The sequence below is a fragment of the Pan paniscus genome, chromosome 3 (genome assembly GCF_029289425.2).
Source record: "Pan paniscus chromosome 3, NHGRI_mPanPan1-v2.0_pri, whole genome shotgun sequence".
NCBI lineage: Eukaryota > Metazoa > Chordata > Mammalia > Primates > Hominidae > Pan > Pan paniscus.
The window spans coordinates 122,431,383-122,503,471 of NC_073252.2; the positions used below are offsets into that span (position 1 = coordinate 122,431,383).

General features: G+C 35.1%; 1 protein-coding gene across 2 annotated transcripts; it reads right to left on the bottom strand.

The window, feature by feature from the left end:
- Positions 1-9,233: 9,233 nt before the first annotated feature.
- On the bottom strand, positions 9,234-56,903 carry ANKRD50 (ankyrin repeat domain containing 50). 2 transcript variants are annotated; one of them, XM_003816396.5, is made up of 5 exons: positions 56,592-56,903; positions 54,129-55,403; positions 23,426-23,655; positions 13,739-17,289; positions 9,234-12,268 (listed from the first exon to the last, which is right to left on the bottom strand). In XM_003816396.5, the coding sequence occupies exons 2-4, from the start codon at positions 54,638-54,640 to the stop codon at positions 13,742-13,744; spliced, it is 4,290 nt and encodes a 1,429-aa protein (XP_003816444.1). In that variant the 5' UTR covers positions 54,641-55,403; positions 56,592-56,903; the 3' UTR covers positions 9,234-12,268; positions 13,739-13,741. The 2 variants fall into 2 exon arrangements, with proteins under 2 accessions (XP_003816444.1, XP_034815004.1); XM_034959113.3 differs by lacking the exon at positions 54,129-55,403 and having other exon boundaries at positions 56,592-56,870.
- Between the last annotated feature and the right edge of the window lie 15,186 nt (positions 56,904-72,089).

The following is a 72,089-nucleotide window of genomic DNA, read 5'->3' on the forward strand; positions in this document are numbered from 1 at the left end:
AAAAATGTTTACTCCATCCAAATTATCTCTAAATTAAAATATACAACACCATCTTGAAAGGCAATAGAGAATAGAATTTAAGAGCACAGATTCTGGTGATCTTTTTGGCAGTAGATACACTACAAGAGAGTGCAGGTTCTAGAATCAGACTGATTTAATTCAATCTCCACTTCACCATTTGCCTTTTAAAGTTGAATTAGTTCGCTCAACTCTCTATGCCCATTCAACATTCATTCAGGATGAAAAATTCTTCACAAACTAGAAATAGAAATACACTCTATATAATTAAGGGTATCTATAAAAGATCTACAACTAATGATGAAAGACTACTTTCCCCCTAAGTTTGGAAATAAGACAAAAATATCCATTCCCAAAACATATTCACCATTATACTCAGGGCTCTAGACAATGTAGTAAGGCTATGAAAAGGAGTAAAAGGCATGTAGATTGGAAAAGAAAACATACAAGTGCTTTTATTCACAGATTACATAATCACTTATGCAGAAAATCTCTAAGAAATTACTGCATATCTATACACATACACACAAATTGTATTTCTGTATAATAGCAACAAAAATTGGAAAATAAAGTTAAAAATACCATTTGAAAAAGCATCAGATAAAAACTTGAAATACTTAAGGATAAATTTTAAAAATATGTTCAAGAACTATACACTGAAAACTATAAAACATTGCTGAGAAATAGAGATATATTGTTTTCATGGATCAGAAGACACAACATTCTTAAGAAGTCAAGTCTCCGCAGTTTATCTGTAGATTCAGTGAAATCTCAATCAAGATCCAAGGAGGCTATTTTTTTGTGTGGATATTAACAAAGTGCCTTGACAATTTACATAGAAGTGTAATGAATAGGAAAACCAAAACTGCTTTGAAAAAAAATGTTGAAGGCTCATCTACTTGATATAAAAACTTACCGTAAAAGTAATCAAGATAGTGTGGTATGGACATAAGGATAGATATATAGACCAATGAAACAGAATATTGTCCATAAACAGATTTACATGTATGTGTTCAACTGATTTCCAACAAAAATGCCAAAGTAATTCAATGGGAAAAGGATAGTCTTTTTATCAAATGATCATTATATCTAAAATATATAATGATATTGTCATATTTCCTAATAAGAAAATAGAATTTTGACCTAATTGAAAAATGGAAAAATGTTCAAACAGACTCTTTATCAAGTGTATAGATGGCAAATAAGCATGTGAAAAGAGGCTCAGCATCATTACAAAGTAGGAAGAAAAACAATTAAAGTCACAAGAAGATTCAATTACATATTCACTAGAATGGTTAAAATTAAAAAAAGACTGAGAAGGAACTTTTGAACCAAACACAGTGGTGTAGACTCATTTCTCCAGCCTCCTCTCCACTAAGAATGACTGTAAACTATTTACATCGGGTAAGATGCAGCCAAAGTAGAACTTTGAGATATGGTAAGAGGAAGGCAAACTAGTTTAGCAGCCTATGACTACAGAAACAACACAGAAGCAGGATGTCTTATGACCCCCACCCAACTGATAGAGGTGACCCATGTCTCGCTTTCACCAACCCCAACCTAGTAAGAGACAGCAGGTGGGCACCACTAGCAAGGGAGATTCATCCCCAGCTCCACTAACAAGAAGCAATCTGAAGAAGAGCTCTCCAAAAACAAAGCAAAGCAAGCAGAAGGAAGAAAATAATGAAAATAATAAATAGTAAAGATAAAAACAGAAATCAATAAAGTTGAAAGTAACAAATGAGGAAGTCAATAAAATAATGCTGTATCAGATATTCTGAAGAGTACTATTATAATCATTAAAAATTTGAATTCATGATTAAAAATCTCCTGAAGAAAATATTGTCAAGCCCAGATGGTTTAGCTGAAGAATGCTACCAATCATTCGAAGAAGAATTAACATCAATTTTATATGATCTCCTGAAGAAAATATGAGAGGAGGGAACACAGCTCAACTCATTTCATTAGGACATTAGTATCTTGATACCAAAACCAAAGATAGTACAAACAAAGAAAACTACATAACAATATATCTCATGAACTTAGATGAAATTCCTCAACAAAAGATTAGCAAACCAAGTCTAACAATGTATTAAAAAATGTACATCATGACAAAGTGGGATTCATTCTAGATATACAAAGCACTGGACAAAACCCAACACCCATTCATAAAAAAACTCTTCAGTAAATTAGAAGGAGAGGGATATTACCTCAACCTGATGAAGAACATCTACGGAAAACCTACAGTCAACATCATACTTAATGGTGAAAGACAAAATATTTTTCCCTTAAAATTGGGAATTTTTAGACAAGAATATCCATCCCCATTGCTCTTATTTAATGTGGCACTGCAACAATTAGCCACTGCAGTGAGGTAAGAAAAAAAGATGAAAGGCATACAGAGAGAAAAGGAATAAATAATATGACTCCTATTTTCAGATGGAATGATTGTCTACACAGAAAATCCTCAAAAATCTAGCAAAAAATAAAATGGAAACATTTAATGTTTAAAATTAAAACAAAAAATACTAAAAATGACTGTGAAAATTTAATTAAAACAAATTTAAAATTGCTACAACAAAAGTTAAATATTTAGGTATACATATAACATTACAGGATCCATATATAAAAAATTATAAAATGGTAATAAAAGGAATCAAAGACCTATGGAGATACATATTATATTCCTGGGTTGAGAACACCAACAAAATCTTTACTACGTTAGTTCTCTTTAAGTTGATCTACATGTTTATGCAATTTCTATCGGAATCTCAGAAAAATTTTGAATAAACTTAGAAAAGCCTATTTTAAAGGCACGTGACCTAAAATAGCTGAAACAATCTTGGAAACAAAATGGAAAGGTTCACCCCTGATCCACATTAAAGTTTACTGCATAGCTACTCTATCAAGACAGGGTGGTACTGATAGAGGGATAGACACACAGATCAATGAAACAAAATAGAGAACTCAGAAATAGACCCACAAAAATACACTCAACTGATTTTTGACAAAGGTGCAAAAACAAATTAGTGAAGGATTGACTTTTCACCAAATGGTGCTAGAGCAATTGAACACCCATCATATTTCATATTTTAGCAAAAATATGAACTCAACCTGAACCTCATACCTTATACAAAAAGTAATTCAAAATGGATCATGGACTTAAATGTAATGTGTAAAAACTGTAAAACATTTGGAAAAAAAAGGGTAAAAATCTTTGGGGTCCTGGACTAGGCAAAGAGTTCTTATATATGACACAAAAAACATAAGCCATTATAGAAAAAATAATAAATTGAACCACATATTTTTGCTGTGTGAAAGACTAGGTGAAGAAAATAAAAAGACGAGAGACAAAATAAAAAGATGAGAGACAAAATAAAAAGACAAAACAGAAAATATTTGCAAACTATGTATTTGATGAACTAGTATCTGTAATATATAAAGAACTTTCAAAACTTAACAGTATAAACAAACCAACAAAACAACCCAATTGCAAAGTGAAAAAGATACAAACATTTCACTGAGGAGCATACATAGATGGCAAATAGACTCATGAAGAAGTGTTCAACACCATTAATCATTAGGAAAATATAAATTAAAACTATAACAAGATATCACCGTACACTTATGAGAATGGCAGAAATAGAATATTATGACAGCACTAAATGCTGGCAAGGATATGAAGAAATTGGAGCACTTACAGATTGCCAGTGAAAATATAAAGTGGTACAGCCACTCGTGAAAAGTTCATTTCTTATTTTCTTTTCTTTCTCCCTTCCCTTCCCTTCCCTTCCTCCCTCCCCTCCCCTTCCCTTCCTTTCCTTTCCTTCTCTTTCTTTATTTTTTTTTTTTTGAGACAGAGTCTTCTTCTGTCGCCCAAGCTGGAGTGCAATGGTGCAATCTCGGCTTGCTGCAACCTCTGCCTCCCGGGTTCAAGTAATTGTCCTGCCTCAGCCTCCTGAGTAGCTGGGATTACAGGCATGTGCCACCAAGCCTGGCTAATTTTTGTATTTATATTTTTGCCATGTTGGCCAGGGCAGGAGGTGTCAAACTCTTGACCTCAAGTGATCCACCCGCCTTGGCCTCCCAAAGTGCTGGGATTACAGGCGTGAGTCACCGTGCCCAGCACATTTCTTGTTTTCTTAAATAGTCAGTATCCTGTTCCATTAAAGTAGCTCAATAGGCCAGGTGTAGTGGCTCATGTCTGTAATCCTAGCACTTTGGGAGGCCAAGGAAGATCACTTGAGTGCAAGAGTTCAAGAGCAGCCCAGGCAACATAGCGAGCCCTATCTCTCTTAAAAAAAAAAAAAAAAAAAAGTTCAAAAAAGGAAAAACAGTAAAAGCACAATTGAAAAGTTCATTTCTTATAAAACTAAACATGCAATTATCATGTGACCCAATATTTACACTCTTGAACGTTTGTCCCAGAAAAGTAACTTACATTCACATAAAAACCTACATGCAAATGTTGATAGCAGCTTTATTCATAATAGCTCAAAACTGGAAACAGATCACATGTCCATCAATGGTGACAACCATTGGTTTTATTTAATAGATTTATCTTTTAAGAGATGTCATATAAGTGAAATGATATAATAAATAGGCGATTGTGCCTGGCTTATTTTACTTAGTGTAATGCTTTTGGGATGCATCCATGTTGTAGCATGTATGAGTAGCATGACTTTTTAATCCTGAGTAGTATTCTGCATTCCCCTGTAAGCTTATACCACAATTTGTTCATCCATTCACAAGTTCATAGCTGTGATACATACATACTGTGGAATACTACTCAGCAACATAAAAATACACCACCATTGATACACAAAACTTGGGTAAATCTCAAGGGAGTTCAGGGTAAAAAAGTCAATCTCAAAAGGTTACATACTCTGTTATTCCACTTATGTAACTTTTTTAAATGATAAAATTATAAAAATAGAGACTAGACTAGTGGTTGCCAGGAGAAAGGAATGAAGGGGTTGGGTAGGAAGGTGGGTGAGGTTATAAAAAGGGCAACAAGAAGGCTCCTTGTAGTTAAGGAACTGTTTTTATTTCGACTATTGTGTAGAGACAGGAACCTATATATGTGATAACATTTAATAGAACTATGTATTAGTTATACAAACACACACACACTTCAGAAATGAGTACAAGTAAAAATGGGGAAATCTAAATAAGATGAGTGGATATTGTCAATGTTAACATACTGGCTATGATGTTCTGTAGTTTTGCAAGTTGTCACCATGGGAGAAAACTAGATAAAGGGTATATAGGATCTATGGGATCTCTTTGTATTATTTCTTACGATTGCATGTGAATCTATGATCATCTAAATAAAAATTTCAACTAAAAAGACTGACAATATCAAGTGTGTGTGAAAATGTGGAGAAACAAAAAATCTCATCCATTCCTGGTGAGAATGCAAAATGGTACACCCATTTTTGAAAAGGTTTTGTTAGTTTCTTATAAATTTTAACTATACACCTAGCAACCCAGGAATCCCACTCCTAGATATTACTCAAGACAAATGAAATCACATATTGATATAAATATCTAAACGCAAATGCTTACAGAAGCTTCTTTCATATTAGCCAACAACTGGAAACAACTCAAATGCTATGAACTTGTGAATGGATAAACAAATTGTGGTATAAGCTTACAGTGGAATACAGAATACTACTCAGGATTAAAAAGCTATGCTACTCATACATACTAAAAGATGGATGCATTCCAAAAGCATTATGCTAAGTAAAATAAGCCAGGCATAATCAATTATTTATTATATCATTTCACTTATATGACATCTCTAAAAAGATAAAACTATTAAGAAATGAAACCAATGGTTGTCAGAGGCTGGGGATAAGAGGAGAAAATTGATTAGGGTGGCACAAAAAGTAACTGCGGTTTTTTTTACTTTTAATGGAAAGAACTGCAATTACTTTTGCACCAACCTAATAAGAACCGTTACTTAAGGTAAAGAGGATCTAAATCCATGAAGGATATAACAACTTCATTGATTGGCAGAGTAAAGATATTAATAGAAACAAATCAATTCGCCCAACACCACATTTATCTGTAGATTCAGTGCAATCCTAATCAAAATTTCAGATTAAAAAAATAATTAAGAAGACTATTATAAAGTTTTATGGAAAGCAGAAGGCCAAAAGAAAAAAAAAAAGCCAAGGCAATCTTGAGGGAAAAAGTGGGAGAATTTATACTATCAGATATTAAACTTATTATAAAGGTACAGTGATTAAGTGGATATAATATTGGCTCAAGGAAGGACAAAAAGACCAACCTATATAAGAGTACCTGATTTATAACAAAGTTACCACTAAAATGCAGTGACAGATAACTGCTCAATAAATAATGCTGGATTAACTTGATAATTAAGAAAAGTAAAACTATTTGAACATAAAAGAATATCATCATGACCTTGGGATAGGCAATTTTTAAACAATAGGACACAAAAAGCATAACTACTAAAAAATACCAGATTAAATAAGAATCTTTGTTTATAAAAATATGTCATTATGAGAGTGAAATGGCAAAGCACAGAATCTAAGAAGACATTTGCATTGCATACGCTATAAAATGACTTAAATCCAAAATATAAAAGAATTTCTACAAGCCAAGAAACTCAAGGGGAAAAAATGTGCAAATTTCTCGACAAGATAGGATATCCAAATGGACAGAAATCATATGTAACAGTGGCTGATTCATTAGTCATCTGGGAAATGCAAATTCAAACCTCAATGTAATGCTAGTATAGAACCAAACAGAATTAAGAAAAGAAAAAGAGGAAAATGAAATACCAAATGTTGGTAAAGATGTAGAGCAACAGAGAGTAAAAATTAATAAAACCACTTGAGAAAACTGCTGGGCACTAGCTATTAAAGCTCATCATACACATAACCTAAAATCCAGTAATTTTGTTCATATTATTAAAAAGAAATGTATGCACACGGATACCAAATATATGTACAAAACTATTAATTGCAGTATTCTTAAGACCCCCAAACTGGAAAGAATCCAAATGTCCATTAGTAGTAAAATGTATTTTAAAAAGTATGGTATATCCACCCACCGGAATACTGTGCAACAATTCAAAAAGGACAAACAAAACAGTGTAAATGAATTTCACAAACATAATGTTAAGGGAAAGAAACCAGCACAGAAAGGACATATTGTTTGATTCAATTTATGTAAAGTTAAAAAAAAACAGTTAATACTAATGGTAATGGAAGTCAGAAGAGTGGTTTTCTTTCTTGGGGGTAATGTCTGGAAATGGCAAGGTAGGTTTCTGAGATTAAAGTTACAGTCAACATCTTGATCCAGGTAATAAACAGGTTTGTTCAATTTGTAAAAAATTATACCATAGCAACTTAGGATTTGTGTATTTTCCTAAATATCCATGTTAGAGTTCAATGTAAGTTTACAAATGAAATAGGGGTAACAGACATACCCGTTAAAATGTAACATCAATTCTATCAGGATATACCATTATCAGTGTTCACACATATAGAACAATAATGAGTAAAAAATATAGGCACACAGGGGTCTTCTAAACATTACAAATATATTCTTCTAAGAATACAGCCCTCAGAACTTAGCTAAATTTTGCCAGTGTGGTAATAATGGTGTGAATTTAAGAGTAGAAATGTAAACATGCAGTAAATTTCAAATACTTTTATTTTTAAATTGGCTAATTATAATTTTACTGTAACAGCAAGACTGGTAAGCAGAGGCTATATCTTGAAAATAAGATTAGCACAAATATTTGCACAATAAATGAATTTTTCACAGAAATTCTACAACATAATCCTCAGGGTGTATCTCATCACTGCTACATTCAGCCCTTCCTATCTGTGGATTCTGCATCTACAGATTCTCCCAATCACATATGGAAAATACAATATTGGAGAGATGCAGAATCTGTAAATACAGGAGGCCAACTGTGGGACTTGAGCATACAAAGATTTTAGTACCCACCTGGGTTCCTGGAACCAATCCACCCAGGATACAGTGGGACGACTGTAGTTGTAATCCTTCCAACTGCTAGGGCAAAGGAGTGAAAACATTAATTATCACCAAGTTCTCACAGTGTATTTCCTTGGACCATTAGCTAGAAAACTCCATGTAAGTTTATTTAGCTACCGGTCTGTTTTTAAATTCTTCTATGTATACCATACATTTGTGTTTAAACACATTGTTATATTATTAATTTTTTAGAATAAGATTTATATTAATTCAACAAATTTATAAAAAAATATAACTGCAGAACACTACAATTTTCATGAAATTACAGAACAGAAGATACCTTGTTGGCCTTTTTAGAAACCTCTCTTTGGAGTAATAGGATAGTTATTCATTAGTAAACATAGGGAGATTGTTTCCAGGACTCCTCTTGGATACCAAAATCCTCAGACACTCCTGTCCCTTATATGAAATGGCACAACATTTATATATAACCTACGCATATGCTCTGTATACTTTAAATCATCTCTAGATTACTTACAATACCTAATACAATGCCTACACATCACTTCATTCAGGTGGACTCAGGTAGTACTTGGCACATAGCAAATTTGTTTTTCAGAACTTTAGAATTTTCTTTCCGAATATTTTATCTGAGATTGGTTGCATCCAGGGATGTGGAACCCACAAATTCAAAAAGCCATTTGTGTGTATGTATACATACAGCATGTGTATGCATACATACAGCATGTGTATGCTGTGTTCTGGTGGGGAAAGAGGTCATGAAGAAGTGACGCAAGTTTACTGAGTGAAGAAACACACAAATTTTATTTAGAAAATGAATGACCATGTTTGCAATAAACTCCCAAAATATCTGCCATAAGATGGCCATAATATTCTGATGATCAAGGAGCACACATATACAAAATTTATTGGATTACTGCAATTCTCAGAGGCGCAAAACCTGACATGGTGTGATATAGTATATAATCAGTCACGGGGGGCGGGGGAAAGAACATTAAGTCTTTAAAAAGGCTTAGGAAGACATAAACACTAAATCTTTCTGTTTTTCTACCTTCCTTTGGACAGTGTTATATTTCACTTTCTTCTTTGCAAAATGTTTCCAAATTCATTTGCTCAGGATTTATTTAAGATAATAACTTAAAACAACTAACAGTTGTTTATGCTATATGCATATCATGCATGTTCTACTGGTTCAAGGACAAAATTAAAACAAGATCTTCTCTGTAAAGCAAATATATTTATTATGCACTTTCATATACACAGGGATTTTTTGAGTAATATCATACAAGGGATAAAATAAAACTTTTACAATGTGAAATTCAATGTACATTTTAGGCTATTTACATACCTCAAACCAAGGGAAAAATAAAAAGAAAGCATTTGTTTGCAACTACATTTGCTGAGAAGTGTAAATGGAGGACATTAAGCAAAACAAATATTTGCATAGCCAAAACAATATTGAGAAAAGTATTTACTTCTGTTTTTTAAGTATCAAACTATTTTTGGTGAGAATTCCAGTGAGGGTGGGGGTGAAAACAAAGAACAAAAATTATTGGCTGTACTTTGCAGTACGCACTGATTTCAGGTCATTTTTCCTTCCAAAACCTTTCTTAGAAACATTCAGATTTTTATTTCATTACTGTATTTTTATCACTTTCCTTATTATAAACTCATGATATTTAGGGAATAGACACAGACGGAATGTTATAAAAATGTTATAATCACATGCCATCATAGTTGTGTAGTGGCAACAGCTGATTTATAAAATTTAAAGATTTTAATTTCAAAAATATCTATTAAGGAGTTTTATATTTGGAGGACAATTTTTACTTTTTAATGGAGCAGAAGCCACTTTCATTTATAGTATTAAATCCCCCACAGAAACAAATAAGCAAGGCAGGGCATCTCCAGCACCCATCCTATCATCCTTATCCTAACTCAAAGTCATTTATGTTCTATTCCAAAACATAATTTATATAAAAACATCCCGAGGAATACTTACTTTTGAAAATCGTATTTTTCCAATAGGTTCTCTTCCTACCAATTGCTTCAAGTGTATATAGTATGGATATGAAAACAGTTAGCTCTTTGAAAAACATAAATCCCTTATGCAATGTCATATCTTCGCCCTTTGGACACAAGGTGCAATTTTGTAAAAACAATAAAATTAAATAAATACAATTTCAATAATTCAAAGTTAACAGAAAAACTGGCAGCTTTCAGGGTTCTCTTGCTAAAGAAAAATACATGTAATAGAAATTAGAGCTTCATCCTCTACAGTAATGTAAATGTACTGTATTTGAGATATGAGTAAAGTTGGTTCTAATAATAGTATGTGTTCATATTTATTAATAGACTCATTAACACTTTTAAGGCTACTTTGCAAGAGTCCTATTAAGTTTATTTAATAAATGTCCCATAGGGACAAGAATTCAATACTTGAAACATTCACATTTGAGTTATTAATATTGCCATGTCACCTTAATATCAATTGAACTTATCAACTTATCTCGTAGTCCTCACTATGACTTATAGATGACAGACAAAATGAGTTTTGCTGACTTTAAAAAATAAAAGCAAGAAAAGCCTTACAATAAGATTCAAGTGAAACATTTATCATGATTATACATTTCTATTTCCACGAACAATGTATCACATGTGTCCTTCATATATGAAGATGACATTACTGACCTTTGTTATTAGGACATATTCTAAAGATTTTGTTCTAGAAGTAGCAATGGTTTTGTGCTGAATCTCCAAATTCTCTTTCCTCATTCCTCCTTATCAACAGTACATGAAAAGAACAGAATTTCTGGGTTCTATAAGATTAACAGGCCCATTCTAAGATCAAATCCACAACCTTGGCTTCTAAACTATTATGACAACTTTTCCAGACATATAAACGACCCATCTAAGCTACAGCTCCACTGATTTAAGAGTAAGGAGACTAAGGCTGTGGGACACATGCTCATTTGAACCAATTTTACCTTCCTTGTCATGAATTTCTCTCTTAACCCTGGCATCCAGCCCTCCTGCATGCAATTGTACAAAGAAGAAAACAGGAAAGAGTATGAGGATAGAAAAGTGCAAATCCATCACTATTAAGTAACAATAAAAAGTACACATGTGCTATGATTGACAGGTGAGTGGTGTCATCTGTGAAGGGCAGCACATTTTATATTCATCCAGAATATTCATCCAACCAAACCATTAAAATTAATCCAATTGATTTTGAGTGGGGCTATTTTGGTCATGCAGCAATTTACAAAATAGAAACCGCTGAGAGAGAAGCCAGCAAAATTAATTTATTTAGCCAGGAGGAAGAGGTCAGTTTAGTCAATGAATTATTCAGGGATCAAAAATCTACCCTTAGATAGACAGGTGCATTTCTCTCTGCACACACATGTGACTGAGGCATGGCTTTGTCCCTGAGAATTTTCATGCCTCAGGAATGATAGTCTGTCTTCTTAGAGGTGTAATGACAAAGTGAATGGAAGGTGAAATTGTATCCCAGCGGATGAAATAGGACTTTGTTCTGCCCACAGACTGGTTGGTTGTTTGTTCTGACATGTTTAGCCAGAGATGAGAAGAATTCTACTGGGAAAATCCAGATTTAAACTACTTAAAGCAGCTCCCTAAATTACTATAAAATATTTTTTTTAAACTGCCAAGAAATCATTTTTTCATTTCAATGTGATATTTATATAGAAACTGATTTTTATCCGATGCTGAAGGTGTAGTGAACATAGAACAGTTGCAAGATTTGTTTTATTGAGCAACGTCTTTAAAGATACAAGAAACAGGCCATACACTACAATGCAATGTGACTGAAACAGTATGTTTAAGTTTCTTTTGCCACAAAAAGAAAAAAAAATAAATACAAGGAACACTGCCTTTTCATATATATTTGATTATGGCACATGCACATTTTTTATCACATCTTAACTTAAAATACTCAAATTTTCTTTTCAGCTTTTATCAGGGAACTGCAGTATGTATCTGCATTTTTAAAAAGTGCTTATTCCTGTGTAGTGAATACAAAGCACACAAAATGAAATTTTTTAAGCACAGAGGGTTACATTGAGAAGGCAGCCTTACTATTTAGGCACATTACAGTAATTAAGGTAACTGTACTGCAGAGATCACATTCTTCATTTTTTTTGTTTTTTCAGCAAATCAACAGGCATATGTTTCCATCCAGTAGCTGAAGAACCACTCCATCACAATGTCTTCTGTTTCACAGAATAGGAAACTAATGCAAAAGTTAAAAAAAAATTATTTTCTACATTGTATTATATAGCTACGTATCATTTTAAAACTTTATATAATACATTTACCTCTATATATCCTTATCTATATATTTACCATGCAAAGCACAAAGCAGACTTAACTATTATTTAACTTATAAGCCACTTTTTAAATTCCACAAAATGTTTACCTTAATTCTGGTGTTTCATTTTTAATACGTATTTATATTTTGCCTTTAAAACAGATATCATGAGAGTTGAAAGGGTGCACCATCAGAACTAATTATTTTAAAAACGAATTGCATTTGGGGACTGAATTAAGTACTTTATTCAAATTATTTTTGAATGACATTTGGTCACCCCTAGATTCACATTGAAGGCTGTTTATTATTAGAAGATATGAGGAATTTATCTATAATAGTGTTTCACCTATTATATCCCTAAAATATATTTACAAAGACAGAAGCAGCAAAAAGGAAAGAGTATATATAATTTTGTTAGAGGAAGAAAAATCATTAAGCAAAGTGGGATAAATATAGCTGCAGTGTAAGCTAGGAAAGACCCCTAATAAAATCTTCAGATTTATCTCCAATATAGGAAATGTGCTTCTGAAAAAGTATCTAAAATATAAAACTTACATACCTATTTTCCCACTAACATCCCCTATATTATTAATGAAGTATCCTTTGTTACAGGAAGGAGAAAAAAAATTTTTATTTAACAAATATGACTATTTTATCCAGGTATAAAGTGCCCTAAATACCAATATTGCAAAAACATCCATTTACCATTTTTCACGTCTATGCCTTATGTGTGAAAACATTACTTAGAAGAGTCTCAAGAGATCTGTCATTATAAAAACTACCTTCTAATAAGTTTTTGACTTCTTTCTGAGTGAAAAGGAATGAAATTAATATTTACTATCTACTATGTGCTACAGACATTATTGCATTCAAACCAAAAAGATGAGTTTGAAACAGCCCCTCCCTCTGACACCATCAAAGTTCTTTTAAAAGGAGGACATAACTGAATAGGAAAGAATTCTTAATCTGGGATCCATAAGTAGTATATTCATTCATTCATTCATTAGTTCATTCACTTATTCAACAAATTTTTACTGGGAAACTACCATAGGTCCAAGCACTATTCCAAGTACATGAAATACAGTAGTGAACAGATAGAAAACCCTACCCTCACAAAGGTTGTATTTTTAGTTCAGAGGAGAAAAATAATAAAGAAAACATCTGAAGTATTTTAAATAGTAAGTGCTTTGGATAACATAATGCAGGCAAGGGGGAAAGGAGTGCTAGAGGCAGAAGAATTCTGATGTAAAGGGGTGATGAGGCAGGTCTGGCCCAGATGACATCTGAGCAGAGATTAACTGAGGGAATTGGCCTTGTGATCAGGGGAAAGAGCATTCCAAGTAGAGGGAACTCTACTTTTGTTTTTTACTCTTTATGTTGACAAAATATTACCTTTTATAATGGTGTTTCCTTTTTATAGTTGAAGCTAGGGTCAGAACCTTCAATCTGAAGCTTCAGAGCTTGTTTAAGGCTTAATTCTGTCTCTGAGGAAGGGTATCCCTCCAACACTTCCTGATGCCCTCTATCTTGCATTGTTCGTGGGACTGAAACCCTACCAAGAAAAACCTGGTTGCTCTGAAGATGATAATTTGGATTTGTCATTATTCCATTTCTCTTCTTCTGTTCCCCACTTTGTTGGTGAATAAGAAACTGCTGTTGAGATCGACCAATTTCCTGCTGAGCTGAAGGTATCATAATTTTGCATTGAGATTCTGCTGGCATCTGTTTAGGTGGTGCAGCAGTCCCGGATTTGGCTATAGGTCCTCTTCTATCAAACTGAGTCATTTCATATTCTAAAACCTTTGGCTGTGAAGAATTACTTTGTTTCGCTTTTTTCCCAGCTGATCCAGACTTGGCAGAATTTTCTGATTTCCCCCCTTTATTTGCTTTAGTTGACTTCAAACTGGGCTTTACTTGACTCCACTCAAATTCACTACTTGGTGAATTATGACTCTGTCCTAAGGACTGTGTTGTGGAAGATGGGGAAACAATTGACTGTCGACTTCTACTGCGTGGCAATGAATGCTGCTGAATTTGTTCTGTAAATGACAAGTTATGAAAGCTATCAATTGGCACTGTTTGAGCCGTTGCTGTAGATGAAGTAGTTCTCAAAGATGAATTTTTTGAGCTTTTCAGGGAATTATTTGACAGTGATGACTTCTGCCGGTCAACTGTAGAATCTGGAGATTCTGAAGGAGAACTAAAAGCATGAGCAGGCCCATTAGGTAAACCACGTAACGAAGGCTGCATATCCCCTCCACCAGTACTACCAGAGCTATTTGATTTAATTGTTAATGACTGCACTTTTGAAGACAATGACTGTAGAGGTTTTTGCTCCATTGTGTGAACAGGAGATGGGGAACAGCCATTCAAACTAGATGCACCGTATTTTTCTAATAATTTAATTATCTGAGAATGTCCATTTTTGGCTGCAACACGCATAGCAGTGCGTCCAAATTGATCAGCATGGTTTGGATCAGCACCATGCTCTAATAAGACCTGCACAACATCAATGTGCCCTTCCTGGGCTGCAATACAGAGTGCAGTTGCACCTTGGTTACATGTATGGTCAACTACAGCACCATGTTCAATCAGAAGCTGAACCACTTTTACATGGCCCTGCCAGGCTGCAGACTGCAAAGCAGAGCGCTTTTCATTGTCTGCAGCATTGACATCAGCATGGTATGCTATCAGGACCTGCACCATTTCCATATGGCCTTGCCAACAAGACACATGAAGTGCTGTCCTTCCTTCAGCATCACTTGCTTCTACGTTTGCACCATTTTCTAAAAAATATTCGGCCATTGTAAGCTGATTTTCTAAGGCCAAGATATAAAGTGTAGGCCGACCATCAGCATCTTTGCAGTTAACATCAGCACCATGGCTAAAAAGCAATTCAACAATGTCCCTGTGCCCTTCTAATGCAGCAACCCGCAGTGCGTTTCTTCCATCATAACCTCTTTGATCAATGTTGGATTTGTTTTCCAGTAATATTTGAACACAATCATAATGACCCTCTTGTGAAGCTAATATGAAAGGGATTCGTCCATCATTGTCAATCTCATTTGTTCTAGCACCTTGTTCAATAAGTGCTTCACATATCAATCTGTGCCCTTCAAAAGCTGCCATGTGCAAAGGTGTCCATCCAGCATCATCTCTGTGATTTTCATCTAACCCTCTATCCAGTAGAGTACGTACCACCTCAACATTTCCTTGTGCTGAAGCTATACTGAGGACTGTCCTACCTTCACTATCAATACTATCCACAGCTGCACCCCAAAACAAAAGTGTATTTACAACTGATGCATGACCCATAGAAGCTGCTGCTAAGAGGGGTGTACGGCCATTGTTATCTGTGTGATCTACATCTGCTCCCCCTTCTAGAAGCAAGTCAACCACATCAACATGTCCTTCATAGGCAGCTACCAGCAGTGGAGTCATGCCATCTTTATCACAATGATCTACTTCAGCACCTCGATCAATTAAAAGGCTAACAACTGATGCGTGCCCTTTACTTGCAGGCACACAAAGTGCAGCTACAGAGAGTGCAGTCCTGCCATCAACATCCTCATGATTTACTTCTGCTCCATGGTCCAGTAGGTGTTCCACAATCTCTCTATGTCCCATGTATGCTGCTGCTATCAAAGCAGTTCTACCTTCATTATCAGCTTTGTTCACTTCAGCGCCATGTTGTAGCAAATTCAGTACAATATCCTCGTGTCCTCCCCATGCTGCTGCTCTCAAAGCTGTTCGGCTATCAGCATCTGCACAATCCACTTTTACGCCAGCATAAAGTAGTGCAGAAACTACCTCAGTATGGCCACCCCAAGCAGCAGATCTTAATGCTGTCCAACCATCCTGATCAGTATGATTAATATTTGCTCCACACCCAATCAAACAATTAACCACCTTGGTATGTCCTTGTCTAGCCGCTAGGGTGAGTGGTGTATGTCCATGAGCATCTTCTATCTCTAAATCTGCTCCCCTAGAGACAAGTAAATTGACTACATCAAGACTGCCACTATATGCAGCATTAGCCAATAATGTTCTCCCATTTGAATCACACTGATTTACTGAAGCTCCATTATCTAATAATGTCCGAATGGAATCCTCTCTTTCTAAGGCTTGTCGAACTATGCACGATGTGCGATCGTCTTCACTGTTGACATGAGCCCCAGCTTTAACCAACAGCTGTAGCACTTCTTGTTCCTTGGGTATCAAAGTAGAAAGGGAATCTCTGACAGGTGTACCATTCCATATCATCCACAGAGCTAACTCCGCTGTCTCTAATTGTAAGTTTGAGTTAATTAAGTGCAATGCAAATTCTTGTGCTTCCAATGGTGTTAAATTCTTGGCTTGACAGGTATAACTCATAGCCAACATTCTGTGTCCTTCTGCTGCATTACATAAATACTTCTGAGTACAGTGTTTCACATCCAGAAGCCACTCTGCAAAACTATAATGAAACAGTATTTTTGTATTTCCTAGTCCATCAACAAGAAGTTTGGAGAGGACATCTAACTTGCGTTGAAAATCTTCCAAAGTTAACGACATGTTTTTGGTCCATACTGCGTGATATAATTCCGTTATGGTCAAAGGTCGGCAGGCTGCAAGAATCACATTCAAAATAGGCTGAACCTTTGCAAATTGTTTTCTTACAAAAAGTCTTTGGCACAGCCAGAGATATAAACCATTTAGAGTTCCTGGGATGTCACGAATTTCTCTTAACATAATAAAATTTTCTACAACTCCATCTAAAACTCGTTCTAGGTAAAGAAAGCATCCACTGCTTTTAATGTGCAGTTGATTTAACATCTCTGCAGTTTCTTTTGTGAGGTGTTGTCGCAAAGCTTCTTCTTGATCTAAACGATGAAGAATGTACTGCTGAACATCCTTGACAATATATGCCTTCCGAAGGTCATCTAAACTTATTTTTCGAAAACCTAAAGAAGAGATAAAAAAGTAGATGTAATCAGTTGAAAAGGATTATAGAAGTACCATATCTTCAAAGAGAATGTCTTCAACATATAATAAACAAATAAATCAATTAATAAATTAATACTAATAAGCAGATCAATTCATACCTATTAGTATGTAAATCAGTTTTCTTTTCTTTCTGCAAAAACACACTGATGGCAGAAAAATTTCATTTTCCTACCTACAAATCGAACTACTTATTCCTTTAGTAGCTTGGTGCCTCTCTCAACTCCATTGTAATAGATACTAATTAAGAAGCAGACAGTCTTACATAACCATAAAAGTACCCAGTTAACATCATCTGAACTCCCAAGTGATTGGGAAAAAAAGTTGCAGGAGACATAACAAGTAAGGTTTCTTTTTACAAAATCTCTTCCATATAAATAATTTATATATTTTCACCTATACACTTGAATATACACTAGCCTTAATTATGTGACTGAATATTTACATCCAATTAGAATATCCAGTCATTGTCTTTAAACTACATTACTGTACATTTTATCAAACTAAAATAACTAAATCTCAGACCATCAATAAATAGCTTGAACCAATTAAGATCCAACTTTTTGGCTAAATTATGGTCAAAAAACTTCAGCACTGTAAAATAAATAATAAGATTTAAACCAACCTAAAAATATACTAGCTATAGCTATTTTAAACTCATTTTAAGTTCTTTAAAGGAAGCCATAATTTCACTGTCTAAAGGCAGATGACATCATGATATACAGATATGAACTTATTAGACAATTGTGTATTCATCTTACAGAACAAAAAACTGCTAAGTGAATGAACTTATCAAGTCTCTAACATGACCAGATTTGCATTTTGAAGGAATATTCTAACATCTAAAGAAGAACTGGAGCAAGTCAAGATTAAAGGAAAAACGATTTTTAAAGAGGCTGTGATTCACTCTAGATGAAAATCACTATGAGCCTGAACAGCCATGGTGGTGGCAGCAGTTGCAGCAGCAGCAGCAAAAATAACGTGATGGACTTGGGAATTTTTAATAAGAGCTAGATTATACAGTGTTTGGTGAATGTGGAGAAGTAAAGAGAGAAGGACGAGTCAAAGCTGACATTAACTTGTGGCTCTACCAACAGGACTGAAAAAGAGACCAGTGAAGGACAAATAATAGGTTTGGAGAAAAAGCTGATGAACTCAATTTTGTAATACTAAGCTTTAAGTATGTAGACAAAATGGACAGTTATTGAAAAATTAAAAACAACCTACCAAGAATAAAATATGAATAACAGTTGTCCTAATATAGCCCTTTGTATATAGATTTATACAGCCCTAAATCTATATAAAATAGAATCTAATTTTACATATATACGTATACACACACAATTGATTATTAAATCCTCAACAGAAATAATTTCAAAAGATAAATTTCAATTGTGAAAAAGTCACTGCTCACCTAAGGAGGGTTTAAAACATACCTAGAAATTTACAGCAATCTATATTTACCAGTGATGTGAGATGATTTGCCTCCAAATCTTTTTCTGTGTGTCCATTTGCTTTTGACTTTATCAATTCACTTTAAAATTTAAGTCAGATAAGGGAAATACCTAGTACATTGCTAATAAAATAAGTTACCTAAGAAATAATACTATTTTACATTATATAGTGTTTTAAAGTTTCTGAAGCAATGTAATACTTTACATTACTTTAATGTAATACTTTATATTACACTACTTGATTTACATGAAAGATAATACATTATGAATAAATATCTAAAATTTAAACCTAATTAACTAAGATGTCATGATTGGAACTTGAGATTATTAAGACAGAAACTCCACAGTAACAGGTAGGGTTCTACAGGAATAAAGGAGAGCAACATTTATTGAGAGTCAACTAAGGTAGCAGTTTAAGTATTCATTATTTATAAAACTTCCTTGTCTGTTAAGCCTGGGAGATAAATATTTCTATTTAAAAAAAATGAGGAACCTAAAGCTCAGAAAGGCTAAATAAATTGCTCACAGTAACACAGCTAGAAAGTGATAAATTTTGGTTGTTTTGTTTGACTTTGAAGTTTGCTCTTTTCATTAAGATAGGAACAAGAATAGAAAGCTGTGAAAGAAAACTCAAGTGTTTGACGGGAATGAAGAGGAGGGAGTAGGGACATAGGATTAATTCTATAAGAAAGTATAGAATTTCATAAAGAAAACTTACAGAGAATTTATAATTTAGAGAATAAATCTCCCCCCAATCTAAATACTTAATAATATGGATTTTAGATAGAAGAAATTATCATGTTCTTTACCAATGATGGTTATAATAGTTATCTGTTCATTAAAACAGAACTAAGAATATCTATTAATCAACAACTTAAATATCTTGAGTTACAGTACTGAAAATAATTACTTTTAAAAATTATAACTTCTGACTAATACACATGTAATCCTCTTATTATGAACACACACAATATATAGCTATCAAAGCACTTTTAAACATAAGATAGGGCTGAAAAATAATCAAAACTTCTAGGGGAATAAAAACATGACTTACTGAAATGATGGACCACCTACCTCCCTATTTCTTTTCTATTCTTACTTGAATAGAAGTATTTTTCTATTCTTTTCTATTCTTACTTGAACTTTTCTATTCTTACTTGAAACATTTCTATTATTTTCTATTCTTGCTTGAATTATTTCTCAGGGTACCGCATTACACAGTACTGGGGAAAACAGAGTGAAAGAGAAGACCTGTGCCAATATTTATAAATTGATGCTTACTGAAATTACTTATTATCATGAAGAACATATGAGGATAAGCAATACGAAAATAAAACCTAAAAATATGACAAGAAGTTTAAGCAAATGCCAGCATATTAATATACAAATAAAATATGTAGGCATTAAAATAGTCATTAAAAAGACAATATGGTGACACTGAAAGGTTTGTCAATGTTAAATTTAAAAAGCAGAAAATCAAATTGATATATAGCATGATCTCAACTAGGAAGGGAAACATATACAGAATTTAACACAATGTGTTAATAATAATTAAGCACTCTTATTATTATCTGGTGTAATATTTGTGTATGTTGTCATTTAAAATATGTTCTAAATGGAGCCTGTAATACTTTTATAATCAGATAAAATAAACACATAAATAATCTTTTAAAAATCTTGGAGGGTTAATTTTTTGTGCACAAAATGTTTTGAAATAGGCTGCTATTTCTTTCAGTCCCATAACAAGGCCTAACAATGATCAGCCTATGAGAATACCCTAGTTGTAGTCAAAATTGTGCTTAGTGCCAAAGTCATTTTCATTAGATTAATTTGAAGCCATTAATGAAAATGCTACTGGTCAGTATAGTGAATACATCAGAAAAGTTATAAAAACTGTCTTTCCAAAGGCTTAATCCTCAGATATGAGTAGGTAAAGCCAATTTAGACATAGTAAAGATCTTAATGTTACTGGCTATGATGATACACTTGCAATTTTAATTTCAAATGCATACAACTAAAAACACATACATTTCAACTTAAAACGTAAGCAAAGACCAGAAAGATATGTGTAGGACATATAGAAGGAAAACTGGAAAATCTAAGGAGAAACTTGAATAAATGCACAGATATGCTATGTTTATGAGTAGAAAGAAAGCATATTTTAAACAGCAAATTCTTTCTTATTTAAATTGCAATTTTATCAAAATCTTAATATTTTTTGGTTTATATCACTGACAGTTATAATTTAAAATATGCTATTACAACCTAGAGGAGCACAGGTAAAAATATATAATTTAAAATAATAATAATGATGGCAAAGAGGGCTGGGAAGTAATTGTGCAAGAAAATTACAAAAATTAAGCCAACATTTTATTTGCATAATAATGCTGACAGATAGTTTAGAAGAGCAGATGAATAGTTTAGAAATAGAGTAATAGTACACAGACATATCTATATGTACACACACCCAAACTTAATGTATGATGGAAAAAAATCACCAAGTAATTGTAAAGGAAGTCAATAAATTGCTGAGAAAATTTATGATTTTACAGATTATTCAAGTTAGAGCTTTATTTCACACCTTTTAGTAAAAAATAGTGTATATGGGCAAAATCATTAAAGGTAAAACTAAGAATACAGAATAGTAAAGGACAATACATTAGAGGTTACATATAATATACTTCAAAATAATTATTATAATTTTAAAAAGCTGAAGAAAATAGTTGCAAAGAATTGAAAAAATATCAAATACAAGCCCTGAAAATCAGTAAGAAAATAACTTTGACTTCCCAATAAAAACATAAAGGTCAGATAGCAGAATTTCATGGAAAAAAGGCAAATTGATGAAATAAGCATAAGGGAGAAAGGGTTCAACAGTAAACAAGAAGTACAAATAAACATAATAGAGTATTTTTCACATACCACATTGACAAATTAAAGAAAGACATAATTCAATACTGGTGCAAGTAAAAAGAAACCACCCAACACTTTCAGGTAGGAATATAATGATATATATCCTTTTGGAAAGCAATTTGACAATATGTATTAATAACTTTAGCAATATCCTTAAATTTTTACCTCAAAATTCCACATCTACCATGAACAGAGAGGTGGTCACATGTTTATATACAGCCCAACAATTTAATAATTAATATCCCAAAAAAAGAAGTAAATTTAACTGGAATTCAAAATGTACATACTCTATAATTCAGCAATTACAAGTCTAGATTTATAACGTAAACTTTCAGCACATGTGCACAAGAATACATGAACAAATATGTTCATGAAGCATTTTTTGTAACAGCAAAAAACTGAAAATGATCTAAATGTCCATGAATAGGATAATGGAAAAATAAAGAGATTTATTGATGGGAAGGAGTACTATCTACCAATTAAAACCAATGAAATGGATTTATAATGAATATGGCTCAAAAATATTGTTGGCTAAAAAAAGACAATCAAATAATAAGAATAATAGCAACGATATATTTCTGAAGCACTTACTATGTATTAGGCATTGTCCTAAGTGCTTCATATGTAATTTGTCATTTAACCTTACAAAAATCCTATAAGAAAAGTAATATTATAATCCCCATTTCATAGATAAGGAAACAGAGGCACAGAGAATATAAATTGTGTAAAGTCACATGGCTAGTGAGTGGTAAAAGCTCAGATGGTGTACGGAGTGTTTCATTTATGTAAACTATAAACATACATAATATAAAATATGAGCTGAAAGCATATAAAATAAGTGAGTAATACTGGTTTTCTCTAATGAGGAAAAGAAAGGAACGGTGACACAGACCAAAAGGGGCTTCTACTGTACCTATGCCTGACATACTAAATGCTACGTTAAGTGTTAGCTATTGTTATTTAAATTACTAAACTTTTACCAACTATATTTTTATCAATAACAACAAGAAAGAATGCCATATGTGGAAACCAAAAGTGCTGCCTTTAGTAGCAAGGGAATTGAAGAGAGACAACCTGATAGAAGGAATAAAGCCGCTTACAGAAAATTATTTTAACAAACTAACAAGATTTCAACATACTGTAAAATGTATAGAACTACTCAAAAGTTATATGGCTAATTAATCATTAACTTAATTAATATCTCTCCAATTACACTATATATCCGTGATATGTCCTTGTTTTACACTTCTTTTATTTCCCACAAGACAAAGAGGAGTGTGTTAATCTAATAGGAGGAACCACAACTTTATTATGGTAGTAAATAAAGAAAAGTAAAAAAAGTAAGAGAAAGAAAAAAAAAAGAAACTCTGACAGTGTGCTTTTATATATTATATAGACTGTAATCTCAAACATCAGAAAAAGGTTTAAATTGATCATGATACAACAACATAACAAATGCAGCCCCAAGATGTATAGCAGCAAATATGGCATGAGATACTCCTAACTGTTACTAAAGCACTTAGGAAAAGAATCTTGAAAAAAAGGTATGTTTAAATGATCTTAAAAACATGCTAAGGCTTTTTTATATAAATTTCAAAAGGCACAATTGAGAATAGCTGATAGAAGGAGCAAATGCAACACGCAGATGTTCAACTGCATACTTTTTCCTCTAAGAAACTAGTTCATTAATGAAAAGCATTTAAGGATGGCAGTAAGTAATTATGCTTACCAGTAAACATTTTAGTAACAGCCTTACTCTGCTTTCGGGCAGAACAGAGAAGCAATAGCCATGGTGGAAAGAACTCATGGTGACCAGCTAAAAGTGCTGCAACAGTCCCAGATAAGCTGGTAGACGTTTGTTCACCTTCAGTAATGTTACACCCTTCGTCAACAGAATCAACAAGCAGGTATAGGCTTTGCTGGGGAGGCTTCATTCCCAGAAGAGGGAGTAGAACACACCTGTAAAACACATACACATGAGCATTTTGAATGTTAAGTGGCTATGATGTTAAGATTTATTATTCAAACATTAGAGTATTAATTATAAATTCTTTAAGAATAAAATAAGGTATTAGAACAAAAAATATTATACAAGTTTCAATTCCTTACTTTAAGTACAACATTGGTCCCCAATAGTTTGTATTTCCAATTACAGCATTTTGAACAACCAAGAGTATGTGGGTGTGTGGGTGTGTGTAATTCAGCATAATTAACAAAGGCATTCAGAACTGAAGAAAACTATATTTCAATATTCCCTTTCTGATTGTTTTGAGTCAGTGATAAAAAGTGTGATTTCCTTATGACAAAGCTAAAATGTGTTGCAGAGTGGAAAACAAAACAAACTCTGGGGATCACCTTAATAAAAAGCAAAATATCAAGAGTTCTGTAGTAGAAGTATTTTATCACCATTTTTCCCACAAAATTACTGCAGTTTATACAAGCTCGTCTTCCACAAATTTTATTTTAAAAGACTGTACAAAGATGAACTATATTCTAGATCCCATTTGACATATTTTCAAACTTCAAAGTAAGAACAAAGTATTAGGCTTTACTCCATTAATTAATGCATTTCTTATGTGTGTAACTTATATTGCAGTTGAATATAACTTTTTCATAAATACAACACGCTCATTCATTTTCAACAAATATTTACTTGATGTGTGCTGTGGGGTCAATAAGGTGCTGAGCAGATACAACAGTGAAGAGGACATAATCCATCCAGTTATGCACACCAGAAACTTACAAATAATGTGTTCTAAAAGTGTGTTTTCTTAGTCTTTCAATATAATAGCCACCAAGATCTAATTTATCACCATGCAAGAATCAATATTTCTTTTTAAAAAATCTCAAATATCCTGTAACATCATCACTGTAGGCCAATCTACCTCAATTCTTCGTCTCTTTTACCTGGGCTACCCTAACAATCTACATGCCTCCAACAGCTCACCTCCTGTGAGTTTCTACTGCAGCCAGGGTCACTTCAAATGTTATTCCAGCCAGACTAGCCTTCTTTCAATGACTTCATGAGACACAATTACACGTGGGCCTTTTCATTTGCAGTTTCCTCTGCCTGGCATGCACTTCCCGTCTCTCTTCATGTAGTTTATCTTCAATTTTAAGTTGAGAGTAACCTTCTCAAGGTCAAATCCCTATTACATGCTTCCATAACGTCAAATACAGTAGTTCTTTTCCACTCCACTAACAAATTTGCAATTTTATATTTAATTATGTAGTGTCTTTTTAAAATTTTTCTTTAGCTGTAAGCATCAAGAGAGACTAAATTGGTTTTACTCATCAGTATACCCCTAGAACCTAGCATAGTGCCCACAGTAGAACCTAAAGACTTGACATTGTTGCAAGCTAGAATGGAAAATGAATTAACTTCAATGCACTGTTCTCAGCGCTATAAGAAAAAGCAGTAAAATTACTAACAAGATAAAAAGAAATGACCAACTTAAGTGCAGTAGGCAGGGAAGGAAGAGAATGTCAGAATAATATTCATATATTAGGTGCTCAAGATGAACTAAGTTTTGAGGAAACAATCATACTGCTACAGGAGGGTAGAGGGAAGGTGGGGTAATCCTGGCAAGGAACATGCTGAGTTTGGGAAAACCTACTCTATTGTATCTTAAACATATATTTTGTCCATTATGAGCACAAAGATGGCTGATGAAAAATCAGTAACGTAGTCATATAGTACAATATATAGAGAACACAATACACTAGAATAATGTACATAATAAGTACCACTTCAGATATAGCACACAGGAAGCCATCTTAAGTTACTTTTGACAGGGAAAGTGTGGGGGAGAGGTCAGGGAAATTGGGAATTGAGGTTGGTAAGGTAATGAGCCAGGAGAAGGAGTTTAGTCAGGAGAAATAGCTGGGGGTAGGGGATGACACACAGGAAAGAAAATCTAGTTGAGGCAACAGCACATGCAAAGGCTTAAAGAAGAGAAAGACCAGTGAAGTATGGAAGAAAGAATTATGAGAAGCATGAAAATGAGTAAATGCTGGGTATTATTATAAATTGTGGGCTTTGCTCTAAGGGTATTAAGAAGCCACTGAAATATTTTAAGCAGAAAATTGATATGTTTATATTGGAGTTTAGAAAGGTAACTCTGGTATATGTGAAGGAAAATCTGATGTAGGGTAAGTCTAGAAGGAAAGAGTGAAATATGAGGCCAATGCTTAGAACTTAGAAAAAAAAAATCTCCATCCAGAACTACCACTATCACCAAGGCCATCACTGCCAACTTTAATTCAGTGCTCTATATGCTTTAAGTACTTCACATATCCATTAACTCATCTGATTCTCACATTAATTCTTTAAGGTGGGTACTATTATAATACTCATTTCCAGGAAAGGTAATCAAGGCACAAGAGGATCAGTCACTTGTTACTTTATAAGTGGTAAGAAAGGGATTCAAGTCCAAGGTCTGGTTCCAGAACCTACACAAGGGGGACCATCCATCCTGGTTTGCCTGGGACATTCCCAGTTTCAAGTACTGTGTCTCAGGACCCAGCCCCGCCTCTTCCCAATCTCCTTCTCCCCTAGTCCTGGGCACATCATAGTGGGGGTCACCCTAGTCTCCACTCTTAGCCACTATGGTCCACTGACTAGCCATAACCAATATGAGAAAGTAAATTATAAATTAGTAGCAGTGGTGATAGCAAAAAGTAGACAGATTTGAAAGAAATTTGGTGAGTAATATTAATAGGATTTAGTGATTATCTCCTTTCTTTTGCCTATTCCAGGATATTTGCTCTTCTTTACCTAGTTTCTTATAGTGGAAATTGAAGTCATTTTTCATACTTTCCTTCTCCTCTAATATAATCCTTTAATGCTGTTAATTTCCCTCTAAGTATTTTCAGTATCATCTACTTAAAAATAATTTCCCTTTGATTTCTTCTTTAAAACATCCATTATTTAGAAGTGAGTTATATAGCTTTCAAATAATTGAGAATGTCCCAGTTATCTATATCTGTATTATCACAGTTTAATAGAATTGTATCAGATAACATGTTTTGTGTAACTTCCATAGCTTCAAATTCATTGTGACTTGTTTTATGGCCCAGAGTATATCTATCCTAGCAAATGCTGTGTATGCACTTAAAAAGAATGCACATACTGTTGTTGCTGGGCAGACTGTTCTGTAATTGACAATTAGGTTCATTCGGTAACAGTATTGTCCAAGGGTCCTACGTACTTACGGATTTTTGGTTTATTTACTCTATCAGTTGTTAAAAAGGGAGTGTTAAAATATTTGAATACAAGTGTCTACTTCTTAAAATAGTGTTAGTTTTGCTTCCTATATTTTGAAGTTCTGTTTTAAGGGCTACAAATGTTATGACTGTTATATCCTCTTAAGTAACTGGCCCCTGTATCATTAGGAAATGACTCTATATCTAGTAATAGTCTTTTCTCCAAAATCTACCTTGTTTGATATTAATGTAGGCACACCACCTTTCTTTTAATTAGGGTTAGCACGGCACATGTTTTTTTATTTTTTTATATTTAAGCTATTTGCCTCTTTATATGTGAAGTGAAATTTTTATAGGCAACATATAATTAAATCTTGTATTTTTACCCAGTGAAATTCTATCCTTTAATTAAGATATTTATCATTTACACTTAATGTAGTTGTTAATAGGGTAGAGTTTAAATCTATCATGTTTTTGTCCACATAATTTTGTAACGCACATGTATGTCAGTAGGATATATTACTAGGAATAGAATTGTTAGATTAAGGGACACCTTTATGTTTATTTTGATAGATACTGCCAAAGTGATGCTGTCCTTATAAATTTTATATATATACACACATACATACATATATACACACACATAATGTATATATATACTCATATATGTAATGTGTGTGTACATATTTATCACACACATATATATGTATATATTTATACACACACAGGCAACAGTTGTGTAACAGTAGGTGTTTTCCTAGCCTCTCCATAATAGTGATTAATGTTATTTACTTTTTCTACAGCTAGGTGAAAAATGGCATCCTCATTATAGTTAAAAAAACTACATAATACATATATTAATATTATATACTATATAACATATAATAGTTGTACATATTTTGGGGGTACGAAATATGTGATATTTTGATACCTACATGCAATCTGTAATGATCAGATCAGGGTAATCGTGGTACCTATCACCTCAAACATTTATATCTTCTGTGTACTAAGAATATTACAATTCTTCTTTTCTAGCTATTTTGAAATGTAATATTGTTAACTAGTATTATTGAATACTAGAACATATCCCTTCTATTTATGTACCCCTTCATGCTTTTAATTTATAATTCCTTACCATAAGGGCAATCATATTCACATGTGCCTAGGAATCATATTTCTTTTTCTTTAAATTGTGTTTTCATACACTTTACCCATTTCCCCAAAGACTGCCAATTTTTCTCTTATTGGCACTCTTTAAGTGTTAAGAAATTGAGATAGTGCCACTCCACTCCAGAGTGAGACTCCGTCTCAAAAAAAAAAAAAAAAAAAAAAAAAGAAATTGTTTGTTGTATGTAATACAATTTTTTTCCACCATTTGTCATTTTTCTTTTGACTTTTTGAAAGGTTTTTTTTGGACATGTACAATTTCTTTTTTTTTTTTTTTTACTTTTATATAGATAATACATCAGTCTTTTTTTTTTCCATTTATAGCTTCTAAGTTTTATGTTACATTTCTGAGGGGATTCCCCAGTTCAGTGACAATAAGAAAAGATTTTTGCTATGTTCCATCTCATTCTGTTGTTTCACCAACTCTTTTCCAAGCACTTATATCTCTGCTTCATGCAACTGTTTAACTTGGGCAATCACTCATTAATTGTTTTCATTTAAGGCAATATATTTGGTCAAAGATTCCTTTTGTTCGATGAAAACATTTTTTATGGTGTTTCTTATGCCCTGTTTTTCACATTCCTTCCCCATTTGTTCTTGAGATATATTTTATGTATCCTGTGATAGCTCTTTTTGAGTAAATTCTTTCTGGATCGGCAATTAAAAGTTGAGTGTATGCAGTGTCTAGGCTGGCAAGAAGTCTCCTTATGCGTCAGAGTTATAGGTATAAACAATTTCTTTGAGCTTTGACTTCTCCCCCGCCAATTAAGATCAAAAGCTATGGGGATGTACACAACCCGTAGAGTTTACTACACCCAATACCTTTTACTACACCCAATACTACACTCAATACCTTCCTCCTGCACACACATGGCTCATCTGTGTGACTCATTCTGCCTTCCCCTCTTCATTCTTTCTATATGCTTATCTGGGTCCAGGAAACTGCTACCATAAGTCTATAACTTATCTCCCTGGGATCAAATGAGAGCTTTTGTCCTCTTGATATTCATCAGAATATGCACTTATTTCAACGAATAATGGTCTGCCAGCTTTGCGTCTCAATTTGATATTAACTTTCACATTAGATTGAGGTTTGGGATTATAGGTCTCTCATAGTTTCAAAATACATAGAGCTTTTCATTCACTTTCTTGCCTTGAAGTTATTTCCCAGTACTATTTAAAATGGTCTTAGTCATGTAAAAAGTAGATAGGATTCATTCCTAAGTCCTCCTTTTCGTTTTAGCACATTGTCTTCCTTTCTGTTTTAACACCAAGCTTTTTTTTTTTTCCCCCCCATTCAGGACCTATTTCTAACACTGAGCTTTTTTCTCTACCAAGAAAGCTCCCTCCCCAGGCAGTACTTCTTATCCTTCAGGTTTCAGCACAAGTTCTACTCCTGAAAGAAGCCTTCTCTGACCACCATATCTAAAGCAGCCCTTATCACCATTACTGTTCCTGCAATTGTTTTTTTGTAGCATTTATCACATCCTTAGATTAACTTGTTGTGTTACTTCTGTGCTGCTTTTGTTACAAGGCTGAGAGTGAAGCTCCTGCACACCTCCACATCTCCTTGCCCATAATGTAGGCTTCAGGAGGGCAGGAACTATGCCTATCTTGTGCGCTGTTAAATTTCCCAGCACTCAAAACCACTCTTAGCACATCACAAACACTCAATAAATTTGCTTCATGAATGAATGATACTTGATGGAAAAAGTTTTGTTACTTTAAAACAAAGGATTAAAAATTTACTAAACTCAGAATTCCCATATTAAGTTCCCTTTCAATTATTTCAAAAGCACCTATTTGGGGATGTCTACATCAAGCGACACACAGATTCACATTTTTCTGTTAGGTTACATTTTATAATTTGTAAAATGAAAATCCCACCAAAGTATGTGTACACAACACATAAATAATTTAGACAGTCTAAAACAGACTTTTCTGTATTTGTGAATATTTATATACATGTATATTATTATTATTCCAAATGAGATAATGTAATGACAGTCGGTTATCACAATCATACAAAGATAACACCATATTTAAAAGCAACGGTATTGTACAGGGTTTGACTTTGTATGTGTATCTTAACAAAATGTCTTACATTTCTTACCTTCATTAATATTGAGCCAATATTTATTACATTCTTAATTTTTTATTAATTCAATTTAAAATCCTCGAGTTAGTTTTTCCCCCATTTTCAATTGTCTTGAAAATGAGGAATGCCAAGATCATCCTTCTGTAGCTAGCCTTTTGATTGATTTACTGAATTTTTTTTTAAAAGTGACAGATAAAATTATATGTATTTACCATGTATAACATGATGTTTTGAAGTAGATATACATTGAGGAAGGCCTAATTCTAACTAATTAACATATACATTACTTCACATAGTTATCATTTTTGTGGTGACACTCTTGATTTCCTGGCAGAAAGGCAGCTGAAACTCTGAAATGAAAGACATCCATTGTTCTTTTTCTTTGATACAATGAATTTACTTACTGCCTTTTTCTTAGGAGATTAATAAGCTTTTAAAGCTACTATAAATAAATTACAAGGAATATACTATTAGATAATAGATGGATAAACAGATTGAACATGAAAAAGTGTCTTTAGAATTAAAATTGTTTCTATGAAACATCAGGTTTCAGCTCACTTTCTTCCTCACTTGTTCAGACATAGAGTATTAGGAAGAATGTCCCTCCTAGCCTTTTAAACACCTCAGACAAGCTGGAGGGAGAAAAACTGTGAATTACAGACAGAATGTGGAGCCCCTGGGGCCACTGATAAAGAGCGTTCAACTCGCTTGCTGCCTTTTCTCTACTGACCCCTTAGGGGTTTAAAAACTACAGCAACCACCCTGGCTGGGAAAGGTATGGAATGAAGCTCCGCCCCCAGACTAGGCTCTTCTCCCATATGACCCCTATGGAAAAGCCTTAACAAGGAGTGGGTGGGGAGGAATAGAATAAGCATTACTTGTTCTTGAGGCACAAGTGAAACCCACTGCAGCCTACAGCAACGGGATGGGCAGGATCAGAAGACCTCACCCCAGTCTGAGCGGTATAATATAATCTTAATCAGAAAAACGGAAAATGTCCCCATTCTCTGCCCTCACTGCTGAGAGAGTTGCAGAAGAGAAGAATTTGAGAGCTGAAGGTAGAGAAGATACTGAGAAAATCCACCAGGAAAATCAGCCCCTGCCCTAAATACAACATATTATTAGAAGATTTGAGGTCAGAGGTGCACTGAGGGTACCCACAGCAACAACAAATATCAAATTTTGTGACTCCTGACTAGCTTAACTCACCTCTCCTCCACATTAAAGCCTCCTGCAGAAAACAAAAACTAGGCCCATTTCCAGGTAAAGACCATTTACAATTATTTTCCAGTTGTTTGACATACGGTATGTGGCTTCAAAAAATAATTATAAAATACTAAAATAACGGAAATAATTCTGAAAGAGAAAAATAAAGTTAAAGGACTCACACTACCCAATTTTAAGATTTACTATTAAAGCTAGTGCAATCAAGACCGTATGCTATGTATTTGTTAAAGACAGATAAATAAAAATTCTGGAAACAGAGCAGCATAAATATAGGAACATGATTTTTCACAAAGTTGTAGAGGTAATCCAATTGAGAAAGGCAGGTTTTTTGTTTTTTTGTTTTTGTTTTTGTTTTTTTCCAACAAATGATGCTGAACAAACAATAACAGCTGGATGCCCAAATGCAAAAAAGACGAACTTCAATACATATCTCTCACCCCGTCACACAAAAATTTACTCAACACAGATCATAAACTTAAGTGTAAAACATAAAACTATAAAACTTTTAGGAGAAAATCTTTGTAATACTGAGTTAGATAAAGAGTTTTTAGACACTTCACCAAAAGTGGGATCCATAGAAGGAAAAAAAAAAATTGAAAACTTGACTTTATCAAAATTAGCTATAGCTATTAGCTACTGTTAAGATAATGAAAAGAAAAGCTGAAGACTGGGAGAAAATATTTGTAAAGCAAATTTCTGACTAAGGCTCATATTAAGAATACATAAATCACTCTCAAAACACTAAGAAAACAAATTGTTTTTAAATGGGCAGAAGATTAAAATAGACACTTTAGAGAGGAAGAGAGAAGGGCGTCAAATAAACATAAAAACGTGCACAACATCATCAGTCATTAGAGAAGCTCAAATTAAAACCACAGTGTGATACCACTAGACACCTATTAGAATTGTGCAAATAAGTAAAAACCCTGACAACACCAAGTGCTGGTGCAGAGCAATGGCATAGCCATTTCCAACGGTACAACCACTTCAGAAAAGTCTGACAGGTTTCTAAAAAAGTTAAAGATACACCTACTACATGTCCTAGCAATCCCACTTCTAAGTATTTACCAAAATGAACTGAAAAGGTATGGCCACATGAAAATCTGTACATAAATGACATAAATGTTTACAGCAGCTTTATTTATAATCCCCCAAATTAGAAACAGTGTACAGGATCTTCTACTAGTGAAGGGATAAACTGTGGCATATCCATACAACAGAGTATCACTCAGTCATAAGAGAAAAAACAAAAAAGAAAAAAAAACTACTATTGATCCACACAACAGCATGGGTGAATCCTAAATGAATTTTCTAAGTTAAAGAGCCCAGTTCCAAAAGGCTGCACATACTATTGCATTTATATGACACATGGAAAAAGTAAAACTATTGTAGGAATAAAATTTACATCAGTGGTTGCCATAGGTTGGAGTGGGGGAAGGAGTTTACTAAAAAGGACAGCAAGTAGGAATTGTTGGGGTGATGGAACTGCTCTATATCACAACTAGGTGGATCCATGACTCCATGCATCTATCAAAATTACAAACCTGTACTCTACAAACAGTAAATTTTACTGTATGAAAAATGAAAATAACGCAAAATTATTACTTGTTAACGTTTCTGTGAAACGCAAAAGACATAGCTTGGTACTACCAGGGAGTCAGAATACTCAGAACTCAGGAGACTCCATATGTGCAATATTGAGCAAGTCACTGTTAATGAGTTGTCTTCTTTCCAGTTGGTATTCTGAGGTTCTTCTGAACAGACCAATGCTCTTAGATCAGATCATTAACACTGAAGTCAGCGAAGCCCATCTAAACCTACCAGAATGCTGAATCAAACTATAGGATTCTGTTTTCCAGGATCTGACCAACAATTGGCGCCTTATCAATTTCTCTAACCTCATCAGCCCTGCACTTGGTTCTTTAAACAGATCCTCCCTTTGGCCTTAGAACTTTCGTACATGCTGGAATTTCCACCACTCCTCACTTCAAGGTTTTTATTATCCTTTAGAGATCAGCTCAAATATCACTAATTCAGATAGGTCTTCCCTGACTACATTTCTCACCTGACAACCCAAAGTAGGTAAAATTCTCTATGTATACACTCCTATAACACCCATGAAAGCCCTTATAACAAATGTAATTAATCAAGTAACTAAGGAATTGGCAGTTTAGCATCCACTTTCAAAAACTTTGGGAGAGAAGGAACCACCTACATATTATTCACCACCGTATTTCCAGCAGCTAGCACAGAACTTCACACAAAGTGGATGATTTATAAATATTTATAGAATGAATGAATGAATGGGTTTATTTCATTATTGATATACAGAACAGTGCTTATTCATTCCAGTGTCACGTCTTTAAGATTAAACAAAAACAACAGTTCACTGTTGGCTTGCACTCAGCTCCTAGGTGCTTGTGATGGTTCATTTTATGTGCCAACTTGACTGGGCGACAGGGTGCCTAGACATTTGGTCAAATATTAATGCAGGTATGTCTGTGAGGGTGTTTCTGGATGAAACTGACATTTGAATGGGTAGACTGAGTAAAGCAGATTGTCCTTCCTAATGTGGGTGGTGGCCTTCATCCAATCAAAGATTGAATACAACAAAAGGCTAACCCTTCCACCTGACTGCACGAGGTGGGACAGCAGTCCTTTTCTGCCTTTGGACCTGAAAAATCAGCTCTTCTTGGGTCTTCAGACTGCTGGCTTTCATACTGGAATTTACACCATTAGCTCTCCTGATTCTCAGGCCTCTGGGCTCCACTGAAATGAAACTAGTGGCTCTCCTGAGTTTGCAGCTTGTTGACTACAGGTCTTAGGATTTCTTAGCCCCAAAATTGTGTGAGCCAATTCCTTACAATAAATCTCTTCTAATACATATATGGCTCTGTTTGTCTAGAGAATCATAATACAGGGCTTACTGCAAAAATTTCCCTTCATATAGGTTACTTTATTAAATTTACTCTTACATAATTTGTGTTTTTTAAAATGTGTATTCTATATCTTATACTTGTACCCACAAAACATTTATATCTTCCCACCCACTTTTGCAGTATTAGTCTATTCTTACCATACTCCAAAGTACTAGATAAAAGGCTGTATGATTTTTTTTGGTTTGGGCTCAAGAAAGAAGCAAATTAAGCTGCTACCAAAGGAAATGCTAGAGTTACACAAAAACAAACAAAAAATTCATGTGTCATTAAGAGAGGAGTACCTCTCAAATGCAGGGACATTTGGAATATGCCAAAATGTGGCAAAAACTGTTACTGTCACTCAGGAGTAACAATGAGTACTCAACATCTTTCTTTGACTTCTGCAAGACTAGAGAAATATCCATATGTCATCTCTGAAATCCCAGCTTCCAGAAAAATGGCAACACACAATTACCTCATTTCCTGTACTCTTGATAACTGATCTTTTCTTAAGATTAAGCTGAATCATATAAATTACCAGCTAACCTTTGAGGAGAGGGAGCAAATCTTCTGAGAAAAGTCTTTTTTAATATTTGTAACAGATTTATTTTCATGTAAGAGCATTTCCCCAAAAATGTACATTTCCAGCTAATAAGCTAGAAAAAATAGATATTGGTAATTAAAACTAGGACAATACAATAAACAGTACAATAAAATAATCAGTTATTTAAAATAAATAGCATTACCTTTACAAATTAAAGTGTTACCTTAAAAAATTTTAAAAAGACCATGCATGGTTTACTACAATTAACTGCTGTAGGCTTTAACATCTCCCCACTCTTGGGATGCTGTTAAATAATTCTTACAATTTTTGATAAAAATTATACTACTAGAACACTCTACTGTAAGTTTGGGGTGAACAGTACAATTATATTTCTTTAAGGCCACTGACCTGTGTGGGAGATGGCAAGACCAAGTAGAAAGAAGTAAGGAAGAACGAATCAATTGCGGTTCATGTACCCCAAACAAATTTGTGAGTATTTTTCAGAGATACATTGTCTGACTCACTTATACTTTCTATTAAATAGTATAGGCATACATTAACTCAATAAATATAATGTATCCTCTTTGTTATGGCCTTAAGAGTAAATGGTAGAGGAATATCAGGAGGAACAATCAAATAGGACTGAGAGAGAAAGGAAGAAAGGACTAGGATAGAAAGAAAGAGGAAGAGCCTCTATGGTTTGAATTGTAAATGGAGTGGCAATTTCCCATTTTCACTTACGATTCAAAATATTATGTTATTCTGCACTTGTTTGTTATCCATTGGCTTTAAAAAGGAGAACAGTACTTAACATTTTTAACTCTCTGAAGATACTAAAGTTCAATAAATTATTTTTTTGGGTTATGATCAGCGTAACATTAGTAAAACAAAGTTTGTAGCAAGGATTTCCCATTTCTGCTCTAAACAGTACACTTAAAACATTCTGATGTCTCATGTAATTCTCTCCCCCTGGCCCTTTTTGAGTCTCCTACAAACAGTGCAATATGAATGAAAAATACACTTTTCTCTAGGAAAAACTGTGTGCCTCTAGTGAAAGGTCCTAAAATTAGAGCAGAAGAGAAAACTAAAGCAACAGCAATCCAAAATTACTGATCACTGATTTCTACTTGAAAGCAGTACACAAGTTGAGCATTCCTATTCCAAAAATCTGAAATACAAATCCAAAATGCTCCAAAGTCTGAAACTTTTTGAGCACTGACATGATAACACAAGTGGAAAATTCCACACCTGACGTCATGGGACAAGCCGAAGTCAAAATGCAGGCACATCACACACAGTTTATTTGTGTTCCCAAGGGAAAAATAAAAAATTACCTTCAGGCTATATGTATAAAGTATAGATGACACATAAATGAATTTCATGTTTAGACTTAGGTCCCATCCCCAAGATTTCTCATTATGTATATGAGAATATTCCAAAATCAAACAAAATATATATCCAAAATCTGAAACATTCTGATCCCATATATTTTGGATAAGGTATACTCAACTTGTATTAATTCAGGCTGCTCTGCATTTGGAAGTGGATAATGAACTAAAACTCTCAAGTACTAAACACTCAATATATAGACACTGAAATATACAGTTGGAAAGTGACTTAACTGGTAAATATTTTAAAGCAATTTGGCTTTCTGGAGGGAGGTAATGGTTGGGGGGATATAATGCATTTGTCTTTTAAATTAAATACATATGTAATGTATGTTAATTAATTTTCTTCTTCAGGAAGTCAAGCTAAATATAAAAAAATCATCCTGCTATGTTTAAATGTTTGAGTCCCTCCCAAAATTCACTTTAAAATCCTAACCCCCAATGTGATGGTATAAGAGGCAGGGCCTGTAGGAGGCAATTAAGTCATGAGGGCAGAAACTTCATGAATGGTATTAATGTTCTATAAGAGACCCCAGAGAGCTAGCTCATCCCTTTTATACCATGCGATGACACAATACAGCAAGAAGGTGCCATCTATGAACAAAGAAACAGGACCTGACCAGACTTCAAATCTGCCCATATCTTGAGCTTGGACTTTCCAGCATCCAGAACCAAAAGAAAAACGCTGTTGCTTATAAGCTACCTAGTCTATTGCATTTTGTTTTAGCAGCCTGTATGGACTAAGACACAAACTGACATTTATGCCTAGAGTATGTAGAAGCACGATCTCTATGGATTTACCCATTTATCCCTCACCCAAATCCTGTAAATTAGATACTATTATCACTTCCATTTCACAGATGAAGAAACAAAGGTTTTGAGGGTAAGTAGCTTGCTAAGTGAGACAAGTAGTAAATGGCAGAAGAAGAAATATAATTCTCTTCATTTTGAAGTCCCTCTTCTTAATTATTGTGTTAAATTGCTTCTGAAAATATCAAAGAGTATAAGATAAGAGCATGAGGTCCAATATTAAACAAGGAAGTTCTTAAAACCTGGCTAAACCAGGCAAGTGATGTTAACTTTTTAGCAATTAAATTAGCTGAAAATATTTTTGTGGAAGAAATAATATTGTAACTTTTAAGGTCTTGTAACTGAATATGCTACTTTTCAAATTTCACTTTCCTGAGGGTATTAAACAGTCCTGTTTGTTTGCTACAAATTCTTTACTAAAAATCACTTATCTCAATACTGAAATTCCAGAAAAATCAATAGATGGCAGGTGTTTGAAATGATTTTTCTGAAATTATTATATAATTAATATCAAGGGTCTAATTACCTACAGCTCCTGAATTCACTAAATCTGGATCTGTAGTTAATTACCTGCGATGTATCAGAATACTTTTTATGTATATCTGAAGCCTGCTCTCACAAGTTTTATTTTATTCAGTTACCCCTTATACTACGCTAAATGCAGAATTATGATTTTTAAACAAAAATATCCTCCAATTTAATGGTTTTCAATTGTAAGTATTGGTATATTTTTCCTACATTTATTACCAGTTACCTTGATATTTACGGTATTTAAAAAATTAAATTATATATAACATTAGCAGTTTACCCATTCTGAATTCTGAAGCCTGAAATCTCATTACTACCTAGAAGGTAAACTCTAAATGTACGTTTTGATGATAATTTCAATAAATAGTAATGAGATTTGTTTTGATGCTAAATTTCACCTAGAAACTAAACTTTCTAAAATAGTTGGGGAGTATATGCTGACACATCTGCCTATCACTTTATTAACCAAATGATTAAAGTCTTGCAAAAAGCCAGGTATTAACAATATGTTTTTATATAAGATGAGAAGTAGAAAAAATAATGCACTAACAATTCTTACCCAATATATCTTGTCTTATTTTGGGAAAACAAACCTAGACCTTCTTTTCTTAGGAGCAAAATTACCCATCCAATAAAGTAAAGCAAGTGGAACAGGAAAAAACAACAACAACCAAAAAACAGGCAATACAATTAATACTTCCAATCGGGGAACAAATATTATCTATGCATTTACTAGGATAAAAAACTAGTAAGTAAAATTGATAATTAAAATTAGTCCAGGAGTTTGGCCCAAATGTAGAATACAATTTGTCTCTGAATTTTGGACTAAGGTGTAGTGATTTCACGCTTTTATGAACTGTCTCCCCTTTGTTAAAACATAGCAGGGAAATATGGAATTGAAAATAAAAAGAAAAATATAGCCAGTCAGGAATACGGTAAACATTTCAAAGTATCAGAAATGAAAAAGAAGCATAACAAGATAAAATCTCTAGCTTGCCAAGAAAGTATGCAAGGCAACCTAGAGATTTGCTGATGGAAGTAAAGGGAATACAAGTTCTCCCACTTCTAGCAACAGGACTCAGGCTCACTGTTTGGAACTAGGAGCTGGAGCTAGGGCATGTCTTATTAATAATGAAAGAAAGATGAAACAAAAAGCACTGCTGACTACCACCCAAGGCTATGGCTTTTAAGAAGCAGCAGGGAGCACATAAAGTTAGTCTCAATGGAGACAGGAACTGAACCTAAAAAGATCATGGGTCAGTGACTGAATTTACAAAATCGTTAGTATCAGCTTGGAGTAGGAACTTCATATCTCAATTTTTAGTCCTCATTCAAGATCATACTGGGGATGGGGAATGGTGGAGGCAATCAATAACAATTAGAGCAGGAGGAACAAAGAGGTAGAAATGGTAATAGAGAAGAAATCCAAAAAAGAGAGTGAAAAAAATTACAAAACTTACAATGCCGAGAAAGAGAGCAACAAAATCAATGATCAGAATATGAATTCATATCTAAATTAATTTATAAAACTGCCAAAAAATTAAAAGAAAATGTATAGGTATAAAGTTAATTTTTTTAAAAAGAAATTATTTAACAAAGGTACATATCCAATAAAATTGGAAAGAGCCAGAGAAATCTTGTTTATAGAAACTTCTACTGCCAGATAAAATGTAGTAGGTGGCAGCAGCCCAAAACTTCCATTGCAAGAACTAGAAAAAAAATGAATAAATTACAAAATTTATATTTTTCAAGATATGAGAGGGCTTGTTGAAGCAAGAAGATAAGATGAATTAGAATTTCAGAGGATAGGAGCTCTTCCAAAGTGAGCAAAAGAATGACCTGCTAATTTCTTCTCAGGGGTTATTTGCTAATTTGGGAGGCCTATACTGATTTTAGTTACAGACTAAGAATCAGGTTTGGCTCACCCTCAGGGACTCTACCAGGAGAACCAAACCGGCAAAGCTTTCAAGGGGTCAGTTATATTCCTCTAAGCAAAGTGCAAACATGTGGTGTCCTGAACACGAGGCTGAATTTCCTCAACGCACGTTTACTTAAATTCTGGGCCATGCTTAAAAAGCTGGGCAACTTGGCCAACTGCATCTAAAAGCCAACATGAAATCTCTCGTAGTATCTTGGAAACAAAATTCTGCTAAAGGGAAGGTGCTTACTTTAAGCACGTAACTCAGGAGATTTGCAAGAATTTGAAGGTATAAGGGGCAGGAAGCTAAAGAGCTAAACATAATTTCTTATGTTGGGGGAAAGAACTGAATTACCAAGGGTCTTTCAGAGCTGAAAAGACTCTTCTGAGTCTCCAACCAAAAGCTTAAGAGAACCACATAAAAATAATAGAAATAAACCAAGGGTCTTAGTAATATTATAAAAAAGTACCAGCTCCACTTAATGCCTGACTGCATCAGCCCCTCACCCTATCTGTCCAAGGTTTTCCTGTTGTTGTTACTTTGTTTTAATTAGCCTTTTCTGATAAAAGACATCACCTGGAAATCTACAATCATTTAACACACTATCAGATATAAAATAAAAAATTATTAAACAGAAAAAAGTCAGGATTATAGATTGACAATCTAGAGAAAAAAGAGATAATAGATGCAGACGAATAATGCAAATATTTTTGCTAGTATAAACTAAAATAACCATGACTAATATGTTAAAGAAAGTAGAGTAGATGGATAAAAATAGATAAAGAATTATAATTTTAAAATGTAACCTATAAAAATAATGAAATAAAATTCCATTCTAGAACCAAAAAAAATATAATATTTGACATTAGGAACCCTGAATGTATTCAACACCACCCTCATTAGAACAGAAGACAGGATTAGAAATTCAAAACAAGTTGATAGAAAATACCCAAAATGAAGGACAGAGAAAAGACAGAGAAAACAGAAAAAATGAAAAAGATGTGTGGAACACAGTTAAAAGGTACAACATACATACAATTGTGGTCCCCAAAGAAAAAGAATGAAGAGGCACTATACTATCTGAAGAAGTAATAGATTAAGGCTTTTCCAAACTTATGAAAAGCATCAATCCACAGATTTAAGAAACTCAATAAATATAAAATAGAAAACATACCAAGAAACCACATTTTGGCATGTCATGCCAGAAATCCAAAGACAGAAACCCTTAAAAGGAGCCAGAGAAAAAAGGCATTATCTCCAAAGGAGCAAAAATAACACTTCAAGAAGCTTTTCAACAAAAACTAAAATTAAAAAGGTTTGAAAAAAATGAAAAACAATGCCATTAAGTTTTTTTGTCTTGGAGAATATAGTTATTGTTTTATCAAAATGTTATTTATAATAACATGTAATGAATTATTAAACATATGAATATATACATTTAAAATTTATCAGTTTAAATTTCAAATATAGCAAACACATTGATAGATATAACTGACATAAAAATTATTTGAGGATCTAATGATTTTTCACATCCCACATCCAATATGTCATATCAATCTTGAAACATAAATTAGAGTACACTTTTCACTTGTACTGATACTTCACCAAATCAAATCCAAGCACCACTGTCCCTCACTTCAATTACTGCATACTTACAGGTTTCCTTAGAAGGATAAAGTTGCTATTTATTAAAAAAGAGAAGACTAAGGGAGCAGCAACATGTGGGATGGAAGTGAGAAGTCTAATTTTGAACATGTTCAACATTAGAAATCTAAGCAAAGAAGTTGAGTAAGCAGTTAGATTTATAGGTCTAGATTCAGAGAAGAGGTCATGGCTGCATAAATAATGTTGGGTCCACTGAGATACAGTTGATAATTAAGGCCATTAATGAGCTTCATGTAAGAAGCAAATGTAAACAAAGAAAAGCCAAGATTTTAACCCTGATGTATTGCAAAATCAAAGGTTGGTGCTATGGTTGAGTGTTCCTGCCAAAACTCATGTTGGAAGCTTAATTCTCAGTATAGCAATGTTGGGAGGTGGTCAATTTAAGAGGTGAATAGGTTATTAAGGTAGATTAATATGTTTCTCTTTAGATTAGATCTCCAGGGAATTGATTAGTTCCCAAGAAAGCAGGTAAGTTATAAAGAGTGAGGTTGCCTGTAGTGTGAGGTCTCTTTGCATGTGCCGGCTTCCCCTTCCACTTCTCTGCCATGCTGTCACATAGCCCAAGGCCCTCATCAGAAGCCAAGCAGATACCAGCACCATGCTCTTGGATTTTCCAGCAACCAGAATTATGAGCCAAACAAACCTCTTTTCTTTAAAAATTATCCAGTCTCAGGTATTCTGTTATAGGAACACTAAATAGACCAATACGGGTGGTGAGATATGAAGAAAAAGTTGCTGGTATAAGAGGAGAGAACCAAGTGAGAAAGTGAAGAAACTGTTGCTAGAAGTGGGGTGGGGTGGAGGATGGGCAGCAGGAGATGAGTTATGTCAGGTATTTCTGCTGCGTTGAAGATTGAGAATTGGATTTAGCAACATGGAGGTCTTGGAATACTTGTAGAGTGGAAAATACAGCTTGATTATACTCTAATAGGACCATGAATGCATGAAACAAACAATAGTAAATATAGACAGAATTTTTTGAAGCATTTGCTGTAAAAGGCAACAGTGAAGTTGAGTAGTAGTTGAAGAATGATATAGGCTGGGGGAGTGTTTTAAAAAGGGTACTAGTACAGGATATTTGAATAATGATGGGAAAGGGTAAAGTGCTTAAATATGTCATTGAGTAGGTGAGGTGGGGTGGGATCTGGTAAATAAGTGAATGGAAAAGGAGCACAGATGGTTTAACCATAGTTAGAGTATAGATCCATACTCTACAACCATAGTTAATGTAAGGCAGACTATGTAGATATAAATGCAGGAGGGTTAGTACAGATCTTCCAGTAAATGTGTAGATGTTCTCTTCTAAATATACATACGTGTGTGTGTATATATATGTTATTTATTTTTATTACATATATATACTATTTCATTTTATTTACTTTTTATTATATAGGAAGGCAAGTTAACAGCTAAGAGTAAGGGCTGGGAGGTGGGCAGGGAGATATTAGAGGTTGAGAAGAGAGAAGTGTGAAATGGTCAAGTAGGTGAGCAAGGGAATGGATAGTTAGTGTTTCTCAGAGTGTGGTATGGGGACCCTGGAAGACTCTGAGAACTTTCCAAGGGGTCTGTGAGGTCAAAATTATTTTGAAAGAAATATTAATACAATATTTGCTTATTTCACTCTCATTTTCTTCTGAAGATATGGTGGAGCTTCCAGGGGCTACACGATGTGAGGTATTGTAAGAGACTGAATGCACAAACCATCCAATTGGGATTTTTGTTAGGATTGTATTGAATCTATAGGTTATTTTGTGGGAATTGGCCTGTTTACAATATTGAATCCTCTAATCCATAAAAATGATATACTCCTCCATTTACTTAATTTTTTTCAGTTTTTCTTAATGTTTTGGTTTCCAGTGTACAGACTGAACACATCTGTGATTAGATTTATCACCAAGTATTCGGCTTGTTTTGTGTTATTGTAAAAAACAATTGTCTGTAAATGAATTAAAAGAAGTTTGAAAACTGTTGCTATAGAATAAAAAATGTACAAAACTAGAGTTTGTAACAATTACGTGTGTATACCTATATATCTCCCCTTATGGTCAAACTACATAGATTTTATAAAAAGTAAATTCACAAGAAGGGTCATCTATGGAGTGTGTGTGAGTAGAGTAGATCTGAATTAGAAAGGATACCCAGGGACTTTAAGTGTGGATTATTTGTTCTTTAAAACAAGACAGAAAATTCAGATTTAGAAGCAGATATGACCAAAAAAAAAAAAAAAAAAAATTGGGTAGGTACATGTATGTTTGCTTTCCAGTTTACTTTCCCGTATCACTGAAATGCTTCAGGGGATGAAAACAATCTATTATTTCCCCAACAAATTGCTTTCTTATAAGGATTTCTTATCCTCTGGGGCCATTAATTTTTCCCTTTGAATTCCTGTGACTTTGTGACCTGTGTCACTCTAAGCAGCAATTTAACCAACATATCAATTGAGATTGAATTCAAGATTTTTCTCCTTTCCAAATAAATATTAATTTTAAGTGACAGTCTCAGAAAGAATGACAGCTATTCCACAGATCAAACTATGGATTTATGGAAAAGAGGCAAAAGGTGACCTCATATGACTCTCATCAAATAACATAAATCTAATGCTATTCAAAAGATTTTCTATTTGATAAAAATTAATTTCAACGTAAATTTCAAAAGATACAAATACAATAACCAAAATAGGGTTTAAAAGAAATCCTTTTCATCTATAACTATATAATCTACATATATAAATTGTTCTACCAAAAAAAAACCCATGGACTACTTAAAAACTGAACATGGCTAAAGCAATAAAAATTACCAGTGTGAAGAAAATTATAATGTTTTAAATTAAAATATAAATATTCATTAATTCAAGAAATAATTACTAAGTTCCTACCATATTATAAGCCCTGGATACAAAGAGGACAAGAAAAGCAAATACTCTGTTATGCCAATAGATGGGCAGAAAGTCAAAGGAAACAAATGCACAAAATAGTTCCAGATCATTACAGATACTGAAAATTAAGAATAAAGACAGCTAAATGGGGTGATGTGATTTAAGACAATGACTGGCTAGGGGACTTCTAAAGATTCAGTGAATAAGGAAAGCTCTCTGAAGAGGCAATGTTAAAGATGGTACCTAAATGAAAATAGGGCAAATAGCCATACAAAAATGTGCTGGCTGGAACATGGCTTATTTCAGAACATAATAAGGGCAATGTCGATGAAGAGCAATGTGCAAGAATAAAGTAGTACAGGATAAGGTCAAAGGCTAGGCAAGGGTAGACCATGTAGAGCTTAGGTTTTATTGTAAACATAGTAAGAAGCCACTGGAAGGTTTTAAGCAGGAAAGTAACATGATCTGATAATTCTGCTTTGTGAAAATAAGAGAAACAATAACAACAAGAAGAGCAGTTAGAAGTCTAGTTCAGTAATAGTCCAGGCAATAGAAAATGGGAGTAGTAGTGATAGAGATAGAGAGAAGTGGAGGTATTTGTTTTATCTTGGAGACAGAACCAAAGTAACTGGTGGATTGAATGTAGATGACGAATGAAACTGAGTTATCAATGGTGACTCCTACATTTCTGATAAAAATTAATGACTTCCCATTTTAAATATTTAACTTTTGTATCGTTAGCTATTTTCACAATAGTGGTATATCATAAACACCCCAAAACTCTGTGGCTTAAAGTAACAAGCATTTTAGCTTTCTTCTGCATCTCTGCTCTTGGTGATTTACTGTAGGGTTGCAGATTGGGTCCCATCTGCTCCATAGCTCTCTCATGTTCCTTGGATCAGCAGGCTAGCAAGATCTTGTCCTTCTCATTGTCGTGGCAGAAGCACAAGACAAGCTCAACTTTAAGCTTCTGTTTGGGTCATGTCTGTTAATCCACTGGCCAAAGCAAACCTTAATGGCTGAGCCAGAATTAAAAGATAGAGAAATACACTTTTTTGTGTGTGTTTGAGATGGAGTTTTGCTCTTGTTGCCCAGGCTGGGGTGCAATGGCGTGATCTCAGCTCACTGCAACCTTCGCTTCCCGGTTCAAGCAATTCTCCTGCCTCAGCCTCCCGAGTAGGTGGGATTACAGGCATGTACCACCATGCTCGGCTAATTTTATACTGTTAGTAGAGACAGGGTTTCTCCATGTTGGTCAGGCTGGTCTCGAACTCCTGACCTCAGGTGATCTGCCTGCCTCGGCCTCCCAAAGTGCTGGGATTACAGGCGTGAGCCACCACGCCCCACCAAGAAGTACACTTTTCCTCTAGTGAAACGACCTGCAATCTCTTATGACAAACACCACGAGTAGATGGAGGTACAAAGAATAGAGACAAAAATAGAGACAAATGAGAGAATAATAAAAGGCTACCAGTTTCTGGAAAGCTCCAAATCATTCCTCAAGATAACCACGAGGAATATGTAATTCTTCTTAATACTTAGCTTTATTAAGCAATTACATAAACATTTTCAAATTCTATTTTATCATTAAAGACTATACTTAGCTAAAATGTGTATAGTAGAAAGAAAATGGCATTAGAAATATTTCTGAGATTAGGTTAGCATAATAGATACAGGTTTGAAATTTAAAACAATGAAAATTATACGGTCAAAGACACTAGTAAAACAACTAGAGGGTAAAGACAGGCAACCAACTGGAACACACTTCAAAGTGATTTGTTCATTTGTTTGTTTATAGAGATGGGGTCTCACTGTGTTGCCAGGCTGGTCTTGAACTCCTAGGTTCAAGTGATCCTTCCACCTCAGCCTCCCACATGTGTGAGCAACCACACCCAGCCAAAGAGATTTTTAAAAACAAAAAAAAAAAGTATCTAGTTACCTTATTTCATAAAAATCAAAACATTTTACTTCACAAAATTAAAATTAAAAAAGGCAAAATTTCTAAAAACAAGAGACCTAAAAGCAAAATGCAAAAAAATCAAATCCTCAACATATATCAAACAAAAGCTTCATATGTCTACTGTTCATATAAAGGTTTTATTAAATGCTAAGAAAAAGAATGTTCTCACTTGTCCATATTCCCTAGAAGCTTTAATATGTCTCATAGACTTAAAAATAATTCTTGAAAGAATGAATGAGCATAATGCGCTCTGTGAGGTTATAGAAATACATGTTAGATGAGGCATAACCGAATTATTAAAAGTTTCCAAAGCTAAGCAGAGAAATTTGAATTTGTTATGTGGGTTATCACAGGCTCAGAGGAATGTCCTAAAGAAAACACTGTTTTACTATGGTTAATTAGGCAACTGTGAGAAAAATGAATGAAGTAAGTAAATCAACTGGAATGGGTGAATAAAAATTGTAGATTAGGGTAAATGAATTCAAGGACTATCCCAAGAAAAATATTAAATATTTTAGACCAGAATATTATGACAGAAGACAGTCAAAGAAAACTCTAGAATCCAGCCTAGGACAGTGCTTCTCAAAGTACTCTAATGCACACAGGATTCACTTAGGGATCTCTTTAAAGGGCAGATTCTGATTCCCTAGACCTGAGAGTCTGCATTTCTAACAAGCTCCCAGGTGATGCTAATATTGATGATCCTAAGATCACATGGTTCAGTAGAAAACGGCCTATGAACTAAGAATAATTATAGAACCTAGATAAGGAGTCAGTTTTCCCAGACTTGTAGATAATAATCAAGCTTCCTATTATATGCTTTATCATCCTGTTTCTTCCTTCTTAGCACTTCTCAAAGGTGTGTTCTAAACATGTATTCTTGTGACTATTTGTTCAATGTATTTTACCTCACTTAACTTAGTGTTCTGCTTGGCTCAATACTTTAGCCCTAATACTTAGTACACATCTAACACATAGTTGACACTGAATACTTGATTAAGAAATAAATGAATCATCAATGAATAGAAATGCTTCAAGAGAAGCTAGTTTAAACATAGGTTAGTGAGGGACTACCAAGTGAAAGGATACATATTGATCAGAATGATAAGGCTGTTGACGCAGATTTGATTGCTAATAAGATAGCAATCAAATCTGCGTCAACAGCTTTATCTATGCATTGGTAGCCATGTAAGTAAATAAAATAATTGAAGGCATATGTGTAAAGAGAGAAGATCTAAGCTTGTGGGGCAAACACCCAGAGAGGACCCAGAGGAAGGTCCACCAAAGAATGGAGTCAGTGCGAGATTCTGAAAGAAAAAAGTGCAAATACTGAAAAAAAATACCTAAAATACATCATTTAAAGCCTAAAGGCAAATTGAGCAGTAAGTTCACAGGCAATCATGCATAAACATCTTTCTGTAAATGTGTAGAGATGAACGTTAGATTTCAGCAAGCTAGGAAGAAACTGATAGGGAAGAGGAAGGGAAACTGATAGGGAAGAGGAAGCAGCGCTTGCACATACGAACTCTAGACAGTATGAGAGCAAATTCTGGGAGTGATAAAAAATACAGCATTTTTTTCAGAGGAATAGAAAACATATTTGTCCTTGAAAATGACTATAGGAGCCAAGCTGGCACGTGTAAATACATGAACTGGTCCTGCTATAGAATAATAGAGCATGGTGAAGACTGAACCAAATTAGAGCATGCAGGGCTTATATAAAGACAGCAGCTGACTCAAGTCTGTAAGATTACTGCCTCAAAGGAATGAGAACCAAGTACTGTCAAAATTTCCAGGTTTTTTTTTTTTTTTCAAGAAAAAGCAAAAATCTGGATATGTATATGAAATTTGCTGCACTGGGGTAAAAAAATCCCATACTCAACTTGTAGAGCACCACTTCACTCTCTCTGGTCTAAAAGGAATCTGAGTTATCAAACAATAAATTAGATTGCAGAACAGAACTAAGAATGTGGCTAACTTCAAAGTTCTAAGTATGCAAACAGGAGCAATATGTTATGTCATTAGAGCAGAAGTGATTAGAGGTTGAGGACTGGTTCAGCAAATGATAAAGAGTACCAGGAACCAAAGGAAGCAGCACTTAGATTGAAATATAAAAGGAACAGACAAGCTAGGGTAAAAAGAAAAGATTTTCAGAAGGGAAAGTGGGAAGATTTGTATAAACAGAAGTTTGTATCTTAAAGTAGAAAGGACATAGTTAAAAGTTGGAAACAATAGACCATTCAGTGAAAGGTGATGATCTTTAGACAAAAAGACAAACATGTAAAGTTTTGATTATGAAATTATATTGATTCACTTATTTTATTTAAAACTTGAATAGTAATGGGACTTTAGAATAATCTTTTAATTTGACAATACTTAAGAATAGATAATGACAGTTATTTTAAATAGCACTAGTTATACAAGATTGATTATGAATGTAATATATTTTGCCTTGAAAACACACAAGTGAGGGTAAGAAGGAGGCACACATTCCAACCCCCTTCTGTTCTTCGCCTCTTTGTTGAGTGCCAAAAATACTTGGAGCCAGTTGAGACAGGAGATAGATATCTGGCCACTTAAAACTATCTGGACTAATGCCATATTAATACATGGTAAAGAACAGACAGCAGGTTAATAAATTAATAATCACTATACCAGTCTGGTCTGCATTTAAAACTGACCTAAATCACATAACATTTCAATTTCCTTTCTTATTCAAGAGCTTCAGCCTTCTTTCAATTAGGTTCACACATATTCTAGATAGGCAAGTAGCATTATGCACTCATTCAAAAGACAGTCATTTAACAATTATTATATGCAAAGTGCTATATACAAAGCACCATGATAAATATAAAAAATTCATCAGTCATGAATAACGTTATGAAGAAGCATATGCCTAATAGGGAAGATAACAAAAGATATATACATAAATAACTACAACACGGCTGGGCGCAGTGGCTCACGCCTGTAATCCCAGCACTCTGAGAGGCCGAGGTGGGTGGATCACGGGGTCAGGAAATCAAGACCATCTTGGCTAACATGGTGAAACCCCGCCTCTACTAAAAATACAAAACACTGGCTGGGTGTGGTGGTGGGTGCCTATAGTTCCAGCTACTTGGGAGGCTGAGGCAGGAGAATGGTGTGAACCCGAGAGGCGGAGCTTGTAGTGAGCCAAGATCACGCCACTGCACTCCAGCCTGGGTAACAGAGCGAGGAGACTCCATCTCAAAAAAAAAAACAAAAAACAACAACAAAAAAACTGCAACGCAAGCTACAAACCTAAACAGATATAAGTGAAGATCCATAAATGCTCCTGGAGGAGATAAGATTAGAAGGATTATTCAAACATTCAATGATTCGCATTTGACACACAAAACAAATGTCAGTATTTGGTCTCCCAGTTTGCACTCTTTTTCAAACAAGGCATACTGCCTTTCACCATTAGCACAAATTTTCTATTAAACTCTCAAAACTTAAGAGTTATTCATCTTTAATTCTTTATTGCAATTTTACTCCATTTACACTTAACCCGTGTTACCCCTGAAGATATTTAATTTTTCCTATTAACATTACACAGAACAAAATATTTCTACCCAACATAGGAAAACTGACATCACATATCTGGTCCTGCAGACTGTTAACAAGAAATAAAAGTGAGGTAATGACATACACTAAGAACAAAAATTTGTATTTCCCAACACCATATCCTTTTAAATCTCCAAAACGATTTCTGTTCAAAGTCCAGAAAGGTGTTTCTGGTTGATTGAAACAGCTATCTTCTAAACCAGCCACAAAACCTAATGCTACCACCCTCCACCCCTCACTAACTTAGTTGCTTGAGTTTTTTGTCAAAAATAATTGGAATTTGTTTTACAATTATAGGACTACTAGGAGTCCACCTCTAACACTAACTCTAGAAAAGACACAGTCAATGTAAAATATACAAAGTTTTGCAGTAAAGGCCTAAAGTGGGAGGCAGAATTAAAGAAATCAGCCTTTGGCTCTCAAAGTAAGTAAAAATATAAACATCAACTTAGTTTCAGAAATGAAGAAATAAAATATTGTAAAGAAATTAACAATAGCATTGTACTTTAACCAGATACGAAAAATAAAAATGAAAAAAAGATAGCAATGTGTCTTCATATCATTCCCTTTAGCAGATCACAAAATTCTATTAATGTTTAAATGTTCATGTGTTTCATGAACACTGTAACAAGTATTTACTCTGATGGTTATTTCTCTCTATATGAATAAGATAAATATTAATGTTAGAATTTAAGTTCCATGAAGGCAGAATTCTGTCTGTTCTATTCCCTGATTTATCTCCAGCTGAACTCTACCTAACACACAGAAGGTTCTTAATAAATAACACAAATGAACTATGCTTCAAACGGAGAGCACTCTCATTATTTGTCATACAAATGAATGAATGTCAGAAGAAATTTCGTGACAACTATATCTAAAAAACTGTAGAATATACTATACCATGTCAGAAGGGAAGAAAGTGGCAATGTTTCACTAGATTAAGATGAAGTTCCTTTCACTCTTCCTTAATTATTATGAACTAGTAATTAACAAATTACGATTTAGCCATATAATTTCATGTATCACATATTCTATCTACTATCATTAGGCATAAAAAAAATTAAAGAAAGCTAAGAAGTAAACTGAAGAAAAGATAAGTGGATTTAAAAAGCATCAAGTAAATCACTTCTCTGCAATTTCCCCAGCTTTGTGAATCTGTGAATAACTGAGATTTTTTTCATTATCAACTTTCTATAACTATTAAAATTGTTTCACACATGAATACGGATGCTCCTTAACCTATGATAGGATTACACCCTGATAAATCCATTATATGTTGAAAATATCTTAAGTCAAAAATGCATCTAATAACTCTCAACCTACCAAACATCATCGCTTAGCCTACTCTACCTTAAGCATGCTCAGAATACTTACATTAGTCTACACTTGAGCAAAAGTATCTAACACAAAGTTCATTTTATAATGAAGTGTTGAATATATCATGTAATTTATTGAATACTATATTGAAAGTAAAAAACAGAACAGTTGTATGGGTACTCAAAGTAAGGTTTCTGCTAAATACATATTGCTTTCTCACCATCCTAAAGTCAAAGAATCTTAAGTTGAACTATCATAAATTGGGAAAAGTCTGTATATGAAACCATCAATATTAGCAGAAATTTAAAGGTTAAAAAGTAATAATGCAAAAACTGGTTTTGGATTTAGTTTTTGTCAAAAGCGAAAAATAAATATTTTCCTGCTGTTTGCTTACATTTATATTTAATCTCCTGTCATGTTATAATTAGCTACTTCCATTTCCATTTCCCTCAAAATATTGTAACTCTTTGGAAACAATGGTTTTCAGCCCCATTTCCCACCTGTTGAATTATATCTATCCATGCCTAAATAAAATACATTCCTATTAAAATTCTCTAAAGGACTTATTTAAGAAATCTGTCAATCACTAATAGAACCTACAATAAAATCTTGAATTATTTGTCCAAAAGTAGAAGCCTAGATCATGTAATATCACATACCAAACAAAAATATATCTTTTTAACTTTGAATTGTGCTCTCAGGTTTGCAAGTGAATATAGCTGTATTATAGCTTCACAGTTGTAATGGAAATGTGTCTCTATGAATGATCAAAAAGAGTGTTTCAATACCATAGTTCCCTAATTAATATCATGATCAATTACTTTAACGATGAAGAAAGAAAGTGACTCAGGTTTTTGAAAAGTCCAGTAAGAAATCAGTGAAGAGCACCAAAATGGTCCAAGTAGAAAGACTAAAGCCTTCTCTTTTATTAAAGTGTAAACTGGGAATGCAAAGTGATTGGCTCCTTCTGTCAATCAGAAAAGCAGGGCTGGTATGGTTTTTACACACAGCTCTAATTGCTTCTTCTTCCTCTTCAATTAGCTAATAACTGAGAATCACACAGGAAAAAGAAAAAATAAAAGAAACAATTGAATAAAAGAATTATTTTTCAGGAAAATCTATGATACCATAGAGAAAGCTATGCTTAGGATCAGAATATATCAAAAATACAGTAATCAGACATAATTTTTAAACATTCAACATTCAGGTATTAGAAATTTACATATGAATTTCAATAAATTATAAATTACATACCTTGGTTACATCAGATTAAGTTCACCTCAGACTATGCTCTTTGAAAGTTATTGGTAGGTGTCAATAAACCTAAATAGCTTATGAAATTACTTATCACAAAGAAATGAAAATTCTGCTCTGCCACTAGTATCTTCAGAAAAAGCAGTAAGAGGAAAAGAGTTGCTTATGTACAGTTTTAATTCTATTAAAAGGTATAGTTTTATATTAAAGACATTATTTATTCTGTACAGTGATTCCATATTGAACACTCTCCATCAAACCTTGCATCTCACATGCCACAGGCATCAACTAACAGATTTCCTCATTAATTTAAGAATGATACAACAGTTTTAACGCTGACTTTGATGGCTAACAACAAAAGATAATAGATTTGCCTTTAGTTTTATTGGACTAAATTTACATATTAAAGAGTCTACAAGAATATCACACCTCTCAAAGATACATCCCTTTGGCTGGCTTTAATAAATTCCTCCCATATTTGAATTCTGTACCATCCCTAACTCTCATTCTAGAATACCACTCCCTCTATCACTATATGGGTAATCTGAAAACCACACTCAAACCACACTGTGACACAACTCCTGTTCTCCAGCTTTGCCATACATAACCTTCTAAACCCCTCCTCTTCCCATCAAGTCCCCCAGAGAATTTCTAAGATTACTAACACATACACACACACACACACACACACACACACATTTAAAATCTCAGCCCTGCCATTTACTAGTCTGTAACCTTGAACAATTTATTTAGCCTCTCTGTACCTTAGTTTCCTCATCTATAAAATGGGAGTAGTAACTACCTCACAGGATTATTATGAGGATTAAATGATCTAATATTTGTAAAGCACTTAGAATAATGACTGACACATACTGTTTACTGTAATTACTATTAAATATTTTCAATATTACTTTCAAAATGTATAGATTTCACCCCATTAGATTTGAGGATATCATAAAAACAAACATCACTCTTTTTAGAGTGATTCAAATCTCTCCTAGAAACACACTCAAGCAGAAGAGAGCCCCCCCCCCCCACACACACACACACACACACACACAAACCTCCAGTGCACAGTATACCAGAATCTTTGGAGAACAAACTTTTGCCCGCTAAGAATGTTATTGTAGAGAAAAAGCTTATGGCAAAATGGGTAATTCAAGCAGAAGTGAAGCACAAACTAACAATTTGCCTGCTACTTTTACAATGAGCAGAGGCATGATATGCAAAAAAAAATGTTTTCAAGGAATTATGTTTTCTTGAACAGATTTGAATCTGAAACCACTCTGGAAAGCAACTTGCTCACTTCCTGGACCAATCCATTTACCATGGAAAAAAAGCTTTGCTGAAGTTAGGAGAAAACACTTTCTTTGTACTACTCACTAAAAGTAGAAGTAGTAAGATGATCCCAAATTTTCACTATTTTATAAATTCACATACTTCAAAATACCAGTTTTTCAATTAGTTAGTTAATAGGAGAATAAATCCCAAAACTCATCAGCAAATTTTCTTCAGATTCTCAGTGGCCAATAATCTCCTTTAAAGAAAACCTTTCTTACTTAAAAAAATACTACTACTATAAGGAAAAAAAAAAAGATACTAGATGCTATACTGATAATTACTCTAAGTTCAGTTCACCCTCTGAAAATGTAATCTATTTCCAGACAGCTAAATGTGCTTCTCTACCATAAGAACAAATTTCCCTTACCATTTATAGGCAATGTAAGTAACATTCTGTTATTAAGTAAAATTAAGATACACTTTTAATCTATTTTAAATGCTGTGCAATACCAAAACCTAAATTTTACTTCTTTTGATATTCAAAGTAAACAGGTACACCCATAACTTCAGATTAAGGCCAAATGTACAGCACTAGTAAAAGTAACCCACAAAGTTAAAACAAAAAACTACAACTAAAAATTAATTTAATTTCAGCATAGAAATCTGAACACCATGACATTTTTATTGTTACCTTTTAAATGCTTCGGCTGGGTTTCTCTCGCACTCCCCAGGCTGTAAGAGGCTTTGGACTGCTGGATCCCTTAGCTTGTCCTCATATCCTTGGAGTAGTCCACTGCGGCAGATCTGGGCTACTAGACCTCTAATAAACCCTCCAACACACAAAGTATCAGAGTCCTGGGCTTTGCAGAAATGAAAGGCCAAAGCTTGGCGATGTAAACCTCTCTGCAAACTTGCAGGTGAACTTGGCCATAAGAGTTCAGTACATAGGGCCGTCTTGCCACTGCCAGGCCCTCCTACCAACAACACACCCCAGGCAGCTCCCTTTCCAGAGACACCACTAGCATTATTCCCAGAATTCATTACAAGTGATGGTGCATTGACAGCACTATTGCAGCAGTTACTTTTCTCCTGGAGGCAATGCTGAAGCTTGTGGAAAACCCACTCCCTACAGTAAAACTGCTTCCCTTGCAGTAAACTGGTTTGAGCCATTTTGCAGACTTTCTCTTCCCAAGGATTAGTCATAACAGGTTTTTTATCTTCATTTGCTAGAGTCTGGATACATCAACACAGGTCTTTCCATCCATTATGACATAACTTGTATATTAAGTTGACTCTGAAGACAGAGTAACTAGTTACAGTAAAATTCAACAGCCACAGAGTTCATCTGTCAACAGAACGTGCATGACTTTATTTGGTTCCTTATTCTTGATCAGCAGTCTATGTATTAGTTGTTGAACTGAGGGAGAAACGCCTGATTCCACAGCTCAGCAACACTTTTCCTAAATTTTAATGAGTCACATAACTCCATGGTTATAACTGGAGTTTATGTGATTGTGGATGTTTCAAGAACAGAGATGAGACAATACATGTGGAAAACTAAAGAAAAAACCCAATCTTTCAATTTGTACAAAATGCTTCTCCAGATTCCAAGTGTTAATTCTGCATCTGACAATTAGATTCTGAAAAGAGGTCCACTGCATTAAATGGCATCAGAGAGATTACATTTATACGGTATGAAGTACAGTATGTAAGTAGCTCTGTATTTCTCGTTGAAGGATGATCACTCAAGAGTACTAGATCGTGCCAGTTTCAGGCATCTGGGCAACTGCCAGGAACTGTTTCAGATTATAGTCTCTTATGTGGCAGAAATGACAACCACTGTTAACACCTTCTTAATTCAAAGCATTCATAATATGCATTTTTCAAGACAGCAGATTCTTAATGAACCTGTTCACAGGTTTCTTGGTTTTAAGACGTCCGGGTAATCAACAATTTCCACAAGTAACTAAAATAAAACAAACAAAAATACCTCAGTGCAAAATATCATATGTTAAAAACTTATTAAGGACAATAAAGGTTGCAGTGTACCAGTTAACGTAATCTCAAAAATCCACGTACTTCACCTTTGGCACTTTCAAAAAGTTGGACAAAAACCACGGAAATAATCACATTCTCCCTTCTGTATTTTTCTTCCTCATTGTTATGCTTCCCAAACAGCCACATTTTAATCAAGTTACCCAAGATTTTTGCAACTTCACCATAGCAAGGGAGGGGGGAGATACTTTACGCACATACAGTAACACCCTTAACTCCAGGCAAAACGCTCATTCACAGTAGACTGGTAGAACAGCGCCAGCTAAGGAAGCTCTATTAACTTACACAGTCCAGTCAGTCAAGGACTGTCTACTCCTCCAGCCACACTTCTTTGTTGATAGTGTGCAAAAATCTAGGGGAAGATTACCAGGGTTGCAGCTGGTTGGGAAACGGTTTAAAAAAAAAAAAAAACGATGGGGGATGACTGTTCTTATAAGAATGATAAAGCAAACACAAGTAAAATGTGAATCCTTCCTTCCTCTGGGCCAAGGATGGAGGTCAGGGATAAAATCTACCAGTCTGGCCGGAGAAAAGGCTGCTAGAGAGAAATTCCTTCCAAGACAGGAAAGGGATAAAGAGTAGAGTGCTTCGGTGCTGGTGGGTGTCTGCCCACAGGTCCGGCCTCCAGTTTCAGCTGACAGACAAAAGGAACTCCGGGATTCCCAGCGCCGGGCACCACCTTGGGTTTGAACCGCCCAGAGGAGCCACAGGGGAGCCACCTCAGAGAGGCCACGAGCGAAGGTGCAGCCTCCACACCGAGGTCTGCCCTTCCAGAGGCTGGGAGCGCCTCTGCACCCCGCCCCGCACCGAGATTGGGGTGTGTCTTTTGAAGGGGGAGGGGGTGACTGAGGTCCTTGCCAATCCCAGACGAGGGGTCGCCTCCCGGTCGGCTTCCGCCTCTGCGCTCCCGCCCCATGCCCCGCTCCCGCTCCCACCCGGCCGACGGCGGTGCGAGGGAAGAGGGCAAATCTGGGGCTCGAGGCCGGAGAGGGTGGGTGGTTGGGTCAGGTCCAAGCCACGGCCTCGGCCTCCCAGCTTCCAACCCGAGGGAGGGGCCTCGCTTCCACCGCCGCCGCCGCCGCCGCCGCCCCCCGGTTACCTCGGCCCCAGCCGCCGCGGCCGCCGCTGCCGCTGTTAGGGACTCTCAGTCTCAGACACTTGCTTCGCTGAGAAGTAGCTGCCAGCAGCGCTCCCGAGACTCCACTCCAACTGCAGCCGCCTCCTCCGCCGGGCCCGGGGCACGCTCCCAGCTCCGGATCCTCCTCTTGGCCCCCGGCGGCTGCCAGTTCCAGCTTTCCCAGCAGAATCGGTCGTGCTCGCCCCAGCCCCCACCGGCCAACCGCCGCCGCCGCCGCCGTCAGGGCAGTGACTGTCTCAGGCAGCCCCCGGCCGGCCGGCTCCGCCCCGCCCCGCTCCGCGGCCCCGCCCGCCCGCCCGCCCAGCCCAGACCCCGCCCCCGCCCCGCCGCTCCGGCCTTTCTTTGCCCGCCGGCTCCGCCCCCGCGTCCTTACCCTCCCCCACCGCGCTCTCCCGCAGCAGCCCGTGCCTGGGCGTGTGCGGCCGCCTGGGACCCGCTGCCGGCGCGGCGGGGAGACCTGTCTCGGGGCGGCGTGGGGGCCCCGCCTTTCTCAGGGGAGGCGGAGAACGGGGCGGGGGCTGCGTTCTCACGTCCCCGAGCTCACGCGAGTCGTTGCCCCCACCCTCCCCGTCACCACTGGGCCCTGATCCTTCCTTTGTCTTCCAGGCCGGAGGGACTCGCCGGCTGTTGATGCCGTATCTGCTCCTGGGAGGGGCAGTTGGGTAGGGGGAGATTGCCTCTTGCCTCTCTCTGCTCAACCCTTTTGCCTCTCCCTTAACCCCCTTGCTTCCAAAGCCACTTCAGGCCCCGTTCTACCCCTCAGTCGTCCGGTCTCCTTTCAGTCCATTGAATTCCAGGGATGCTTTTACTTTGGCTGGGACGAAGAGAAGGAAGGAAAAGACTGGGAAGAATGTTGCGAAAATAGAAATAGTGGGGGTATACGGCGACATTCCTACCAGCCTCATGAAAAGGACGTGGCCTCCATCAGATGGAGGTTGACAGCAGGCTTGACTGGGTCTCAGGCCCCTGCTCCTCAGGGCCACTTGATCACCCGCAGCGTCCACTAAGGGGGGAAGGTCTTGGTCATGTGGCGTCAGGAAATGCCCTAGAGGGCCTGCTCACAGGGGCCTGTTGGACTAAGCATGTCAGTTGTTTGCACTTACTGGACCTGAGTTGCTTAGATGCCAAATTTCTCCCGGGAAAATAAGTATACCGTCAACTGATGGAATAGGAAATGTAGCATTTTTTATTTTAATTGTTTATGCTAAAATCCAGAGTGCTCTATTTCCCATTCCTCATTAACTTGCATGTGGTTATTTGCCAAAATATTAAGCCAGTCTCCCATCTAGTTTTAGAAATTTCATAGTATAGCTATCACAATAAGAAAGATGGATAAACAAATAGATCGTGTTTGTGCTTACTCTTTCATATTGTTTATTCGTGCCAATTGAGGTTTACTGATCTTAGTATTTAATTTTAATTCATGTACCCTGAATTTTGGGCTTCTTTCCTAAAACACAAGCAAAAGAGGCAGAGTATAAATTCTCCAGAATTAGGGGGATGAAAATTGATTTTTAAAAAGCTACAATTTTTATTTATTTTTGCCTAAGCTGTTTTAATTCCCACTTAGCTTGTTTGCCACGCAGCTTTATAGTCATTGAACAGGTTGACTCCTTCAGTTTCATGGTTGTAAAATTTTATGTTTAGAGGAAAATTTAAATGAGAAATAATGTATATCACATTATCATTTCTATTAAGCCGTTTGCTAACACGATAATTAAAATAATTTCTGCCCAGTAGAGAAGTTACCGAAACTTTTTGTTTAGTGGGCCTCATTTATGATAACTAAGCAGTATCATGGAATGCTGTTTTAAATAACATCAGCTGTAACTAAGCTGTAATTAATCTTCAGACCTATTTAGAATTTTGTTTTTTGCTTTAAAATTTATTTCACATTTTATTTTTATTGCTTTTTGCTTTTTTTAATAGAAAACCCTTAACAGTGACGTATATGTATATATACACACATATATAATTTTATGAAACTTCTTTTTATCAATTACCTAAATGTTAAACGTGGCATAAGCAGAATACTTACTCTTGGTACATATTCACATACTTTAATCAGTTTCTTAGTTGTATTTTCTCCAATACCAGATACTCGCATTTTTCCAAAGAATGCAATTTTTTTCAATGTGGCCTTTCTTATTTTTAATTTGTTCATAAAATTTCCTGAAATCATCACAGTTTCACATAAATTTGAAATTACTGACAGCTTTAACAAATGCTTCTCTGAAGACTATAATGTTTTAAATGGAAAATTAAGTGGTGAGATACGTATTAAGCTCAAAACACACTCTGCTAAATAAAATATATTCTCCATTCTAATTTCTCTATATTGAAATGTACAAATTTTTCAGTTCAAATCTTTTCCTAGCTGTTGTATTTTTTTAAACCTCACTCAGTTATATGGTGCAACAAGTGTTTTTACAAAACAAAGCTCATTATATAAGTCTTGAAAATGTACGTTTATTTTGATGGTATCAATCAAGTTTAAATACTACAAAATTATGTCATCTCAATTTTAATCCATTTAGATACAAAATATAGTTTCATCCAATTAAAAGCAACAGCTCCATCAAAAGATTCCACAAGTTGAGATATTCCAAAGCACAATTCTAAGTTTCAAAAATTAAGTCTTTTATAATGTCTGTGTTCTCATCATAGAGTACATTCAGTTCCTTGTTTGGTAGAGGTAAATTTGAATTTCTTTATATTTGCAAGTTCTGTAATAATTATAGCAATACCTGAAAGCTACAAAATTTGAAATCTATGATTTTAGAGTTTCAATGATTTTACATGAAAGGCTGTGAAAATTTAGAGGACTCATTTTAGTCCTCTAAATTAACTTGTGTAAGTCACTCAGGTTTATTTATAAAGTGATGTTTTATGCTTGGCAGTCTTTCAGGTTATGCCACAAATTTAAAGAACTCTGCATTATACAAAAAGAGTTCAGCCTACTTGCTATATACTCTACTACAGGATAAGTCAGTCTCTATTTCACATATTTCAGATATACCTCACATGTAATTTTCTCCATTTACTACTGATTCTCAGAAGTGGCTTCTTGGACGTGGAAGGCAGCTGCAGCAAGCCAGGGCACACTGAACTGCTATGCCACGTGTCTAGCAGGATCAGCAGCCTTGAGAGTTTCTCTGGTTACTACCAAGCCCAGGATTTTGTATATATTATATGTACATGTATATGTATATGTGTGTATATGTGTATGTGTGTATATGTATATGTTTATGTATCAACCACCCATATCAAGCTATATTTTATTTTTTCAACTAGCAATCTGCATACTGTCCTTCAAAGGATAGTTACTTTGAATCTGGAAAAGAGTTACTACTGGCAGCCTTTCAGATTTCCCCACAAATTTAAAGAACTCTGTTTATTTCATCTCATATACTATTTAAGGAGACCATGGCAGAAGCTGGAAATAACGAAGGTCCACCAAACCATTATTGTAATGCTACTATTAATAACATTGTTATGTTTACATAAATACACATTTTGTTAGTATGTTCATTGGACTTGATGTGGACCTAGACTATAGAAAAACTTTGATTGACATGGGAGGCATAATGATAGGAACGTCCAGCTGTGGCTACCCTCTTAAATACCCTTTTAAAAGAATGCTTATTTAAGCCTTACATTTTAAAAGTAATTGTTGCCAGCTGTATTCATTCCTGTCCTTGAAAACAAGCCTAAAAATAGCTGTTGCTTATAAAATGTGTAAGATATAGGCCTTTTCTTCAAAGAATTAAACAAATCCCCAAATAAGATTTATTTTGCACAATTACCAGTAAAGGGAAATAAAGACTCATTGGCTATGGTTATTAGGTGGCTAGTTACAACGCTTCACCTTTACCCTTCACTTTTTCCCATGCTCCTAGATAGAGCAAAAGCTCTTAATAGACCCCAAAATTACACCAACAGTACACATGACAGCATGGATCTGAAATTCATATTCTCTTTCACCTCAAATATGCAGCAAGAAATTTAAAGAAGCAAATTAGGATTATCTAACATGTCCCTCTATTGGATTCCCAGAACTACTTTTTCCTACCTTTTCTTCTATGAGTCTATATGTAGTTTAAATGACCTCCCTACACCAACCACGAAGTCATCTTTTCATCAAATCTCACCCTTTCATCAAATCTCAGATGCCAATAAATACCCTCCATGAAGTATTCTTTGAACTATATTTTAAATATCCAAGAACTGATGAAACTGGCTTAGTAATAACTCATATCCCCGAGTCCTGTGTCAGTCATATGGTCACACGCAATAATAGCAATAATTACATGTAATTATATTAATTTGAAAATAATTCAATGTCATATGTGAAGGTAAACTTTCTCAATTATGTCCCCTATGCATCCTTTGACTGGATTTTGGTGAATCATTAGATAAACTAATCACTTGCCTTGCTGCAGATAATTTATTCATTTGACAGATTCCCAAGTAAATGAGAGATACTATTTCACTTATTGTCCTCAGACTCTCTGTTTTGTAGAACCACATAGTATTTTTTCTTTGTCCAAGTGTCTGTTACTTGCTAAACTAGTATGCCTTGGCATTGGTAACGTCGGGAAGATAGATTGTATTAGTTTGGAAGTTTAATATTACGTACTAGAAAGCATAAAAATAAATTAAACAAAGAGTCTGTGGGAGTAACACATCTTATAACATCCTAAGGCCACAGAGGCTCTTGTAAATACCACACTTCCTGTCCTACATACATTTCCAGGGAACTGTAGTGATGATGTGGGCAGGGACAGCTGCGTACCATAGTTGAGCCAAGAAGCCTATGACTTGCTGGTTACTACTCAGAAAGTTTTTTGTTTTTTCTAAGTTAGGTGGTAAAAGGCCACCAAAAGGTAATTCAAAATATCCTGACTAGTCAGTGTATCTTACCTAGGTGCCTATATTTCTTATTAGTGCTCTCCAGTCAGCTTAATATATGATCATTCCTTTGGAATGTTAATATATATTTCTATTTTCATTTAATACTGATTAAATCCCTTCTGTTTTTGAAAAGTATTCTGTCAGAAAGATGTAACTGGAATCACAAGTCTAGACTAAATTGGTTGAGGAACACTGTATGCCAAGTGGTTTTTGTTTTGTTTTGAGACAGGGTCTTGCTCTGTCACCCAGGCTGAAGTCTAGTGGCACAATCTCGGTTTACTGCTACCTCCCACCTCAGCCTCCAGAGTAGCTGGGACCACAGGCATGTGCCACCAAGCCTGGCTAATCTTCATATTTTTAGTAGATACTGGGTTTTGCCATGTTGCCCAGGCTGGTCTTGAACTCCTGGACTCAAGGGATCCACTGCCTCAGTCTCCCAAAGTGCTGAGATTACAGGCATGAGCCAGTGCAAACCCCAAGTGTTTTAACTATGAAGCACAGGGCCCTGTCAGAGATATTGCTGTTCTACAAACATACTGAAAATACCAACCTACATTTATTTTCTACATACATGTGTAGATTTCCACACTCTTGGAAAAGGAAGCCATGATTTTATGCCTTTTTTCCAACTCGCTGTGTGTGGTAGCTAGACTCCAAAGATACCCTCAGTGAGCCATGCCTCCTGGAATTCATGTCCTTAAGCCGTCAACTTCATGTTTTATCTGGTCTTGCATTAACCATTGGAATGTGGCAGAAGTAACAGTGTGCCAGTTCCAGGTCTAATTTTGAAGAGGACTAGTAGCTTCTGCATCCTACTTTGGGATGCTCACTTGTAGGAATCACCATTAATGAAATTTGGCTACCCTGCTGAAGAGGCTATGCAGAGGGACCACACAAGGAAGCCACGGGGAGAGGCCCTGAGATCACATGGACAGATGGAGAGGCCCAGCCTAGCATCCCAGTGGGCAGGGTGATCGGGGGGGACTCTTCTGATGACTCTAGCCCCAGGCAACATCTAGCCAACTTCGGCAAATGATATAGCTCTGGAGAAATGAATCAATATGCCCTTGTTTATACCATCCTGGTTTTATTTGATACATAGATTATCCATTTGCAAAATAATTAGAGAAGATAAAGGTTAAATGAATTTTTAAAGTCTTATAGACTGAATGAGAATGCATGCTTATTTCCAAGTGTCTTTTCTCTCTATTACATACTCCTTATCTCATTAGAAACCTTTCATCAGCAAGGAAGCCTCTGATTCTAGCCTATTAGACAGCCATTTATTATTTCCAAACATACAAAAAGCATCTGGCTCCAGCATAATGCTTCATAATACATGAGAGTCAGAAGCTCCCCTCTCAATTCACCTGCAAAGTTTTATATAAAAATGGAATGGTGGCCAGGCGCAGTGGCTCACGTCTGTAATCCCAGCACTTTGGGAGGCCGAGGCGGGCGGATCATGAGGTCAGGAGATCGAGACCATCCTGGCTAACACGGTGAAACCCCATCTCTACTGAAAATACAAAAAAAATTAGCCGAGCATGGTGGCAGGCGCCTGTAGTCCCAGTTACAGGCGCTGGGTGGCTGAGGCAGGAGAATGGTGTGAACCTGGGAGGTGGAGCTTGCAGTGAGCGGAGATTGCACCACTGCACTCCAGCCTGGGCAACAGAGTGAGACTCCGTCTCAAAAAAAAAAAAAAAAAAAAAAAGTGAATGGTATGCTGGGGAGGGGAGGGGAGGATAACACAATCTAAATCAGAAGCACATTATCTCAGTAATGCTATGTAAGTTCTGAATGCCTAGAGTTTGTAACTGATTCAAAATTTAAAAAGGAGGAAAAACATTGTTTCTCCAGCATTTACCTTAAGGAAAAGCTTTTGTTTAATTTCTTTTTTTTTCATGGAGGATTGTATATTTGCTCATTATTGTCTATATATTTATATTCTATATTTGGATATTATTAAGAAAATTGTACTCAGCTAAAATGTAAATAATTCAGGTGAACAAACGCATTAATATTTTACTCAAGAGTCCATGTTTAGTGCTACAGTATTTAAACATGGAGATAAACTGGTTTAATAGAACTCGGGGATCATAATTTTATGTGAGAGTCCCACCAAATTTATTGTTACAATCTCAAAAAGCTAATAAGAAAAGTAAATTATTTGCAGCCAAATCAAGTGGATTAAGACCCCAAGGAGGTGGGAAGCAAAGAAATCAACCTCACACTTAGAGACATACACTTTAAAAGAGAGAGGGACTCTTTTTTTCTAAGAGACCTCATGGAAGAAAGAAAAGGGTATATGGTCTGGAGATGTTTGAGAGAGAGAATACATCTGAGAAACAGCTTGTCTGTAAGGTGGAACCATCATTTGAGCATTAAAGGTTTTATGGTTTAAGACAGTGTAGTCTTGGTCAGGGACACCACGTATAGCTAGCTGCACAGGCTGTGCGCTGCACAGCTTCAGGCGACACCATTCAAATGGACTATGATGTGGTTCCCATGGACTAGAGTACATCCAGGTTGTGAATGCAGTTAAAGAGCATGTTTCAGTATTTGTAACAAAAGCCAGATTTAATGAGTTGATACGTAAAAGTTTATTTCTCTTGTCTAATAAAAAGCCCATAATTTATATGGTAGCTCTAAGATGCCATCAGGAACTGCCCTTCTTTCTCTTCTGCCATCTTGAGTAACTTTCATCTTCATTTTCACTTCAGTCTTTGGTAAGATAGCCAACTTCTTCCATGTTGCCTAGGGCTTTCTCTGTTTTAAAATGAAAGGTCACATGTCTAGGAAAACTCCGCAGTCCCTGGTTTTACCGGGAGGGTTGGTCACCCCACAAGGTCTCAAAATGGCATTCTACCACCAGCTCCTCTTATCCATTAGAAACAGAAGATGAGGGAAGAAGTAGTGAATAAGTGGTAACTGGCACCTATATCAGGAAAATAAAACTTTTTGAATAATTGTCAGCACATTTGTACTTACATCTAATTTACCAGAACTACACAAGATAGGTAGGGAAGTAGATTATATTAGCTAGACACATTGCTGCTCTAAAAAAAAAATCAGAGTTCTATTAATATTGGAAAGAATTAGATAAGTTATATTAGGAAGAAATTAGAAGTGTCTGCATAACTTTGAGGCTTTCTATAGTATTCTCAGTATCTCTGGAACACAGTGCAAACAATAAAGGCAAACTGGGGCTGGGGATTGTCAAAAAAAGAACACCAGAAGGCCAAGGAAACATTATTTAGGGATATGCATATCATTATTGAAATGATTCATTATGCAATACATACTGGAGAGAAATCAGATAAAACTAGGAATAGTGTTACCTATTGAGAAAATGGTAGAAGGGTTAAGAATTTAGAATAAAATATCAAGATTTCTTTTAGCTCCTGGGGAAAATACCTATATGAGATTTATTTCACTTCATTGGAAACAGATTGCCTTCAACTTAATATTTACCAAGTAGTTCTCTTTTGTTCATCTTAACATCCTAAACTTTAAGGAGGAAACTTTATGTAAAACTTATATTAAAATGATATTTCTGTTACACTGATAACAAATGAACAAAGAAATTAACAATGAAAAGGAAAATCAAATAGAAAAAGAGGTAGTGATTTGATAACTGAAGGATTTTTTAAAATTTATTTCAGTGAATATGTGTGTGGAAAGTTTAGCTAAGCATCTCAATGTCCCATGACAGTTTGAATAGATTATGAATCAAAAAGGAAAGCCCTTCATCTGCAAGTCATAAGTGACAACTGAATTGAAAACATCACCTTGTACTTAAATTAGACCACACTTGAATTAGTATTATATGTGTTTATTCTGACTGGGAATAAATAGTGCAGTAAGAATCCCTATGAAAGACATAATGTTTACATGTGAATGTTCCAATTTCTCCTAGTTATAGTTAATGGGATTAAAATACAATTTAATCCAATCCAGTGATATTTAAATAAATATACTTTAGAGAATTAGTAAAATATAATAGGTCTGGAATTATTCAAATTTTTCTTTGTGTCTACAAATAAATGAGAATGAAGTGACAGACTTAATAGACTAAGATTGTGAACATGCTGATAGTAGGAATTTTCAAATGTCATGGTGAAATATAAAACAACCTTTTGGAAAGAAATAACATAAATTTGATTTTAAGGTGTGGACCTCATTTTGATTAAATACTATTAAATATTAATTATTATTATTATTATTATTTGAGATGGAGTCTCGCTCTGTCGCCCAGGCTGGAGTGCAGTAGTGTGATCTTTGCTCACTGCAACTTCCACCTCCTGGGTTCAAGAAATTCTCCCGCCTCAGCCTCCTGAGAGCTGGGATTACAGGCACGCACCATCATGCCTGGCTAATTTTTTCTGTATTTTTAGTAGAGATGGAGTTTCACTATGTTGGCCAGGCCGCTCTCAAAGTCCTAACCTCAGGTGATCTGCCCACCTCAGCCTCCCAAAGTGCTGGGATTACAGGCATGAGCCACCACACCCAGCCTAAATATTAATTATTTCTTTCAATACTATTATACTAAGGATCTGATACAGGGTGAAAAAAAAACATATAGAGTAGATGATATAGATATATCGTAATTATTTTTGAGTCAGGACATGGTGAACATAAAATGATTAATTTCTCAGAGAAAGAATCCTCCCTTATAACATTTAAAAGTGCAAATTGGAGATTCTATATATTTATATAAAGATGGTTGATATGTTTTGGATATTTGTCCCACCCAAATCTCATGTAATACCCAGTATTGGAGGTGGGGCCTAGTGGGAGGTGTCTGAGTCATGGGGGTGAATTCCTCATGACTTGTTTGTGCCCCATGGCTTGCTTGTGCTATTTTTGCTACAGTGAGTGAGTTCTCATGAGATCTGGTTGTTTAAGAGTATATGGCACCTCCCCCAACCCTCAGTCTTCCTCTTGCTCTCACCATGTGCACTTTCCACCCATGGCTTCTTCTCAACATGGTGCTTTCAGAGTTCCCTGAGAGTTTAGGAAGGATGCATAAATCCTCTTGAGAACTAGATTCTGGAACTCAGTGTTACTTCTGCCAGAGAAATTTACAAGGACAGCCTAGATTTAAGAGGTGGGGGAATAGATTTCACCTCTTTATGGGATAAGGTACAAAACATTATGATCATACTTGTAAAGTAACAGAAATGGAAACCCTTAATAATTTGATAAACAATATAAAAGCTTCACCAGAAAAAGCAAAAAGCACACATACACAAATTCTATGTTAATTTTAAAGGAATGATGCCCTTCTATGTCATAGGACCCCAGATCTTAAAACTTTGATTTAACCAGCTGAAATAACTCAGAAACAGAAAATAAAGTACGGCATGTTCTCACTTATAAGTGGGAACTAAACAATGGGTATGCATGAACATACAGAGGGAAGTAATAGACACTGGAGATTCCAAAAGGGAAAAGCATCGGAGACGGATGAGGTCTGAAAAATTAGCTACTAAGTGTAATGTTCACTATTCCAGTGGTGGGTATACTAGAAGCCCAGTGCCCCCACTACACAATATATGCATGTAACAAAAACTGCACGTGTAACCCCTTGATCTATTAAAATTAAAAAAAAATCCTGCTGGTCGGTGCTCAGAAGGAAGTGAGGAATATATTATTGGAAACTGGAGGAAGGGAGATCCTTGCTATATAGTAGCAGAAAGCTTAGAAAAAATTGCTAAATGTAGACAGCAGACCTTATAAATGATGAACTTGGATATTGGATTGAGGAGATTTCTAAGCAAAGTGTTGAAGGTGAAGCCTGGTTTCTTCTTTCTGCTTATAGTAAAATGTGAGAAGGCAGATAAACTGAGGAAAGTACTTTTCAATTCAAAGGAACCATACTTGATGATTTGGGAAATTCTCAGCCTATATGGATGGCAAAAGATGCAAAAATTAAGAGATTGCTTCTGAAAGTATGCCACAGAGAGAAACTCGGGATGTGACTGTGCAACTTTTTGCCACAACCTCAGAAAAATCGAAAGGGCAGAGTGTTAAATACAAGAGATTAAAGGTATTTATCATAGCTCTTCTCAATCAAACCAGAGAGCCTCTAGGAAGCTTATTGGCATCGTCCCTCAGCCATGTCAGCAGAAGCCAAAAATAGAGAACGAATTATCTCAGAAAAATCTGTGGATGACTTTTTGTCTAATGGAATGAACTGTGAAATCTACGAAAAGCCCACAAAGTAATTGGGAATATTTTATGAGAAGAACTCACAGCTGAGACTGAAAGGGACAGAGACAATATGAAGAAGAAGGAGACTCTCTTAACCCTGAATTTATCCAGGCAGGAAGAAGGGGCTATTAAAACTACTCATCAACAACACATTCTACCTTTTATGAAAAAGAAAGGATGACTCAAAGCCAAGATCCAGAGGACACAGTGGAAATCTACAGAAGATGTTCCCAGGCCTTGAAACCTAATGGAGTTTTCTCAGCTGGATTTAAAACTGCTTCAATTTTCCTCATTTTGGGAGTAGAATGTTTTTAACTGTGTTTTCTATTGCCATGTAACACATGATCAAAAATGCAGTGGCTGAGCAGAGGTACCTGAGACAGGCTCCAGTGTTCTCTTGTATCCAGTGTGGTATGAGTGAAAATCAAGTGTTTGTTATACGCTTTGGAAGGTCTCACACATACGTGAGATCTAGTCATCTAGACTATGGTTTAAGTAGGATTAAGGAAGGAAAAGCAGCAACTTACATGGACCAACAACCAGAGAACCAATGAGAATATGGACATTTTTAGCAGAAACCAGTGTGACTATATGATAACAACCATTAATCAGACCATCCTCTTTCCATTTCCTGCTGTTTCTTACTCTACTATATTTGGGCACAGAGGAATCCCTTGGAACATAGATCTAATTTCAAGGATCAGTGGGAAGATAGACTCTGAATTGAGGAAACCCGGCATTGACTGAGGAAACCCAGAATTTTTTCTGAGATTATCCTAAATTGACTGAGATTCTGAGATTAAGTTTCTAATATTCAGCAAAAGGGGAGCCAAAATAAAAAAAAGTTTGAATTACGGAAAAAGTATAATCACATTTCATGCACATTGAGTTGAAGACTAAATTTTTTTTACATGTTGAACTTCCAATGTGGGTCGTATAACACTTTATTTACTTTATTTGTTGGCAGTTCTGTCTTCTTCATGTAGATTGTAAACATTTGAAAGGCGGTAAATTGGTCTTGCTCGTTTTGGTATTACCAATGACTGCATGCTACTTGCTCACAAAGGTGCCCAAGTACATGTTGAATAATAAATACTTACCATCTTTGATTATTGTATCTTTGATACAACATCCTTGTGATTCTTTTATGAATAAAAAAGGTATTTCTGAGTGGTCACTATAATGGTTTAAAAATATAAACTTTTTCTCGTTTAAAATTCATTTATTTCTTCTTTTTTGATTGTATTGGTAATACGAAGAAAAGGAAAGTAAAAGAATAAGTAGGAAAAAGTAATTATATGTTTTACTGACATGGAAATTGGATTCTAATCTTCAGTACCCATATATACACATTTAAAGTAAACAGTGAGTCATGCTGTTTTTGTGAGTGCACTATTAGCTTTTCAGAGTTAATTAATAGAGATGTAAGCTAACATTAGCTAAATGAAAAAGAAAAAATAATGATAAACATATTTAGATCATTTCATGCAATAAGAATGAGTTAAAAGAAAGGTCCAAGGGATCTTGTTCTAATTCTATTATGTATACCTTAATATTTCTATAGGGTATATTTAAAAATTCAAATGCCAAACAGTATAAGATAAGAAAGAGCAATTGTATATAGGTGCTTGATTATGAAATTGCCCTAAAACAATTCCTTTATCATTTATGTAGATTTGGGGGCAAGAGATATTAGTTATAACTGAGAGGTATTTAGCAATATGTGTGCTTGCATGTGTGTGCATGCTTGTACCCATATATATCCACATAAATATTAAATCTCTTAAACTTTAAATTGAGAAATATGAATTTATAAAACCTGAAATCAACCAGCATCCAACAACATACCTGTAATTGTCTACCTCAATATTATTAAACTTTGTGAGAGAATACAATATTAATTAAAAACACACTCCCAGACTTGAAGTATATATACTGGAATTGGAAAAAGAAAACAATACTGATAAAATAACTGAAGAATATTTATAGAATACGCCGCAAAATGAAGTCAGCCTCTACATTTTAGACCCTGTTCTGTGATTTACAAGTTGACATCAAGCCAAATATGTTACCACCTGTTGCATTCAATTTAACTTTATAAGTTCAACATGATCATAGACGATATTCTACTAACAAGAAACAGCTGACTATATTTTTTTTAATATTTAAAATACAATAATCAGGAACTATTTTACTTTAACACTGAGTGGTATATTTTCTATTATAAGACCTCCCGCTTAGATGGCTTCTTTTGACTGGACAAAGGGTGGGCAGCTGACTCAAGTCAGAGGATTTATTGATTGATCAGGCAGCCTATAGGGTGAAGAGGCCTGAAAAGTTCTGCAAAAACTGGGATGAATTGGACCAATAACATTGTACACTATGGAGCAGATATTAGTATCCACAGAGAAAATTAGGCAGGTAACAGCAGGAGCTAGAAATGAAAGGATGCAGATACCATGAATTCCAGGATCATAATGGGTCATGCTAAAGCAGAAGTTATGAGAACACAGAAATTATCAATAAGCAGGATAGCTAAAGTAATAAAAAATAAGAAAATTATAAAATCAGTTTGTAAGAGAAACCAAAAAATAAAGACTCTAAAAATGAGGCACAGGAATGAAACTAGTGGGACCGTGTTCATTGAAGAATCATGAATTTTTGCTTCTGATGTCCCTAGTGCTGCCTTGAATCTAGTTCCAACCCCACATGTCCTGATTCTACTCTGGATCTTACTCAGCTATTTCTGTATGTCTCATCTCTCTCATTGAGCCTTATGTTAAATCTCCGTTACTTGAGCTTGTTTAAATGACTGTTCCTTGCAGCCAAAAGAGCGTGATCAAACATTATGTTTTAGGTGCTTGGGATACAAAGAATCTCTCTACCTACAGAGTTTAGTCACCTGAAATAAGGAAAACATTATAAATAGATGATTCAGAATATATATCGTAAATACTGAATCATTATTCCCGCAATGGATATCATATTTTTTTCTGATTTTCATAATCCCACAAACATATAAATTCAGGCCTAAACTCTTCTTTGACTTTTGTTTCTTGTTCGCAAAAGTTGTTGGACAACACCATTTGAATGACCAGTGAAATTCATCCATGGCTTATCTCATTATTTTCAACAAAAAAACTTTCTGTCCTTCTAATTTTACTTAATGTCACTAGGATACATCCAGTAATATTGGTTTGACACCGTCGTGTCTTTTTTTATTTCATTTCTGTCAATTCTAACAATCTAACAAGACCCATAAATTGGTCTTCCTCTTTTCTCTTTCCTATACTAGCTAGAGTCCCTTAAATGGTTTCTTTGTAAACCAGCTTCAAAATTAGTGTTAGTAAGAACAGCTCTGACAGGTCATTCATCCCCCTTCTCAGAAACTCTCAGTAGATTCTTATTGCTACTAAGTCAAATCCTGATTCTCTGACCTCTTTCAAGATCAAATTTGGTTTCCAGTACTAATACTCATCATTACTCTCTATATAATTTCCACTTTGGTCAAACTGGGTAACCACCAGATGTTTCTATGTGGTTCGCCTTCCCTGCATGTGCCCATTCTCTTCCCTCTATTAGCATGTCCTTCCCACATTTTTTTCTTTTTTTTTTTTTTAACCTATCAAAATTCTGTTTCTTCTTTCTATCTTTCAGGTATAATTTAAATCCCATTTTTTAAAAAGTGTATTTCCTTAAACTTGCCACCAAATAAATTCTTTCTTACCTGAATTCTCATAGCAATTGGTTTGGACATCTCTAATGCTAAATACTGATTATTTGTGTAACTTATTTCCACTCTCATACTCAATAAACTTTTCAAAAGCAGGGACCATACATATTCATTATTGTATTATCCACCCCTATCCATTACGCTGCTTCGGCATTGCTATTACTCAGGGACTCTTGTTGAATAAATAAATGTACTATGACTAACGCAGGGAACCACAGAACTACTTTTATAAAAAGCAACCTCATTTAATATAGCCACAACATGATATTTTCATTTTAATTCAAATGAACATATCTTTCCATCCCACACAAATCTGTTCCTCCTCCTGGTTCCCTCTTACTGTTTGGCTACATTATCTACTTGGTTGCCCAAGTCAAAAACCTAGGATTCCCTATATACATTTTTTTTTCTCTTCGTAATAAACTATATATTTTTCCTACTAAATATATTTATATCTGTCCTTACTTCACTTTCTCATCATTACTGTTTAGTTAAGATTTTCATTATCTCTCTTTTCTGCTACTCCTGCTTCAGTTTCAAACATCTTCTACACTATTGCAGAGCAATCTATCTTCCATGCTACTGCCAAAATGATCTTT

Excerpts from the sequence above, each read along its gene's own strand:
- ANKRD50 (XM_003816396.5), bottom strand. The coding sequence starts at position 54,640 with ATGACTAATCCTTGGGAAGAGAAAGTCTGCAAAATGGCTCAAACCAGT. Across the intron at positions 23,656-54,128 it reads CCAGCCGAAGCATTTAAAAG|GTGTGTTCTACTCCCTCTTC; the intron begins GTAACAATAAAA and ends TGTGTTTTACAG. Across the intron at positions 17,290-23,425 it reads TGTTACTAAAATGTTTACTG|GTTTTCGAAAAATAAGTTTA; the intron begins GTAAGCATAATT and ends TCTCTTCTTTAG.